Source organism: Talpa occidentalis, unplaced genomic scaffold (assembly GCF_014898055.3).
Source record: "Talpa occidentalis isolate TD23 unplaced genomic scaffold, MPIMG_talOcc4v2.1 talOcc4.10, whole genome shotgun sequence".
Classification (NCBI taxonomy): Eukaryota; Metazoa; Chordata; class Mammalia; order Eulipotyphla; family Talpidae; genus Talpa; species Talpa occidentalis.
In genome coordinates this window covers 17,071,137-17,140,798 of record NW_023600993.1, presented here as the reverse complement: position 1 = coordinate 17,140,798, position 69,662 = coordinate 17,071,137, and the positions used below count along the sequence as shown (strand labels likewise).

Sequence of the window (69,662 nt, the reverse complement as noted above, 5' to 3'; positions counted from 1 at the left end):
AGTCACTAATATACCTACAATTCAGTTTGCATATCTGTAAGATAATCTTGTCAAACAAGATTTTATTCCAGGTCCAAATTTTTGTTATTCTATAAGACTATTTCATTGATAGCATTCAGTAAACACTTCACTGCTCTCATAAATGTAACTATCATCTATAAACATAAACTTCAAGAGATATATTTAGCCAAATTATTAATATGTAAGTATTAATATTATGATTAATTATTATTAGAATATGTACTTGTACAGAGATGTTGATCTCCATAACAATTCTGTAAGCTTGGAAAATATTTCTGTAACAGGGCATGGCATGCAAAAAGAGGACTTCATTTACAGGTAATAAAACCATGGCTTGGGAAAAGTAAGTGACAAAACCCTGAATCACATAACAAGTAAGTGAAGAAATTGGAACTTGAGTTTAGACCAGATGCACATTTTCTCTAGATCACACTTCCTCCATAATCCTTCAGAATTAAAAACAGTTATAGTTTGCCACGTTCTATGAAGCCAATATTACACTAATACCAAAACCGAATAAGGACAACACAAAAAAGGAAAACTACAGGCCAATCTCCCTAATGAACACTGATGCAAAAATCCTCAATAAAATTTTAGCTATCAGAATCCAACAATGTATCCATAAGATAATTCACCACGACCAAGTTGGATTCATTCCAGGGGCACAAGGATGGTTTAACATCCGAAAATCAATCAACGTTATCCAACACATCAACAAAAAGAAATATAAAAACCATATGATAATATCAATAGATGCTGAGAAAGCTTTCGACAAAGTGCAACACCCATTCATGATAAAAGCCCTTGAAATTCTTGGGATACAAGGAACATACCTCAACATCATAAAGGCCATCTATGACAAGCCAACAGCCAGTATCATTCTCAATGGTGAAAAGCTGAAAGCAATTCCATTAAGATCTGGAACAAGACAAGGATGTCCACTCTCACCACTGCTTTTCAATATAATACTGGAAGTCCTAGCCAGAGCAATAAGACAAGAGAAAGACATCCAAGGAATCCAAATAGGAAAAGAAGAAGTCAAACTATCACTATTTGCAGATGATATGATAATATACATAGAGAACCCCAAAATCTCCACAGAAAAACTAATTCAACTCATCAGTCAGTTCAGTAAAGTGGCAGGATACAAAATCAACACGCAAAAGTCAGTAGCCTTCCTATACACAAACAATAAATCTGAGGAAGAAGAAATCAAAAAAACCACCCCTTTTATTATTGAAACAAAAAAAATCAAATATTTGGGAATAAATCTAACAAAAGAGGTAAAGGACCTATACAAAGAAAACTATAAAACACTGTTAAAAGAAATAGAAGAAGACACAAAGAAATGGAAAGACATCCCCTGCTCATGGATTGGAAGAATAAACATTATTAAAATGGCCATCCTACCAAAAGCAATATACAGATTCAATGCTATTCCAATCAAAATCTCAATGGCATTCTTCAAAGAAATAGAACAATTATTGATGAAATTCATATGGAATCACCAAAAACCCCGAATAGCCAAAGCTCTACTGAAAAAAAAGAAGGAAATGGAGGCATCACACTCCCAGACTTCAAACTATACTATAAAGCCATAATCATCAAAACTGCATGGTAATGGAACAAGAACAGACATACAGACCAATGGAATCGAATAGAAAATCCAGAAATAAACCCACAGATTTATGGTCAACTAATCTTTGACAAAGGAGCAAAGACTATGCATTGGAGCAAAGAAAGTTTGTTCAATAAATGGTGCTGGGAAAACTGGGTCGCTACTTGCAAAAGAATGAAGCTTGACCACTACCTCACACCATACACAAAAATCAACTCAAAATGGATTAAAGAACTAGACATAAGACCTGAAACCATAAAATACATAGAAGGAAATATAGGCGAAACACTACGGGATTTGCACATCAAAGACATCTTTACAGACACATCACCCAAAGCAGTGATAGTGAAGAGAAAGATAAACAGCTGGGACTACATCAAATTAAAGAGCTTCTGCACAGCAAAAGAGACAATAACAAAAACAAAGAGAAACCCCACCAACTGGGAGAACATTTTTGCACCCAACACTAATGATAAAGGACTGATCACAAAAATCTGCAAAGAGCTGATGAGACTCAGCAACAACAAAGAAAATAATCCAGTCAAAAAATGGGCAGAAGAGCTAAAAAGAAACTTCTCTGAAGAGGAAATGCAAATGGCCAACAGACATATGAAAAAATGTTCAACATCACTTGTAATCAGGGAAATGCAAATCAAAACTACCATGAGATACCATCTCACACCAGTGAGAATGGCACATATTAAAAAAACTAGCAACAACAAATGTTGGCGAGGATGTGGAGAAAAAGGAACTCTTGTGCACTGTTGGTGGGAGTGCAAACTGGTCCAACCACTATGGAGAGCTGTGTGGAGATTTCTGGACCTACTAAACATAGAGCTTCCATAGGATCCAGCAATTCCACTCCTAGGTATTTACCCAAAGGACACAGAAACATCAATTCCAAAGAGCACCTGCACTCCTATGTTTATAGCAGCACTGTTTACAATAGCTAAGCTTTGGAAACAGCCCAAATGCCCAAAAATAGATGACTGGATCAAGAAGATGTGGTACATATATACCATGGAATATTACTCAGCATTCAAAAAAGATAAACACATGCAATTTGCAGCAACATGGATGGCGCTGGAAGGGATCATGCTCAGTGAAATAAGCCAAAAAGAAAAAGAAAAATACCGGATGGTCTCACTCATAGCAGGAATCTAGAAAACTTAAATAAGGGACCAGGAAAATGAATATAAGAAAGTGAAAATCAAAATCAACAAAAAACTATGAACCAGAGACACTTTTTGGGGGGTGGGGGCGGGAGGGGAAGGATTGGGGTCAGAATGGGGCGTTTGCAATTGTATGGGGGAATATAAAAATAAAATTTATTAATTAAAAAAAATAAATAAATAAAAATAAAAAAAAAAACAGTTACAGTTTGCATTGAAAAAATTTAATGGTGATTATTGCATGTGTCTAGAGTGATTCAGGTTCCAGATATATAGTTTCAGTTTTGCTTAGTGAATTTCTTTTGTTCTTGTTGGCATAGTAGGGATAGTCAGTCTTCCCTCTTCTGTTTTCTGTAGGTGGAATCACACACTCTGCCACATGTCATCAGACATTTCTCTTGACTATTTCTCCACGTGCTTATTCTTGGCACAAATTAACCTATCTTGTTGCGTCATGGTGGGTTTCTGTGACAACTTTTCAATCCAGCTTCCGTGTGGCCCATCAGTGAGATCAAAAAGCTCCAAAGAAGAGCTTGGGAGGGTGTAACATCTGTACTGAATCAAAGTAATTGGTTACCAAAATGTACTCCACATGCTTTCCATTTTTCGTTCTGGGTTTTGTTTTCATTAGGCAGCATTTAACAATTGAGTTGTTGAATTGTGTTGTGAGCTCTGTACAACTGGTATCTTTTACTACTTGAAAATCATCAGATAGTTTTACAAGACAATCACTTATGAGAAGATTATCTGTCATGGCAAATGGTTTAGAAAATTACCATGAGGCGTCTATCATCTTCCATTAAAAGGGAACTATCTGGCTTATTTGAACTCTCATGATGTTCTTTTATATTACATGGAGAAATAGGACTCAATATCAGGGCAGTTAGGTGACCTTTTACCTAACCGAAAGAATGTTAACTAATTGGATCTATCAGTTCACTAGTGTTAGTCTAATTTGGTCTATTCTATTAAACATTTTAATTACAATTTCGATAAAAGGCATATGAAATTTGCCTGGCAAACTTTTGATATCACAAAAAATTGGAAGGATAGACAAAATGTTAGACAACAAGCTGTTCATCAAAACCAGTATTAATAGCCTATGATGATGTGAAACTAAGAAGATATCGTTCCTGTATTTAGGTCTGACAAATAAGATCTTTTGTGAATGTTCATAAAGAGGATGCCTGAGTTTAGTAGCATTTTATGTGCAAACGATTTCAGTTGATTACAAGCTGAATATGAGCCAACAATATGGATGCAGCTGCCAGGAAGGCTAATGCAATCTGAGGGTAGTGTTAGGAGGATATAATGTTGCATTTATGGAGATGATGGCTTCACTGTAGTGGGTTCTGGTCAGAACGCATCAGGAATATTGTTATTTTTGGTTCTATATTTCAAATGGATCTTGTCAAAAGAAGGAAATTGGGAACTGAAGAAATCAGAAGAGTTCAAAGAATCAGGGATGTTTAACCTGAACAAGGGAAGTGATGATGAGACATAGTCGGTGTCCATATATTTGGGTTCGCCTTGGTCATTCCCTGTTCATGTCTTTCTTTCTCTCAGTGTCCCATCTGGTTTAGCATCTGTGCCATGTATGTTATTCCCATGTGTTTAGAATAAAATTTATTTTTTGAAAATGCTTTTGGATTAGAACCTTTTAATGGGTCTCCCACTATAGTAAAACTAAAGCAATAGTAAATACAAAATTTAATAGCTAAATTTTAATTACCTTAGTAATTTAGTAATACCCTTTGCTTTCAAAATTGTTCCCACTTTGACCAAATAAGACATAAGTGTAAAAAAAATAATAACAGTACAAAACACAACAAAGCAAAAACAGACAATTATAAATCAGAGACATACTGCAGAGGAGGAGGAGGGAGAGGGATCGGAGGGAGGGATGGAGGAGCACAGGGGACTGAGGTGATGCTGCACGGGTGCTTTGGGGAAGGAAATTCTATGGGGATTCAATCTGAGGGGGTGGGGGGAAGCAAATATTATTTAAAAAAAGTAAAATAAAAAATACCCCACAACAACAACAACAATAGAAAACAAAAACAAAAACAAAAACAGAATTGTTCCCACTTTGGAATAGTAAATTATATGGTCATCTAATAACCCTTTTGTTAGTTGGAGGGTTCTCTTATTGAGATATTTACTTTTTACTTTTGTATATGGAACTACTTTTATGTAGTTCACAGGGCATTGATAAGTTGGTGGAAATTATGGGGAGTTGAGTTTCAATTCAATAAAACTTTGTGAATTGGTAGAATCTCACCTCTGGTAAAGCTTAAGTGACGCTTGATGACTCCTTGTATGCCAGGGATTTAAAAATACTTAATTGTGGAAATCTTTCAAATATAAATCAAAAAGGAAAAACAGTTTAATGCTAGGAATAGCATGAAGATGGACTCTAAACCACAAGCAACTGTAGAAACCCAATGACTGGCAGGTGTCTGAAGAGTCACTTTTGCTAGTGATAAAAGAGTGCTGACCACGGTGAGGTGACATCACTGTCACATCACTAAGTGACATCACTGTGACATCATATTAGCACATTCAGGGCCTCCATTTCGAAGTTTTACGAAAAGCTGAAGTCATAGGACTGAGTCATCAGCAGACTGTTTCTTCCTTCTCTTTGGTTTCTTTGATAGTCAGTCTTTAATGTATAATGAAAGTTAACTTTACATTCTGGCCTTTCTAATTCTTCCTGAGTGGAGGGTCTTGCAGTAGTAACGGTCTGTTACTGCCTCATTCAACCCAGCTAAGAGACCACTAATCCTCTATTTTTTTTTTTTTGATGATAGCTTATGGGTTTATCACTTATTAAACTCTAATCAGGAAATATATACAATGTATCCCCACACCTGTGTGTAAATTTAAGGGAGTCTCAGCTCTCTTTGCATTTAGATACTGCGGCCATCACTTTGCAGGAAAAGTTTACTCAGGGCAGACAGAACAGTTTTGCAGAGAAGAAATTCTTATCTTTATGGTTAAATCAGGTAATGAGAAATCTTCTTAATGGTTGAAGCACAATCTCTTAGGGAGCAAGACTTGGGTGTCTTTGCTCGGATTGTCAAGCTAGAGGACTTAATAGTCTTATTTTCTTTTCATGAAATAGCAGAGTTGGGCCTCCCTGGTGGCGCAGGTGTCTGAGTGCCACACTGTGGCGCTATCCACCGCCTCTGCAGTGTGGGTTCAATCCCAGCCAGCCGGGAGATACCCACATGGCGCAGCAGACCTCCCCTGTCTCGCCCACTGCTCCCCTCAGCAGTGTATTTCAGTCAGTCTGCCTGTTCTGCTCCCGGCTCTGGTGAATCCTCTCACCCTCCCACACATCCGGCCTATACCCCGCTTCTTGAATGCATAAATAAATAAAATAAATAAATCTTTTTTAAAAAAAGAAATAGTAGAATGTCTCTCAAACTCTAGAATTTTCAGATCATGTTGTAAGGAACATGGGATATTCAGGTTTTTTTTTTTTACCACCTGCTACCAGCATCTACAGCTGCCACCTGCGGCCTTGCTTTCATCTCAGTTTGCGTTACCCACATGTGATAATCGTGTTAATGCAAAGGGTGCTTGGGAGTGTGGGCACAGAGCATGCGTACCTTTGATCGTGGACACCTGCGCCAAGAAGCAATGGGTATAAGGGGAGATTCACAGGGTAGGTTGGATTTGGTTCATTTACTGCCTCCCTGCCTGCTGATCTGCCTGTGAGTCCTGTCCCCTGATTCAGCACTAAAGGCTTGTCAAATCTACCAAATTGACAAAGAACCCACTTGGTCTGGGATGGGTGCACAACAATGTTCATAAGTTACATTGGGTTGTAGTTTTCTTCTAATGCTTTTGTTTGCTATTAAGGTAATGATGACTTCATAGAATGTTAGCAACTATCCCTGTCTTTTCAGTTTTCTAAGATAGGATTTGTAGAATTGGCATTATTTCTTTGTGAATTGTTTGGTAGATTTTTTTCCTTACTGAAGCCATGAGGGATTGGAGCTTTCTTTGTGGGAAGATTATAAACTATAAATTGGATTTTGTTAATAGACACAGTCCCTTCAGATTATCTACTTTTTTCATGGAATTTACCCAGTTTACCTGTGCTGCTAAATTTATTTGCATAAAATTGTTCATACTATTTCTTTATCCTTTTTTTTTAGTTGTTGAGTTGGTGGTGATGTCATCCCTCTCATTTCTGATACTAATAATTTACATTTTCTCTCTTTTTTCATGCTCAGTGTATCAAGAGACCTATCAACTAAATCTAAATACATCACTATTGATTTTAATTAACTTTATTGTTTTCCCCCTTTTTTGATTTCATTGTTTCCACATTGATCATTATTTTTCTTCTACTTCCTGTGGATTTAATTTGGATTTGGATTTAATTTGGATTTAATTTTTTTGCTAATTTATCAAGGTCAAAGTTTAGGTTATCAGACTGAAACTTTTTTCCTTAATATAGGCAACAGGTGCAATGAATTTCTCAAATATTTACTTCAGCAACTTCTGACTCATATTGACATGTTGTGCTTTCATTTTAATTCACTTCAAATTTTAATTCTAAGTTTTTTTCGACCCATAGATAATTTAGAATTATGCCATTTCAGTTTCATAGTTAGGAATTTTCCCTGCATCTTTCTGTTAATGGCTTATAACAATTTCAGAAGAAAGAATTCTGTGATCATCTGTAACAATCTCAGGGAGTGTTGATTTTGTACAATCCAAAAGTTTTCATTTGCTGAATAATGATGATTTCTTTTTTTTAATGTATGAGAGCCTGTGGTCATAAATTCAGTTTGTACTCACATAGGTTTTGGTCATTCTTTGGGGTGTGCTCTATAACCTACTTTGGAATGATATCACCTATCAAAAACATGTGTTGGAAATGTTTAACATAACTGCTAAGTCAACAAAATTATTACATTAAGTTCTGTTTGTTTACCTTATATTGTGCTTGAATGTTTAACAGCTTATTTTATAATTTATATCAAATTGATAGTGTGCTATTACTGCCATTTGAGGCATGTACACACAGATTAGTATTTAATATGCCTTATAAAATGGTATTCTATAATTAAAAATCTGCAATGGGGAAATATAACTTTAATAAGTGAGCTCAGCTTGCACTTAATACTCAAGGTAAATAAAACCACCAGGAAATCTGGTTTCATGAACAGTTTATAAATTCAGTTAATAAAAGATGCATTGATTAACTCAAAAGTGCTTTCAAAGTCATCTTCATAAATGAAAAATGACCACGAAAGAATAGGACTTTAACAAACGTAATAGAGCTCAGATGAGTGTCGTTTTCCTTATATTTGCTTCAGAAGGATCAACTGCAATTGTGACACCTGTCATTCCTCGACATAGTTCATGACTGATCTCTGAGGCACTGCCTTCTTAGTATCATTGGCTTCCAGCAGCACCTCTGCTACCCGTTTCTCCCTCTCACAGCTTTAAAAATCATCTCCAGTGGTGGTAAAGCTTTATTATTTGCAGGTAGCCCTTGAAGTCTTGCATCTTATCTGGTGACATCTTTTACATTCTGGATGTATTCTGGAATGGGGCTCGAAAATGGTGGGCTTGTCACACACGTATACAACTGTGGCGAATTGTGAATTCATGAATTCCATTGACTTTAGGATGTGACTTGTGTCACAATGACGTGATTTAGGAGAAAGGGAGGTGCAAATCCTAGCTTATTTACTTGCCTGTCCATGACTTGGGACTAGGTGGCATTTTAAGTTTCATTACTTCTGTTGCCCTCAGTTCTTCCCATTTGGAACATGGGCTAATGTTCCAACCTCACACAGCTATTGAGAAGGCAATATGTTGTGCACACTGGTTTGTACCGGGCATGGCACATTGTACAGGTGCAGTAATTGGAAATTATTGTTATCTGCTCTTAAGTTAGTTCACAAAAAAGAGTTATAAAATATTCTAAGCTGAAGGAATACTTCAGGCAGTTGCTCCACACAACTAGAGAGGAGACTATTTCTGTGTAACTTTTGAAGTCATATCACTAAGGTAAAGTCCTGCATTATAATGTCTAGATAATGCTTCTTAAAAGGAGCACAAATTCATTTGATTGTATTTTGGAATCACTTTGTTAAATAATCATTAACTCTCTGTTAGTGACAGTAATTTATGTGGCTTATTTTCAGGTTTATGTAAGAAACAAGTGTTCATCTTCTACTGAATGATGTTTAGAAAGACCAGAATATCTTCTAATACACACTATGGTGAGTTCTATAGTTTATTATAAGTAATGTAGTTTATTGGCTAGCCATTGATTTTCCTCTCTGATCTTATCATTACTTAAAAGCTCTATCATATGGAAAACATGACCAATGTATTCTTATAACTGTTGCAATGCCTGTAATGGGAGATTCTCTGACTCCTGTTCCTCTCTCTGTAGTTGAAGGCTGCTCTCTGGTAGGTGGGTGGGATCTTGCAGACAAAGATTCTTAACATATTGTTAACAGACAAAGATTCTCATTCCTGTTCTGAGTTTAGCCTTATAAACTTTATAAACCTTTTACTGATGGAATGTTGTCATGTCACAAAATTAGATGCAAAAGAAGAAAAGCAACTGAGTATAATAACGGGAAGGGAGGAGAAGAAACACTGGGCTTTCCTGTTTTGGTTAGTAAAATGCTACATGCAGCTGATAAGTAGTTTTAGGGGAAATAATATGTGGTTCACTATATCTTGAAAAGGAGTTGTAGAGGTGAAGCTAAAATTCAGGAGGTAGTTATAAAGGAGCAGTCCTGGTCATAGATCTTAGAGGCAGGGTGACGCAGTAGAGCCTGCCACCAAGACTCACTTGATAAATGACATTTATACATCAGAAATATTCATACAGGCTTATTAAAGCCTGAAGCTTTCTTCTTCCTGCTGTAGTCATTTTCTTTTATTAGGAAAGTCTTTTTAAGTACAAGTGAGCAAGAGCTACATTTTTATGCAGACAACCTTTCCTTATATATAAAAATAAGTCATTTGGAAGCTTCACATGTTATTTCTAGTAACAGATGATTTGTGATAGTCTCACGGTGAATGGCAGTACCATGGTTGACATCTACTGGTGTGACGTTAGACATGTCAGTATACTTAGAATTGCAGAGCTAAGAATTTGCTCTTGTTAGTTGTGTGATGTTGAAAAGATCACTTAATTTCTCTGAGTCAGTTTGTACCTTTTAAAATAGACATTTTATAATCATTGACTATTATACAAAATTATGGATAAAAATGATAAAATAATATATGTGAATGTACTTAATAAGCTCTAAAGTAAAGACATCAAACCTAGCGAGTTAATCCAAAGAAACAAATAAGTCCATTCAGGACCCAGAATTATCCTGTTTGTCCAAATTTGCCAGATACTTGCTGACTCTTCAGAATGCTTTCTATTATAAAGTATTGCTTTAGAGGTATTCCTAAGTGTAATAAAAAGATGTTTCTGCAGTGTCTTTGGACATACTACCTCTTTCTCCCGCGTTACTTTCTAAATATAAGACTTTCCATTTATCTTTGTTCTTGCAATATGACCATTAGAGCAAAGGAAGATATGTGAACACATTTAATTTGTTTTGAGAATAAAAATTGCCAGGGTTAGGGGAAAGCATTGTGATCTGTTTCAGACTGGTACAGAAATATGAGAAGTAGGGGCGTATCACACAGTAATTCACCTTATAGAACTAAGGCCTGTCCAACCAACAAAACAAAATTGTAAACTTAATGAAAAGAAAATTAGATGTATTGGCATTTAGAGCTAGTTGTAGATGCTAAATTGGACTGGCCAAAATCTCTACCTCAGAATAGAAGGATTTATTTCATCAGCTGCTGAGAAGTTATCTATTGAGCGATCTTTTCAGCCTGCTTTTAGAATTGCCTCCACTGAAAACAACCACCTAGGCGAAGAGTGCCTTCTCAGAGCTCCTTACATTCAGTGATTGATCAAAGCAAGGACATAAAATTCTGGTTCCCTTCTGGCATGAACAGGACCACCCCAACCCCCGAGCTCCCCATGAAATCAGGGCTTGGTTATGACTGCATTGTAGCCCAACTCTTACACTACCAGCCCTCCCTCCAGTTATCCTTCCTGAGAGCAATCCCAGTAGTGTCCTGCACAAAAATCTGGAACCCAGTCTGCACCAGAGGCTCTCTGCTGTCTCTCTGAAGGTGTTTAGACAATTGAACTTAGTTTTTGCCTGAACTGTTAAACTACTTCCTTGCGAGAGGAAGAGATTTGGTGCCATATATTCAGAGGGCTGTGCTTAGGTCAAACTAAGGGGCTTGTGTGAATTAACTAGCATATGATAAGCTTGTCAACCTTCTGGTGAGCTTCATTCATTAAAACTATTTTTGTCTCATTATGGGAGAAATGGGGGAAAATGGTTAAAAGACTAGTCCCAGGTCCTAAAAATTGAATCCATAAAACCATTCCAGAACATTTATGATTACAACTTCTTTTCAGTTCGTGAATTCTGCAAGTAATCATTGAAGGTCTTTCTCTATGGGAAAGAGAACAATACATAAAATAAGGCTGCTGTCCTTTTTATCTTATAAGGGAGTTCATGCATGTGCCTCATATAATCAATAAAGCATAATATAAAACATAAAAACTTGAGTAGTTCCTCTCAGTCTGAGCCACTGCTTGGGAAGAACTCAAAAGAGCTTTTAAGAAGCCTGTCATTTTTGGAGAATATGCCCTCAGTGGTGCAGGGCAAGGCACAAACCACCAGTCCTTCAGACTCGGAGGAGGTGAAGAAGGAAGGGACAGTGGCCTCCCTGGACCAGGATTCCAGGCAGTCTGACTTTCTGCAGGCTGGAATCTGACAGCAGGGATAGAAGAAGTCCACTGGAAGAGAAGCTGTGGCCCCCCAGCAGCTCCTTACTCGCCTGGCCCAGGTTCCCTTTTACCAGGAGCCTCCTTGGGCTGACCCAACCAGTTGAGAAACCCTGAAAAGTGACACTATGTCTGACACCTGTAGTTCGGAAGGAACAAGTTACTGCCTTTTTGGGAGACTGTTTGCTGTGACATTTCTCTAGAATATCCTTGAGGGTCTTGGTGCCACATGATGCTGCAAGCAATGGGGCCCAAACCCAATGGGGAATGATGCAGGCATAGGCAGGGCTTCTACCTCGACATTCCTGAAAGAGCCGCAGCACTTTTCTCAACAAAAACCACTCTCCAAATCCCCACCTATTGTCAGGTCCACTTTGGACATATTCTTTGCTTTGGAGGTAGTATCAAGCTCTTACTTTAAAAAAAAATTAATTATTTATTTTATATAATTCTTACATCATTTTTCATTTTTGCACAAAATGTATACATTTTCATTTTGGCTATATTCCCCATACAATACCCACCCCCCTTTATTCTGACCCTAATCCCTCTCTTCTCCCCCTTTCCCTGTAATGTGTCTCTGGTCTATAGTTGCTTGTTGATTTTGATTTTTTCTTTATTACAATTAGAATTTTTCTTGGTCCCTTATTTAGGTTTTCTAAATTCCTGCTATGAGTGAGACCATCCAGTATTTTTCTTTCTTTCTGGCTAATTTCACTGAGCATGATCCCTTCTAGCTCCATCCATGTTGCTGCAAATGGCGTAAGTTTTATCTTTTTTGAATACTGAGTAATATTCCATGGTGTATATGTACCACATCTTCTTGATCCAGTCATCTGTTTTTGGGCATTTGGGTTGTTTCCATAGCTTAGCTATTGTAAATAGTGCTGCTATAAACATAGGGGTGCTAAAAAGAAACTTCTCCAAAGAGGAAATGCAAATGGCCAACAGGCATATGAAAATATGTTCAACATCATTTGTAATCAGAGAAATGAAAATCAAAACTACCATGAGATACCATCTCACACCAGTGAGAATGGCACATATTAAAAAAACTAGCAACAACAAATGTTGGCGAGGATGTGGAGAAAAAGGAACTCTCCTGCACTGCTGGTGGGAGTGCAAACTGGTCCAACCACTATGGAGAGCTGTGTGGAGATTCCTCAACCTACTAAAGATAGAGCTCCCATATGATCCAGCAATTCCACTCCTAGGCATTTACTCAAAGGACACAGAAACATTAATTCAAAAGGGCACCTGCACCCCTATGTTTATAGCAAGCTCTTACTTTTTGAGGGACGAGAGAAAGACTGCGAGGCAGAATCTCACTTGACAATCACTCAATTGAAAGAATCAGAAAAACAGCAACAGATGACTTTGGAGAAGATGCTAGACAATTCAGAGGAAGAGGAGGAAATGAAATAGAAAACCAGTAGTCAAGATGATGAAATGGGCCACAGACGGGGAAAGGGAGAAACCACTAAAGAGGATGAAACTGACAAGAACCCCACTGATTTAGAGTGTCGGCAAGAGAGGAAGGCCTTTTAAAAAAAGGGTCCCAAAAGGATCTTCATGGACATTTTGGACAAGAAAGAGAAGAATTAGGAGTTTGATGAACAGAAACATAGCACTTGTGACTTCACGTGGAGATTATCATCTGTGGATGATTCAGCTGGAAACAACTGGTGACTCAGACCATTCACTTGGGAAAGAAAAAAGGAGCAAAAAGTCCAGTGCTCACGGAAGCCTGTTGAATTCTAGAGGCTAATAGGGTGTAGCGGGATGAGCCGTGGAAGGAAGAATGAGAAAAGCCTTTAAAAAAAAGTTTAAAGTATGCTTTTTGAAAAATTAAAAAATTAACTGTTTTTCAAATTGTAAATGAACATTTAGAAGATCTTGTTAATCTTTTTTTTTTTTAAAGATTTATTTATTTATTTATACAAGCACTGGGTACAGTCAGAAGCGTGGGAGGGTAAGAGAATTCCCCAGAGCCAGAGCAGGGAACACAACAGGCAGACTGCGAAATACACTGCCGAGGGGGGCAGCGGGCGGCGGGAGAGGTCTGCGCGCCATGTGAGACCCTTGCCTGGTGGCCGGGGATCGAACCGGTGCTGCAGAGGCTGCAGGCAGCTTCGCAGCTGAGCTCTCAACCACTGCGCCACCGGGGAGGCCCCAAGATCTTGTTAATCTTATTGCAAGGAGCCAGTGCCATGGTGTGGCTGGCCCCAGAATATTTGGGGAATGATATATCCTTAGCAGTTTAATACAGGAAACTTAGGATATGGTTGTTAGATACAAAACTAGATGATATTCTACAAGGCAATAAACTTAGCCTCTAGAGTTATTCTGCTGGGTGAAAATCTACATGACAATGTGTGAATTCATTATATTGGGTCTTTATTTAGTGATAAACTGAGTTGAGCAAAATGAATGTCCCTAGACACTCTTCTTTGATGGACCTTTAATGAAAGGCCTACAAATAACATTGAAAGAACGCGGTCTTTTGCTTTATTTCCATGTTCTGGATATATATATTTTAACAGTGGAAAGGTCAGCGTACTTGGAAGATTTTGTTTTCTTCAAGGAGAGTGGACAAAGTGAATTTCAAAAAGAAAGCAGGGGGGAGTTTAGAGATTTTTAAGTGATAGGCTAATGAATTTGTATCTAAAAGAAATGGTGATGAGGGATTCACTCATGATTTGGATGTGGATTTGATTAAGGAGTATTTTCAAAAAATTAATTAGTCTAAGTGACATAAAAAATAGGAGATCTTCCAGGACAGTCTTTCAACAATAACAGATAAAGGTTAAATCTCAGGAACAGGAAGAAAGAGGGGCCAACTGTAAGAGCCTATAGAAAATATGCTATAGGCAAGATATTAATGAGAATGAGTCATTGTTCATCTGTAGACTTAAAAGATGAATCTATTAAACCTGAACTGGAGACTGACAACTTTGGAAGAAGTATGCATGTAGAAGGAGAAATTGATTTGAAGTAAGAGATAATGAGCTCAGAGAATAATTTCGATTGCATAAACTATCATACATCATTCAGTTTTCTTGTTTCATATCCACCTGGTACTCAAAATTGTTACCTCCTGTTGAGACTTTAACCCCTTTGCCACCTGGGAGACCCACACATAGACATCTTAAATACTTGGCAGATTTTCTCTCAGGAGGTGCTCGCTTCTGTAGATCTCAGGTTTACTGATATCACTATTACTGTATTTATGTTCATCAACATGTGCACTCTTGTATGATTGTACCTTCACATAGTCTATAGTTCTGTGTTATATAGTTTATGTTTATCAATTAACATGGTAGAGAAACTGACAAGGAACTATCTCTTCTTGATGGGACAAGCTTACTGAGATTCATAGCACTATATTTGGAACTATAAACAAGTTCCTATGGGAAAGGATATGTAAGAGCATATAATTACACATTTCATTTGACTTGCAGCTAGCTATTACTTGCTTTTAGGACATGCCACAGGTGCTATTTAATTTCAACTCTGAACACATTATTCATATCCTGAAATGAACAATTAATTGTTGAAGTTCCTTCAGGACTATAATTCATCATTTTATTAAAATTATCTGGCCCTCACTCAATGTTTAGAAACTTTTGAGGGTCTATTTTGTAGGCACAATAGCAGATTGTTGGCATTACCATGAAATAGGTGTGAGTAGGTGAGGGAATCACACCCCTGGTATTGTCTCTACATATGGTTCTAGTGCTCTATAACTATTTTAAATGCTTTAGTAGTTGCAATAGGAGAATATACACACCTTGGCAATATCAGGTGGCACCATATTTTAGCTTCCTTGAGTTCATCATGGAAACAGGGCTTAGTGCACATTCTTATTCCATTAAGAATATATGCAGGGCCTCCCTAGTGGTGCAAGGGGTTAAGACACAACCTATGAAGCTATCTGCAGTCACTGCAGTGTCACTGCAGCAAGAGTTCGATCCCCGGCCAGGGAGCTACCCACATGGCGAAGCCGACCTCTCTTGACTCACCTGATGCTCTCCTCAGCAGTGTATTTCAGTCAATCTGCCTGTTCTGTTCCCCACTCTGTCTCTGATGAATCGTCTCACCCCCCCACACCTCTGGCCTGTACCCTAGTTCTTGTATGCATAAATAAATAAATCTTTAAAAAAAAAGAGAGAATATATCCAAAAGACTCTAGTTCCCCTTCCTCCCAACCACAGTTTGAGTCACAATATTTTCTGGATCAAAATCGGTAAACTCGGGCCTCCCTGGTGGCACAGGGGTTAAAGTCTCAGTGCTATTAAGCTCTCGCCAGCCTCTGAGTATGAGTTTGATCCCTGGCCAGGGAGCTGACCCACATGGCGCAGTAGACCTCTCCTGTCTTGCCTGCTGCTCCCCTCAGCAGTGTATTTCAGTACATCTGCCTGTTCTGCTCCCCACTCTGACTCTGGTGAATCCTCTCTCACTCCCTGCACCTCTGGCCTGTACCCCAGTTCTTCTATGCAAAAAAACAAATAAATCTTTAAATTGTTAACTTGATGTAACACAATTCCAGTTGTTGGAGTAAGAGAGTTTATTTAAAATGGAAATAATGAGAAAACGAGGTATGTGGTTGCTAGATCCTTTGGACACATAGATTTTATTTTATTTTTTTTTAAATAATAAATTTTATTTTTATATTCCCCATACAATTGCAACCCCCCCATTCTGACCCCAGTCCCACCCCTCCCGCCCCCCACCCCCCAAAAAGTGTCTCTGTTTCATAGTTTTTTGTTGATTTTGATTTTCACTTTCTTATAATTATTCATTTTCCTGGTCCCTTATTTAAGTTTTCTAGATTCCTGCTATGAGTGAGACCATCCAGTATTTTTGTTTTTCTTTTTGGCTTATTTCGCTGAGCATGATCCCTTCCAGCGCCATCCATGTTGCTGCAAATTGCATGTGTTTATCTTTTTTGAATGCTGAGTAATATTCCATGGTATATATGTACCACATCTTCTTGATCCAGTCATCTATTTTTGGGCATTTGGGCTGTTTCCAAAGCTTAGCTATTTCAAACAGTGCTGCTATAAACATAGGGGTGCAGGTGTTCTTTGGAATTGATGTTTCTGTGTCCTTTGGGTAAATACCTAGGAGTGGAATTGCTGGATCCTATGGAAGCTCTATGTTTAGTAGGTCCAGAAATCTCCACACAGCTCTCCATAGTGGTTGGACCAGTTTGCACTCCCACCAACAGTGCAGAAGAGTTCCTTTTTCTCCACACCCTCTCCAACATTTGTTGTTGCTAGTTTTTTTAATATGTGCCATTCTACTGGTGTGAGATGGTATCTCATGGTAGTTTTGATTTGCATTTCCCTGATTACAAGTGATGTTGAACATATTTTCATATGCCTGTTGGCCATTTGCATTTCCTCTTCAGAGAAGTTTCTTTTTAGCTCTTCTGCCCATTTTTTGACTGGATTATTTTCTTTGTTGTTGTTGAGTCTCATCAGCTCTTTGCAGATTTTTGTGATCAGTCCTTTATCATTAGTGTTGGGTACAAAAATGTTCTCCCAGTCGGTGGGGTTTCTCTTTGTTTTGGTTATTGTCTCTTTTGCTGTGCAGAAGCTCTTTAATTTGATGTAGTCCCAGCTGTTGATCTTTGCCTTCACTATCACTGCTTTGGGTGATGTGTCTGTAAAGATGTCTTTGATGTGCAAATCACGTAGGGACACATAGATTTTAAAGAATAGCATTGGATTTTGTAATTACTTGGGCTCTCTATTGAAATTGAACCCTAGTTGTGGCCATGTTCTAATTCAAACCTTTCACTAATTCTGACTGATTTATTCATTAATGTTATGTAATTTTGCTTTTTAAAATCTTACTTTGCATAACAAATTGCTTTTGAGTCCTATTTGATGAATTTTAGAATATTTCCTGTTATTCTCTAAGCTAATAAGTTCCAACCACTAGATTACATTCTTTCTACATTTTTCAAAAGTAACTTTCATAGATCTGGGTCCCTTACTTTAAAGATTATTCAGTATGAGGGCCTCCCTGGTGGCGCAGCAGTTGAGCGCTGGGTTGAGAAGCTGCCCGTGGCCTCTGCAGCGCCAGTTCAATCCCTGGCTGCTCCCCGGCCACCAGAGGAGGGTCTCACATGGCGCGCAGACCTCTCCTGCCCCCCGCTGCTCCCCTCAGCAGTGTACTTCGGTCCTTCTGCCTGCTCTGCTCCCCACTCTGGCTCTGGTGAATTCTCTCACCCTCCCATGCTTCTGACTGTACCCAGTGCATGTACAAACAAACAAATAAATAAATAAAAAACATGCCTCTATATAAAAATATATATATATAAAAAAATTTAAAAAAAAGATTATTCAGTATGATAAAAAGAGAATGGGACTAATAGGATTTAATCTGAATGACTCTGGAGCTCATTGTCTATTAAGGAAAAATGACTTTTGATGAGTTACTTGATTCAGTCCAGATAGGGAAACTGGGTTTCTTTCAAAGATTATTTGCTCACATAGCTCATGTACCATTCAGCTTCCTGGAGATTCTCAGATTCAGATAGATTCTGCAATGCCAGTACTATCAAGATTATCCATTGGAGGACACTAGAACACAACAAATAGATAGGAATGTAAGAATGTATAAGTAGCTTAAAGTAAAGCCTCTGCACAAAACCAGGCCATTTGCTCTCCAAAATGAAATCAAATTGATTTCCAACTATAAAAATATGACTACTTATCAGTATTTCTATTGAAAAACAAATTCTCTCACTGGTACCCCATGTCTTCCAAATTTGTAATTTTAGACATGTGATGGATGGCTTTCTCAGGAGATAAATGGATGCTATTTTATTAACTCAAGCACTTATGTAGAAATTTGCTTGAAAGTTCTGCCTAATAGCCTAACTGTAATCAAATCATCATTGGCAGACAAGTGGTGTCCTTTTCAAGTTGAACTGGGTTTGTCTGACAGTCCCTCTGGAAATCGACAACTTTGTAAGACTCATGGAGGAAAAAAGCCCAATACTTAGGAGTTCTCTGCTGCAGAAGACAGTTATCCTACACAAATTAATTTAGTTAAAAACCCTGATGAGGAAAATCTTGGACATTCATAGTGACTGTTTGTAAACTTTGTCTTAATGTCTCTTAAGTGTTGAACATTCTAGTAGCACTCTAAATCTTAAAATTTTTGTAATTTGATATTATAGTTTATAATTTAGATATCTGAGACTTTAATTTTAGTTTAGTTTAATTGGAGAATAAAATGAGGCTGTGTTTTAAATCCATCCGCATTTCTGAGATTCCCCCAACTCCAGGTGTAAATACTACATAGCTGGAATTGAAAACAATAATGATTTTGGGTGGGGCTCCTGATGTATGCATATAGATGTTGGCTTACAATGCTATGTATCTGAAACCTACATAATGCTATAAAAAAATGTTGCTCCAAAAATGAAACAATGTCCACAGTATGACAACTTATTCAACATTTATTTTATCATTATATATTTTATAAAAATAGTAAATATATTAAACATTTTATAAAATATTTACTAAATATATTTATATTAAATATTTGTGCTTAAGAATGTCACAATATTTATAAATTTCTCTTAGAAAAACAATGACTCTTACAGTTATCTTGGTGATATTGGTAATATTAGGGATTTATTTTCACTTTATACACAGGAGGGCACTCTGTGTTCTCTTTGTAAAGGAAGAAGATGAAAATTTTTTGGATGAATTTCCTTCTGGAAGTCTTCCCTTGGCCCAGAATATTTAGTTGGGAGTGAGAATGACAGGGCAGCAAACTTTTCCATTGAAGGGTATTATTTATTTCAATTCACTTCTCCCTTTGCACATAGGTTGTTAGGTAGTGAATGTCATATTTATGTTGTAAGCTTACAAAGGTCTTAAGTCAGGCATGTTAAAGTTACTAGGTAGTAGTCCTGATGAGTTAGAGAGTCATCAAAACCATTTAAAATTGTGCGGTGACTTTAAATCTCCCCAATGGGGCTTTCATTCTTTTGTCAAACACTTACATAATCTATATATATTCCAAATCATTTATTTGGGCCAACACTCAGTTTCTTCATGTCTGTAAGAGAAAAAACTACCCATTTCAGGATTCTTACATGTTTTAGGGGTGGGGATACAAAAATGACTGATTTAAAATCTAGATAAATAACTCTGCAAAATGCAATCTTGTTTCAGAAACATGGAATAATTATAACTATGGTGTTCATAAAATTTAGTATATTTAATTGCAAAACTTTTACTTAATTCTTTTTTCCACACAAATAGAGCCATTAACAGTGGGAAGGCGGACTGTGTGGCTGAGTCACCTATGTGCACTTAACATTTCTGTGTCTTTTCTTATTTTGATTTTTTTCTTCTTTTCTTCCTCCCTGTCTCCACAGGGACCTTCAAATTGGGTGATATGAGAAGAGCCTGATAAAGAGGTGGGCAAGATTTAGGGAGACAAACCGTGCAGTATCCTGATGGTAGCAATTGTGGGAAACCCTGGTGCAACCTCTGGGTAAGCAGGGCAGGGAGTTTTTGTCTGAAAGTGGAATAGGGGATGCTAAGGCAAGCAAGGAGCCTCAGCCTCAGGTTGAGAAGTGGGGATTCCACTGCAAATCTGGAGAGAGGAGCAGGAACAGAAATACCTGCTTATACCATTTCCTTCTTTCCAGTGTCCTGCCACTGTCCCCAGACTGGTTAAAACCATCAGCATACAGAGGCTAGAGCAGGGGATCCTTCCACAATATGTGCAGGTTAGCTCAGGCACAAGAGCCCAGAAGGGTGAGGTCCAGAGGGGCAAACAGGAGACATCCCATCCCCTGCCATCTCCCACCCCTCAGAAAAAAAAAATTGCTGGAAGATTGTGCTGATAAGGATTGTGGCTTCTGAGATCTGTTTCCCTACAAATTTTCAGGCATCATTCTTGTTCATTGTGTCTACCCATGAGGCCAGAAATATTGAATAAGACTCTGACATCATTTTTACTACTTAATTTGCTAAATAATAGTGAATTAAACAAAAAGAATCTTGCCCCTTATTCTAATATCAGGGGTTCTTATCTATGTAGCTCTCTCACAAGCCTTCACACTGACGAATATTCCTAAATCTTGAGATGGTGGTGAATGTTTCGGTGAAAAAAGGAAAACATTAAATAAATAGGTGGTAGACATTGTACAGAGAAATGAATCTTGAATTCATTTTCATGCTAGAAAAGGGAAAGTTAACAAACCAGCACATACACAAGTAAATGTATTTTCCTGAAATTGGAAAAGAGGATATTTGTAATTTATTTTGATTCAGCCTTGTCACACTGTGTATTTGTGTATTCTTTAATTCTTACTGTAATGCTATAAATGTACCCAGTTATTAATGATCATTTAAACTTTTGATAATTAAAGCTTAGGGATATTCATTAACATGCATGGTGTGGTGGACATTTTTTTTTTAAACAAGTAGCATGATATATAAGCTCTTAAAATTTTTCTAGTGTATGGGGCAGTATTGTTAACTATAAGGACAATGTTGTAAGGTCCATCTCTAGAACTTTTTCATCTTGCATCACAGAAACTATGCCATTGAATAGCAATTCACGTCTCCCTCCCCGAGCCTCTGGCAATTACCATTCCACTTTCTGACTCAATCATTCCAAACTCATTTTCATGTGCTTTTAAAAAAATCTAAAGTAAATTTTGTATGCTCTAAAGTGCATCCAAATTTTTTTGAATATTACTCTGGCATTTAATTGTAAACTTTTATGAATGAATCATATTACTGCATTCATTTTTTAAAGTGAAATAGTTCAAGCATTTGAAAATATGCAAGCATGCAGATATATACTATATATATATATACTATAGCATATATACACTAGCATACTATATATACTATTTATATACTATAATTATAGTATATGTATAATATAATATATATATATTATACCATCACAAGACAATCACTTGACCATCTTGTACATATCACATGACCATCGTGCTTACTTCTGTAAAAGTCAGGTTTTGAATTCAGTCATATCCTGAATTGGGGTTTAGAGTGTCTTTTTTTTGGGAAACACAGTCAACCCATAACAATCATATTAGTCACCATTTAAAAATATGTATGCATTGCTGCTCTTTTTTTTTTTTAAATAATAAATTTTATTTTTATATTCCCCCATACAATTGCAAACGCCCCATTCTGACTCCAATCCTTCCCCTCCCGCCCCCCACCCCCCAAAAAGTGTCTCTGGTTCATAGTTTTTTGTTGATTTTGATTTTCACTTTCTTATATTCATTTTCCTGGTCCCTTATTTAAGTTTTCTAGATTCCTGCTATGAGTGAGACCATCCAGTATTTTTCTTTTTCTTTTTGGCTTATTTCGCTGAGCATGATCCCTTCCAGCGCCATCCATGTTGCTGCAAATTGCATGTGTTTATCTTTTTTGAATGCTGAGTAATATTCCATGGTATATATGTACCACATCTTCTTGATCCAGTCATCTATTTTTGGGCATTTGGGTTGTTTCCAAAGCTTAGCTATTTCAAACAGTGCTGCTATAAACATAGGGGTGCAGGTGCTCTTTGGAATTGATGTTTCTGTGTCCTTTGGGTAAATACCTAGGAGTGGAATTGCTGGATCCTATGGAAGCTCTATGTTTAGTAGGTCCAGAAATCTCCACACAGCTCTCCATAGTGGTTGGACCAGTTTGCACTCCCACCAACAGTGCACAAGAGTTCCTTTTTCTCCACACCCTCGCCAACATTTGTTGTTGCTAGTTTTTTTAATATGTGCCATTCTCACTGGTGTGAGATGGTATCTCATGGTAGTTTTGATTTGCATTTCCCTGATTACAAGTGATGTTGAACATTTTTTCATATGTCTGTTGGCCATTTGCATTTCCTCTTCAGAGAAGTTTCTTTTTAGCTCTTCTGCCCATTTTTTGACTGGATTATTTTCTTTGTTGTTGCTGAGTCTCATCAGCTCTTTGCAGATTTTTGTGATCAGTCCTTTATCATTAGTGTTGGGTGCAAAAATGTTCTCCCAGTTGGTGGGGTTTCTCTTTGTTTTTGTTATTGTCTCTTTTGCTGTGCAGAAGCTCTTTAATTTGATGTAGTCCCAGCTGTTTATCTTTGCCTTCACTATCACTGCTTTGGGTGATGTGTCTGTAAAGATGTCTTTGATGTTCAAATCCCGTAGTGTTTCGCCTATATTTCCTTCTATGTATTTTATGGTTTCAGGTCTTATGTCTAGTTCTTTAATCCATTTTGAGTTGATTTTTGTGTATGGTATGAGGTAGTGGTCAAGCTTCATTCTTTTGCATGTAGCGACCCAGTTTTCCCAGCACCATTTATTGAACAAACTTTCTTTGCTCCAATGCATAGTCTTTGCTCCTTTGTCAAAGATTAGTTGACCATAAATCTGTGGGTTTATTTCTGGATTTTCTATTCGATTCCATTGGTCTGTATGTCTGTTCTTGTTCCAATACCATGCAGTTTTGATGATTATGGCTTTGTAGTATAGTTTGAAGTCTGGGAGTGTGATGGCTCCATTTCCTTCTTTTTTTTCAGTAGAGCTTTGGCTATTCAGGGTTTTTGGTGATTCCATATGAATTTCATCAATAATTGTTCTATTTCTTTGAAGAATGCCATTGAGATTTTGATTGGAATAGCATTGAATCTGTATATTGCTTTTGGTAGGATGGCCATTTTAATAATGTTTATTCTTCCAATCCATGAGCAGGGGATGTCTTTCCATTTCTTTGTGTCTTCTTCTATTTCTTTTAACAGTGTTTTATAGTTTTCTTTGTATAGGTCCTTTACCTCTTTTGTTAGATTTATTCCCAAATATTTGATTTTTTTTGTTTCAATAATAAAAGGGATGGTTTTTTTGATTTCTTCTTCTTCAGATTTATTGTTTGTGTATAGGAAGGCTACTGACTTTTGCGTGTTGATTTTGTATCCTGCCACTTTACTGAATTGATTGATGAGTTGAATTAGTATTTCTGTGGAGATTTTGGGGTTCTCTATGTATATTATCATATCATCTGCAAATAGTGATAGTTTGACTTCTTCTTTTCCTATTTGGATTCCTTGTATGTCTTTCTCTTGTCTTACTGCTCTGGCTAGGACTTCCAGTATTATATTGAAAAGCAGTGGTGAGAGTGGACATCCTTGTCTTGTTCCAGATCTTAATGGAATTGCTTTCAGCTTTTCACCATTGAGAATGATACTGGCTGTTGGCTTGTCATAGATGGCCTTTATGATGTTGAGGTATGTTCCTTGTATCCCAAGAATTTCAAGGGCTTTTATCATGAATGGGTGTTGCACTTTGTCGAAAGCTTTCTCAGCATCTATTGATATTATCATATGGTTTTTATATTTCTTTTTGTTGATGTGTTGGATAACGTTGATTGATTTTCGGATGTTAAACCATCCTTGTGCCCCTGGAATGAATCCAACTTGGTCGTGGTGAATTATCTTATGGATACATTGTTGGATTCTGATAGCTAAAATTTTATTGAGGATTTTTGCATCAGTGTTCATTAGGGAGATTGGCCTATAGTTTTCCTTTTTTGTGTTGTCCTTATTCGGTTTTGGTATTAGTGTAATATTGGCTTCATAGAACGTGTTTGGTATTGTCCCTTCCTTCTCAATTTTTTGGAAGAGTTTGTGAAGGATAGGCACTAATTCGTCTCTGAATGTTTGGTAGAATTCATTTGTAAATCCATCAGGTCCTGGGCTTTTGTTTTTGGGGAGGTTTTTGATTACCATTTCAATTTTGCTGCTTGTAATTGGTCTGTTTAGGTGTTCTATTTCTTCTTTATCTAGCTTTGGGTGATTGTAGAGTTGTAGGAATTTGTCCATCTCCTCTAGATTGTTGAACTTGTTTCCATATAACTGTTCATAGTAGTTACTGATTATTCTTTTGATTTCTGCTGTGTCCGTTGTGATTTCTCCTCTTTCATTTATGATCCTGTGTATTTGTGCTTTCTCCCTTTTTTCCTTTGTGAGCCTGGCTAGGGGTTTGTCTATTTTATTTATTTTTTCAAAGAACCAGCTCTTGGTTTCATTGATCTTTTGGATTGTTTTTTTAGTTTCAATTTCATTTATTTCTGCTTTGGTTTTTATTATTTCTTTTCTTCTACTGGTTTTGGGGTTTTTTTGTTGTTCTTTTTCTAGATCTCTGAGCTTCGAGATTAGGTTGTTTCTTTGAGTTCTTTCTTGTTTTTTGATGTGAGCTTCTATTGCTATATATTTTCCTCTTATTACTGCTTTTGCTGCATCCCATACATTTAGGATATTGGTGTCCTCCTTGTCATTCAATTCAAAGAATTTTTTAATTTCTTCTTTGATCTCCTCGTTAGTCCAGTGGTCTTCCAGTAGTGTGGTTTTTAATCTCTATGAGGTAGGATAGTTCCTTGCCTTCTTTTTATGATTTATTTCTAGTTTGATGCCTTCGTGGTCAGAAAAGATGGTTGGTATGATTTCAATCTTGGTGTATCTGTTGATGTTTGTCTTGTGCCCCAGTATGTGATCAATCCTGGAGAATGATCCGTGTGCACTTGAGAAAAATGTGTACTCCGTTTTTTTTGGGTTTAGTGTTCTATAGATGTCTGTTAAGCCCAAATGCTCTAGGTCCTTATTTAGAGCTTTAATTTCTTTACTTATTTTTTGTCTTGTTGATCTATCCATTGTTGATAGTGGTGTGTTGAAGTCTCCCACTACGTATGTGTTTTCTCTGATGTCTGTTTTCAGAGAGGACAACAGTTGTCTGATATATTTTGGTGCTCTTTCGTTTGGTGAGTATATGTTAATGAGTGTTATTTCTTCTTGAAGTATTGTCCCCTTAATCATAATGTAGTGACCATTGGGGTCTCTTTTTATTTTTTTGAGTTTGAAGTCTGTTTTATCTGATATAAGTATAGCTGTTCCTGCTTTCTTTTTTGGCCCATTTGCTTGTAGGATTGTTTTCCATCCTTTGACTTTGCATTGCTGCTTTTGTACTGGTTCCTAGTTAGTCTTTGCAACCACTCTGAGAATTAAATTTATTACGTCAATTAGAGAGATTCAGAGAGACTCAATGTTACAATTTAGGTCTGTTTTACTTCAAAGCTTGTGATCTTTCCACTCTGCTTGTTGATTCCTGGGAGTCTGGGGGTGGCAGGGATCTTAAGAGGCCATCTGGTATAATACTCTCTTTTTACATGTAATGGGCCAAAAGATAAAAATGGTACTACTTGTAAAAATCTGGTGTGTTATCTACATTCCAGAGAAGCAATGGCATGTATCTATGGAGAGTGACCACCTCTTTACTTTGAGAAATTCTGGAAAATACTTTGGAAATTTCCTTTCTCACCATCACCCCCAAAAGGTGTGAAAACTCAGGAACACATGCCTAGATGCAACATTTGTATGATGTGACATGAACTGTAAGAGCAATATTAAGAAAGAAAAAGGGAGGAGGAGAGAAAGAATGAACCCAAGCTGCCCATTTGGTGGGTCCCTCGCCAGTGGCCAGGGATTGAACTGGCACTGCAGAGGCTGCGGGCAACCTCACAACCCAGCGCTCAACCGCTGCACCACCAGGGGAGGCCCTCAAGCTGCCCATTTGAAAGCCAAAAAACAACTGAGCCCAGTGAACTTAGTGTCTTTTCCAAACATATTATCTCTTTTTCAGAGATAAATATGAACTATAATTGTATTGTTAAACTGTTAATACTTTTTCCTTGATTAGTGTGATGAGCAGATAATTGGTAGTTCTGAAATCTGAGAAATTTTGCCAGTGTAAGACAGGTAAAAATTACTTTGATCATGAACACCTATTTCTCAGTACCAAGTAAGAAGGGACTGAATAAGTATTGTGATGTGGTAGTAAGTCACTGTGATTTTAGGAAAGAACTAGATTCTAACGTGAGACCTGACTATCAGTTATTAGCAGCAAACTGAACTTGGGCAATTATTTAACTTCCTTGAGTTTTTTTTTTTTCTTTCTTTGAATTAGGCATTTGGGATTATCATAATAAAACCCACTACAGAGATGTGGATTAGATTAAATGAGACAACACACATGAAAGTGGCTAATGGCGAGTCCAGAACATGGCATATTTTAACTTCATGCATTCTTCTATCAATTTTGTCTGCCTCTAAACTTGATTGCTCAGTTTTTAGTCAGGGGGCTACTTTTGGCACCGGTTAGGGAGTGGAGACAGTAGATAGGCAAGGTCTATATTCTCTAATAATGTACGTTCTGGTAGGGAAGACAGACAAGAAACAGCTGGGTAAATAAACACTTAAAAAATTATCAGTGACAGTGATGAGGGATTTGTAACAAATTTAAATAAGGGGATATGATAAAAGTTCCTAGTATTTCCTTAGTTTGGGTGGTTAGGTAAGGCGTCTTTGAGGAGGCGACATTTAAGCTACGATTTGAATTAAAAGAAGGGGCTGTTGATGTGGATATCAAGACTGTGCAAAACCTAGGCAGAGAAAAGAGAATGAACATAAAGGCATGGGGGTCAGCATGATCTGATGATTAGTGTGAAGAGCAGAGAACTGGTAGTTGAAGAATAGAAGAGGAACCATTTGGGTTGGGGCATCACATGGACTAGGGTGGTAAGATGGAACAAAGCACAGGATTCAGGGTAAGTCTGGAAATTAATTGGATATAAGGAAAAACAATTAAATAAATATTAACTGCTATAAACATAGGGGTGCAGGTGTTCTTTGGAATTGATGTTTCTGTGTTCTTTGGGTAAATACCTTATAGCAGCACTATTTACAATAGCTAAGCTTTGGAAACAGCCCAAATGCCCAAAAATAGATGACTGGATCAAGAAGATGTGGTACATATACACCATGGAATATTACTCAGCATTCAAAAATGATAAACACATGCAATTTGCAGCAACATGGATGGTGCTGGAAGGGATCATGCTCAGTGAAATAAGCCAAAAAGAAAAAGAAAAATACCGGATGGTCTCACTCATAGCAGGAATCTAGAAAACTTAAATAAGGGACCAGGAAAATGAATAACTATAAGAAAGTGAAAATCAAAATCAACAAAAACTATGAACCAGAGACACTTTTTGGGGGGTGGGGGGGCGGGAGGGGAGGGATTGGGGTCAGAATGGGGGGATTGCAAATGTATGAGGAATATAAAAATAAAATTTATTAATTAAAAAAAAATGTTAACGCCTTGATTTTTGATTTGAGCAAACACAAGGAAGCTGGTGCCATTTAAAGAGATAGGGGAATCCAGGGGAGAGATAGATTTTGAGGGAAAGAGTCAAACACCCTGTAATACTGGAAATATTTTTTGTGACATCCAAGTAGAACTTTTAGCTAGAGGCCCAATTTCGCGGGAGAGGATATATATGTAGTTTTGGGAATTATCAACATATAGATGGTATTTAAAGTTCACAGTACAACAGTAGCCTCTCAGCCCAGGACAATCTCTTCTTAAAGATGTGGCCAGGTAGCCTCCTATGATACCCTCTCTACCCACCTCATTCTTACATCAGGACTCTTAGACAATGACCTTTAGCTTATATAGAGGGCAAATTCTGGGTGGAATAGATTCTCTATTTTTCCCTAATGATCTTCACTTCTATTTTCTTTTGCCTTGGATTCATATGAATCATTCATTGAAATATTCAATTAATCATTTTCTGGGTGACCACAAATATATAATCATGTTACTTATCTTTCACAATGGAAGAATAAAGAAATCATGGTTAGTGTTCAGTTAACAATATTGACCTTACTCTCAATATAGAATGAAATTAAATTATCTGGGCACATATTTACCTTTGATTTGCATACACCACTCCAAGTGATGCCAAGAGCAATGCTATATGTCAATTTAAGACAAATTAGAGTCATAAAATCTAACCTGCTGTTACAATTTTCATGTTTATGATTTAAGCTCCATTTCACATGTTTTATGTCTAGTTTTATAGCAGTGCACTCATCATCAGCACCTCTGGGCACAAGTACAAAGCACCACTTACAAAAACAACAGATTGGCAAAAATCAGGCTCCAAGGCTAACCCCTATCGCCCTTTCTCAGGCACCAGCTAGTCAGTAGATGAATTTCCTTCTGTGAGCCCTAAAGGCCTGCATACTTGGACTCTTAATGAACCACATCAGAAGGGAAATGTCTGATTCAGGGACCTTGTAAATGTGAACTTCTTTGTGTGCAGAATCTCTTGGGAAGTTATCTAATCTTAATGATCTAAGGGGGACATCCTATACCTGTAAATCACAAACAATATTGTAAGCCAATGTTACCGCAATTAAAAAAAAGGGAAAAAAAGGAAAATGAGCCAATATGATACTACTATGTGGTAATATAAGAGTAAGAGTTAAATGGCATACCATATGCTGTTTTAAGCATTTCACATATAGCATTATGGTTAATCCTCAAGAAGTGGGTCATATCATTATCACTATGTTGTAGACGAGGAAATTGAGGCACAGAGAAATCACACGACTTACAAGTTCTCACAGTAAGCGAGTTGTTGGAGGTTAGGTGTCCCTGGAAGTAGACTCTGGCCTGGAGATCTGCATGTAGGAAATATATTAGGGAGTGCTCCTAGGATCCACACTTAGGGGGCAGAGAGGAAAGCAGGACTGGGCAGAAGGTGAAGCTGGGGTACCATTTAGTTTCAACAGGGTTAAATCTGTAAAAAGTTCTGGAGCAAGGATAGCCCTGCATAGTTTTCTAAATTGGTATGAAGGTGATGGGCAAGTTATATTATAATGTAGGCTGTTATTGGAAAAGAGTTGTGACTTTGCATGAGGAAATTGTCTTCCAAAAAGGACAGTTCCTGGAGACTGGTTGGCTGACAAAACTCCCACCAGCTTGGGGAATAAATGCTTTAATTCTGACAGGTACCTGGGTGTCCTGTCACAGAATCTACTGTATAAGTTGAGCTGATCTGCAAAGCTAGGATGTAAGGCTTCAGAGTTCAATTTCTTAGCTACTATATTGCATTATAGTGTAAATACTAAAAAATAGTGCCAATACCCTTGATTCAGTGGTTGGAAGTATTTATAGGACATTTAAAAATAATGTCGGGCAATGGTTTTATGTAGTCTATTTTTCACTTGATTAACTGTTAAAACAACAAGCTCAAATATTAAGCATCGGTCAAGTTTCTTTAGATGTACGGGTAGAAGTTGACATTGGGGCTCTCAGAGAGCAACAAGGACCACCACAAGAACCTGGGACTTAATGCTGCTTGAACCCTATTCTCTTGTCATGCCATACAGTTTCATTTCATATAATGGGAAACATTAAATATCAGAACAAGCAGAGAGAGACTATCCTCAAGTTTTTATTGTCTCAAGACATGGAGAAAGGATCTTTGGCAACTACTTCTAGAGCCAGTTCATATGGTGACCTCGTATTAAGTTGTGGCTGATGGTGGCCAAGGAGCTGCTCCTGCGAAAAGGATGCTGAGTCAGTTACCCAATACCAGAGGAATGTAGGCAATGCAATTTTTTAGTAATCCCAAGGAGTCTAGAGACCTGAGCTGTGTCAGTGCTCCAACAGAGACCATGAATAAGACAAAAAAAATGAAACCTTTCTCTATATATGCTTTGTTTTCATCTGTGATTTGCTGAGTGGCTGCCCCAGAGATCAGCTCTGTTTACATATTACAGGACTATTATGCAAAGATTGTAATCCTCATTCCCTATTCCACCTACAGCAGATAAGAAAAAATAAATATGTACTGCAGCCTTTGGGATTTAATGCAGTAGGAAGCTAGCACTACAAGTGAGGATTGTTAAAGAATCAGGAGGGTTATGAAGAGCCTTTGGAGATTGCATACAGTGGACCAGTATTCTCAATTATTTTTTAAAATGTTTAGTAAAGCAGAAGGGTAACAGCTTGTCCTCAAGGGCAATTTATTACTTAACTGATAAATGATGCGATTAAAAGATAATAAAAGATTTTTAAAATTCTTAGCATGAGCAAGAAGCTTTATCTCTATGTATATGAAATAATTTTCTCCACATTTGATACAGCTCAAGATGACAATGCATTGACCCTAAGCTCAGCAACAACTGCTGAATTTCAGTGACCTTTCCCAGTTTCTCCATCCTTCATGGTCTTTGGTCCAGATTTCTTGTAAGCTTGTGTGCTTGGGAGGTATCTCTGGTGTGTTTTCAAACCCCTAGGTTCCATTTATTGTTTTGGTTTGTGTCACTGCTGGAGTAACTCCCCTCACTGAAATCTGAGCATCTGTCAAAATGATGTTTTTAAGTGCTTTGAAAACATTTCCTACTCCTCACTCTCTGCTGTGTCCCATTGCACAAATTCTGTGCCATAGGCTGAGTCATGGCTGGTCGGATGGTCTGTCCTTTAGTATAAATCAGAGTTAGTGTCTTGAGCTTTATTATATATATATATATATATATATATATATATAAATTTGTATAGATAAATATATACATATATGCACACATTTATTTATTAAGGTATATTAACCTATATGTTGTTATTTAGTTATAAACTTATTTAGTCTGTCGTTTCACCCCTCCAAATACAGGGTATATGTCAGTCTTTCTCACCAAGCTGATTTCTGATTTCTTACCACCCTTCTACTCCCCTCCCAGTAAATTGCCACTCTTCTGTGGGAGTCAGCGGACCAAGTTGATTCAAGAAAGGGCATCCCTTTTCATCACTTAATGTTATTCTGAACTGTACAATAGGGGAAATTGAGATTCAAAGGAAGTAAGGAAACCTCCCAGCACTACATAATTAGTAATGGCAGAGCAAAGATTTGATGTCAAATACGTGAGTTATATTAAATACTTATTTTATAAAACTCTTTATTATATATTCATATAATTTATTAAGGTTATAAAAATACTTATTTTCACCATAAAAAATCTTAAGATTTTTGAGAAATACATACATTCCTGAAAATCCATGTTCTTAAATATCTGCATATTTTTAAAAAAGAATTAAAAAATCATTATTTGTCCTGACAATAGAAACAAGGATAGTTGCCATATTGCCTTAATTTCTTTCTCTCTTTTTCCTTGGCATGAATTTTATTTGTTTCATAGTGTTTCAGTCTAGATTTCCTTATATTTCCAGTTAGGGATGAGTAATGTGTGGAGTTGTTTCCCTGATGGCTTTGTCTTGTCAGACTGACGTCTTGATGCTTCATGAAACTCCAAAATATCTTCCTTATTCCTGAATTTGAATTCAGGGCTTCTTAAAGGAATTGTAGAAACCTGAAGGTCTCTATAAACACATGTTGTAGCAGTTTATTGCAAATGTCAACTTTGGTGGTTCTTAAATGTTTTGTGTGTCAGGATGACTTGTGACATTTTAAAAAACATGTATGTTTTGGTACCATACAGAACCTGCTGAGTCATAGAGGGTCACATTGGGCCATTTCTATGTTACAAAACCTTTCTCTGGTGATTCTGAAAGGTATCTGTTATCTTTTAGAGACATTGGTATATTTTCTTTAGCATTTTTTGTTTCCCCAAGAGATAGGTGGCAAGCCCTTGGTAGTTTGAGGTTGCTTGATTGTGACCTTGGCCAGCCCAGAGGAGCAGGTGTGACAGGTGCACATACTGCTTCTTTCTTATCTCAAATCCTGGTTCTCTGTGGCTCTTTTATATTTTAAAAAGATGTCAGATGTTTCCTTTGGCAAAAGCCCCCTTCTCGGAAAGGGTTTGCTTTGTAGAACTTGGGCATCAACAGAAGTGTCAAAAGAGAAAACAGAAATAGCTGCTGTATTTCTAGAAACCAGTAATTATTTTTCTGGTCCTTCAGCATGTGCAGAAATTGACAACTCAATCCTGGTGCCATGGCAGAATTAGTAGAAAGAAAAGACTCAGTAGCAAAAGAAAACAGGCCAGATTACAGCATGTCACTCAATTTTGTTTGTGTGTGTGTTTGTGTGTGTGTGTGTGTGTGTGCGCAGGAACACATTTGCATGTGTTTTAAAGTTTCACTGGGAAAATTGATTTATACAAAGCTGCATTTGACAACCACTGAGGTTCTTCATTTGTGGCTGCTGGAGGGTAAGAAGAAGCAAGACAATGGCGAGTTTTGACACTCATGTTAGATTTGGGCATATTGTAAGAGCACTAGAGAGACATTGAAGGGATTTAAGCAATCAGGTGACAAGAAAGATCATTTTGACTGCTTAGGAGAGATTATTATGGAAAAGAACTCTTAGTTGAAGGGGGAGTCCAGTTAGAAGGCTGATGCAATGGCTTGGATGGAGACAGTTGAAATGGAGATACATGGACAGAGCAGAGAAACCTTTTTTTTTTGCAAATGAAAATGATTAATTCATTGAAGAGAAGAGAGGATCAAGAAAAATAGAAAAGAGGTGTAGTTTAGAATGACACATAGGTTTTGGACTCAGACAATTAGAATGTCATTACCTAATTTGGAAACCCAGGAGTAACAGTGGATTTGTGTGTGTGTGGTGTGTGTGTGTGTAAGATAGCCATCGCTTTGGGACATGTTGAATTTGAGCAATCCGTGGGACATGATCGCACATTTTCAAGCAGATAGTTGGGTCCAATGCTCTGGAGAGAGAACTGGGGTAAAACTAGAGATTTGAGGATTATTAATCCTGGGAAAATTTGAATTTGCTAGGTAGAGTGTGCAGAAGGAGAAGAGGCTTTGTAAAAGCCCTGACGATTACCACAAAAAATGAAGGTAGAAGAAGACAGCACTCTGAGGAAAAGTCATCTGAGGAAGAAAATTAGAGAAATTGTGTTGAGTGAAGAAAGAGAACTTTCAAAACACAGAGTAGGCGATTGTGTCATCGGCTGAAGGGTTCCTGTGAGTGGGGTGGAGCTGGAAGGCAGAGCTCAAATTGGGTTGTGAGTTGAGGAGAGAAGGAAGGAAAGAAAGAAGGGAAAGGAAACATGAAGGAAAGAAAGAGGAGTTGGAGAAGAACTCTAGTGAAAGGAGACTAGATGGGTCTCTCTGGATCTGTTTCTTCTCATTAAAAAATGGGAGAATGATTATCTAAGATTTCTAACAAACACTCTGTGAATAGAGGTTTTAAAGTCATATTTAAGTAGGTATGAAATTACAGTGCTCTCTCAGGTCATTGTACATACTTAATAGGAGACAAATTTTATCACTCCTAATCCAAGAGTAATAATCTTTTGTAAATTGGATGCCATGAATTTTTGTGGTAAGTCAAAGGTCTTATAATTTACATGCTGAATTTTCCATTTTGTTGCCCTGCATACATCATAGCAAACTTAAGTGGAATTCTCTTACATTTCTTTCATAAAAATCACAAAAATTTCATTAGTGGAAAAAATCACATCAGCTATGCCTTGAGTCTTCTTTGACTTTTCCTGGGAGTGAATCCAGACTGGAGATATAAAATCATTTTTGAGTAGTGTCTTAGAAGAAACTCTTGGCTTATAGCACTAAACCACTGGAGTTAACTTTCTAAAGGTAATTACCCAGGTTTCAGTCTGGAGTTACTAAACTAGGAGTTTAGAATTAGGCTTTGAATTAAGATTTTTATTTAAAAAGAAAGAAAACAAAACAGATGATGCTGATTGCACCCCCCAAAATGTTTACTTAGAATTTACCTGGCGTTTTGTATTTTGTAACCTAGAATATACTGTTCTTCTGCAGTTAACTTCTTTGAGAAATGAGTTCCAAGGGCACCCTAATGTCACCTTGGAATCCTACAAGTCTGAGTAATAATGTCTTCTACAGAGGTTGGAGTGGGGGTCACCAGCATGATTCACATACAAAGCAAGGTTATGAGGGGCTATACCAGAAGAGAGGATATGTGGAAACTGAGTTTCAGCCATTGGAAATGAGGCGATCTGGTATAAATTAGGAGAGACCCCACCTGGCTACTCTTGCCTGTCATGCTTCCAGAGTTCTTGGAATGGAGGTATAGAAATAAAACACTTTAATTGAAAGACAAAAATTAAATGCTTACCACGTATCCATCCTGCCACTTCCCAGTCTTCCTGCTCTTATCCTACACAACTCCAGTTATCACTCTGCTACTCTCTGGGGGAGATTACACTCGGCTGTCTTCTCCTTTGGAAACTTTCCCTGAAACCTTCCATCCCTTCTTCCTTCCTCTGCGCAGCCCAGTGCTATAAACTGGGCCAAGATACTGATTTTTAAATACTTATCACACCATATAATTGATGGTTGATGTGGCTGCCCCATGCTAACATGACTCTCTGGGGGAAAAGTAGAATGTCTTTTATCTTTGTAGTCCAGCACCTACCACAGTTCCTGGGCACCTCGTGAAGGGTCAGCCTTGGGAGGACAAAGGGCATTTGGGCAGCTGCATTTTATCCATATTTGAAATCAGTGTGGCTTGTTCCTTTCTACTTCAAAAGAGGCAAAGGAGGTGACCTTTGATTGCTACTCTAAAAATACAGGATAGTGATTTATATCAGCTCCTATTCCTCTCATTTTAGCAGTGTCTTGAAAAATACCATGGTCCTTGAGTCAATGTGTTTTTGATTCATAATAAAGACTTTAGTTTTAAAGGTCCTTATAAACATCCCAAGACTGGGAAGTGTCGCCACTTAGACATTCACAAATAAACAACATGACCTGCATGGGATTAGGATGGAAGCAGGGGTTTAGGTTAAAAGAGGAGAGAACCACAAGCTAGAGGGTGAGGTAGACTGACATGGGTGGGAGCTGGCATGAAGTGGAGGTAGTGAAAAGGCTAATGCCACTTTCTCCTCTTACTACTTTACCCTGGTACTGACCCTGACAAATTCATCCAAAGGGTAAAAAACAAATGGTCCTAAGGGGGTGATTTAGAGACTCTGCCAGATAAGCAGCTTGCTAAGTGGGTCTGCCAGAGTGAATGCTGCTTTCTGTTATTTGCTCTGGATTAGTAATCACTGCATGGCTTTGTAAAGATCTGGTTAAGTGGATTCTGTGAATTTAGATGGAGGAAATGTGTTTCATTTTATCCTGGAGAAGAATTTAGTTTCTCTCTGCATGACCATGCCACTTTCACACCATTAGTCACTCCAGTAAATATTTTATGACTATGGCCAAGATGCAGCACAGACTATAAGCTAGTGAATCCTTAAAAATCTGTTCTAGTCTATTGATAGTATATTCGTAACACGTGTTTCACTGCTAAAGATGAAACATTCCATTTAACAAATAAGTTGCTATTTAGCATATAAGTAATTGTAAATAGTGCCAATGAAGATTCCTTAAAAAAATAAACTTTCATATAGACCGAGCAGCAAGGACTTTTGATGTGTGGCCACGTGGGGGAGCTCTGGCAGACAGGTTCACCTTAACGGCAAGATCCTAGGGATGTTTGCATTTGTTTTTGAAATTAACACCATAGAGTTAAATCGTTTCTGGTTAGAGCTAAATGGCGATGAACATAAATGATCATTTAGGGAATTTTACTTTAAAAAGATGCTGCAATACTACAAGTTTATATATTTATAAAGTCCTAAGATAGGCAGGTATTTATAATCTGTTTTATTGCTGATTGAAAACATGTACTTTTTTCTTCTTTTCCTGACTTCTTTCTCTCTTTCTTTCTTTTCTCATTATTTATGTACCTAAATCTTGTGCTGGGAGTTTAGTGTAAATAAATGTTTAAGGTCAGGAATCTAATAACACAAGCTATTTGTAAAATATCAGCTTTGTAAGCAGAACAAAATTAAGTTTATATTTAGCTGCAGGCCAAGAAATTGGAAGTTAATGGACAGAAATTTGTTTGAGTAGACAGATTATTTTACATGCAATAAATGGCCAATTAAAAAATACACTGCAGTTTCTTTTCATACGTTCTATATACGTGGTGCTGATTGCTATAGTAGAAAAGAGACCATCTTTGGTATTGGTCTGGTCTGGGCTTAATTCCTGGTTTTACATTTTATGAGCTCTATGACTTGGTTAAATTAATTAAAGTGGACATCCAATTTCCATCTCAACTCTGTTTACTTTGCAGGTGCTTGTGGGCATTCAGTGAGCTAACATATGGAAGGAACTTTGGGACTGCTAGGGACTTGTGTAAGGAACTTTGCGTGTAATTGATAATACAAATGAGACTTCTTGCTCTTATGCTTATTTTAGGTAGATGGACTTTCATTAAAAAATAACTATAGAATTATGCTCAAAATGACTTTTGGGAGGTAGCATAATGCCGCAATTCAGAGCAGTAGTTTTGGAGCAAGACCAAACAGGGCTTGAGTCCCAGATTTGTCTCTTGCTAGTAGGGTTTCCCTGTGCACATAACTTTCTCTGAATTCAGATTCTTGTGACACCTGGAATTAGGGTTTTTGCACTGTCTTTTCTGGAGGGTAGTGTGAGTGTAGGGAGCGTGATAGGGTCTCAGGCTGGTTCCAGTCTGTCCTACCTTATTTGTTTGAACTGTGAGGCGTAAACTCTCAGGGCTGTAATGGATACATTTTTGATGCATAACTAACTAGAGACCTGTGGGCCACTGTCACAGAATGATGCATCCTGAATTGTTCTCAGCACGGACAGGTGTCAGGGCTCACTTACAGAGGGTGAGCTGGGGGGATACTGCCTGCCACTGGGGGATACTGCCTCTGTTTGTGCTACAGAGACTACTAAAAGTGGATTCCCTTCTCCCCAGGACTCCTCCTATCCTCAGGACTCCTCCTTCTAGTTGCCCCTAACATTTCTCTTCCCTCTTGCAACTCAAGCAAGCCTCATTTACTTTAATCTGTCCTTTTCTCTGGTTGTTCTAATCACTTGTTAATGTATAAACTTTAGGCTCTGCTTACTTCAGATCTTATCACTTTGGATTCTCAAAATGTTCTCTCAGGAAGACTGGCTCTTAAAAATAAAATGCTTTGGTCTTAAGACTGCTGTCTCTGTTATGGATTTTAAAATTGATTGAGAAACGAAAGACTTAAGTACTATTTTCTTCTTTTTGCACTCCTGTTAAGCATTCTGAATCCTTGTAAGGACAAGAGTGGCCTCTGAGGGCAATCAGGGGTGGGATAGAAGATTTTGGGGGCAAAAAGGAAAATTTCACATTTTGGTTTGCAGCATCTGTTTTAATTTAGAACACACTTTACTTTGATGTGATTAACTCAGCTGAGAAGGCTTAAAAATAACCTTGACTTAGCTTTCTGTGCTTTAAGGGTAACTGAATAAGAAATACTGATTCCTAACTTTCTGTCTCAGTTGTAAGGACAAATGTATTTTATTCTCGTGATCTGGTTCTTTTATTATCTCTTGTTGTGGCCATAGAATGAATGAAGTTGTCATGGAATTGAGATAAGCACCTTTTTTTGGGACAAAATCACTGCAAAAATCACACTATAGATCTGATTACTACTTCACTTTGTTGCTAACATTCTGAGTTCATTGGTAATGTAGTAGTGATCAGATGAAACAGACATATAAAGTATTTCTGATTTGCTTTCTACCCTGATTAGTACTGAATGGTGCAATGATTCAATGATTTTAGTTGATGTGAGATACTATAAGTGAATTAAAATTAAAAATACTGTAGTGTACTTTGAGTGTTGGCAAGCTGTGGCCCAGAGGCCAAATCTGGCCCATGGACTATTTTTAAGCCTGAGAGCAAAAAATGAATTTCATTCTTAAAGGATTGTAAAAAAAGCAAAACAAAACAAAGAAGGATATGTGACACATGGGTTGCAAAGTCTAAAATATTTATCAGCTGACCTTTTACTGAAAGAGCTTGCTGACCCACAGCATAGAAAAACAAAACACAATGGAACAACAAAATAGATGGCTTCCTACATGTGTTTGTAAATGAGTTGTTTAAACAATGACTCATATTTGAGGTTACCAGTCAGGCTAATGAACTTGTCTTCTCATTTACAAACTGATGAAACTATTTCTCAATAAAACGATAGGCATCTTAGTGTAGGCTGCACAGTAGATAATTAAAATAAAGATACTCTTTATTTTATTTTCAGCTGTGGACCTCTGCAACTTTGCCCATGCCTGGCACCTAATAAGTATTAAAGAAAATATTCACAAAATGAATGTCCTGGGATGGGACCAGCAGGGGATTTAAATAAGAAATTAATAGTATTTCCTCCTTATCTGTAGTTTCACTTTCCACTTATTTGTAAAACTGTGGTCTGAGAATATTATAAAAAGATATTTTGAGAAAGTGAGAGAGCACATTCAGGTAACTTTTATCACAGTAGATTGTTGTAATTGTTCTATTTTATTATTAGTTATTATTTTTAATCCCTTTATTATAGTTGTACATGTAGAAAAAGCATAATGTACATGGTGTTCAGTGCTATTGGCAATTTTAGGAATCCACCATGTGTCTTGGCACATAACCCCTGTAGAAAAGGGGGAGATACTATAAGGCTTAATTTAACACAATTATATTAAAAAAAAGTCTTGCAATATGATAGCTATTAACTATTTTTGTAGTAAATCAGTGGGAGGATAGGCATGTGTTTGAAACTTGTAAAGTTGAGGGAAGGTGATCTATAGCTCAGCAGGGCTATGGTTATTCTTTACTGGAATGAGTCTCTTAGAGATGTATTATGAAAGCAGTACTTTTAATCACTTATTTAAAAAACTTTATATTAGATTTTATTTTATGGAAATTTTTGAACACATAAAGCTGGAGAGAATGGTGTAGTGAACCTAGCTTCAGTAATTATTGATATCTGACTCATCTTCCTTCATCTCCAACTCCTGCTACTCCTTATCTCCTTATGACCATCTCCTAAATGTCTCATAGCAAATCCTAGAGATTATATCCTGTGTCTGTACTTCTTTCATCATGTATGACTAATTATTTCTCCAAAGGCCCCCTTTCAAAAAACACAATCATTATGCCATTACCACACATAGACTGAATCGTCAAGTGTTCCCTTCTCCTCTGCTTTCAGACAGGGTTTGTGCAGAATTGGTAGAATTCCCTAGTGAAGTCATCTGGGTCTAGAGTTTTCTTTGTGAAAGTTTTTAAATCATGAATTCAGTTTCTTTAATCATAAAATAAGATTATGATTACCTATTTCATTTGGAATGAATTTGAATAGTTGGTTTCTTTGAAGGAATTTGTCTATTTTATTTAATTTTGAATTCATTGGCATAATATTTTCCCTCATTATCCTTGTAATGTTTCTAAGATCTACTATGGTATCTTCTCTTTGATTCCCACTCTTAGTTATATGTATCTTTTCTCTCTTTTTTCCTTGATAGTTTTCCTAGTGGTATATCATTCTTATTGATCTTTTCAAAGACTAACTTTTGGTTTCATTGATTTTCATTCTTGTTTTTCAGTTTATGATTTTACTGTCTTATGTTTATTATTATTTTCTTCCTTCAGCTTGCTTTGTGTTCAATTTGCTATTTTTCTAGTAAGATGCAAGGTTAGATTGATTTGAAACTATTTTTCTTTTCCAATTATATTAGAAAATTAAATTAAATTAAATTTATTTTTAAGCATTGTTTTAGCTATGTTCCATATATTTTCATATGCTGTGTTTTTATTATTATATAGACAGGAGATGTCTGCTGTGCCATATGTGGGTTAGCTCCCTGGCCTGCCATTGAACACAGGCTACAGTGGTGATAGCACTGAGACCATCAGGTAAGACATCAGCTATGATTTTTATTAAATATACTTCAGTTAGGAGGCATATGAAGTACAATTATTCTTATTTCATTATGTTAACAGCTATGAATTATTTTCACCTATTTATCATTCTATTAAGAATATTTAAAATGATGTTCTCATTCTGTCATTAAAAAATTTATTAGCTAGAAAAATTTCAAGAAGCCAAACTTTCCCTCATTAACTATTTGATTATCTTGCATTATAGTTTATACAGGAAGGCAGCTTATATGTTTGATTATTTCCCATCATTTGCCAGTTTCCAACATGAGTTATTTTCTTAGCTTTCTCCAAAGGTGAGCTGTAAGTTTTATTTTTTTGAATAAAAAAATTATTTCAGGGAGTAATAATGTTGATCTATATTTCTGTGTCTGCTCAGGTTGTTTCATTTGTCTTTGAAAGTTTTTGTGACCCCAGCAATCTTTAAGATTTCTCACCTTTTCAGCTTCCAACCTTGTCTTGTACATTTCATGTCACAGACTTGGAATCAGTCATTTTTCTAGGAAAATGTGTGTTTTTTTGGTGAATATGTAATTCAAGAAATAATCTGATTGCCCAGTATGTTTGATATAAGAATATCCAAAAATATTATTACAAATGTGATTATTAACTGTGGATTTTTGTGTTGGTGGCCTTTATTTCATTTAGAAATTTGTCTTTTATGCCCAGTTTATTGAGTGTTTTTTAAATTTCAAAATAGTATTGTATTTAGTCAAATGTATTTTTCTGCATTTATTGAAATGATCATGTGGATTTATACATTATTAATATTTTGTATTGCTTTGATTAATTTTTATGTGTCAGTTTGACCTTGTACTCCAGGATAAATCCTACTTGGTCTTTGTGTATCTTTCTTACATGTTGCTGGATTCAGTTTCCTAGTATTTTGTTAAGTTTTTGCATTGATATTCATAAGAGCTATATAGGTCTGTTCTTTTTTATGTTTTCTTTGGCTACATTGTAGTACCAGAAATATTCTGACTTCATCAAATGAGTTGTAATACATTCCCATCTTCTCTATATTTTGCAAGAATTTATGAATGATCAATATTAACTGGTAGAACTCAGTCACGAAGTTATTTGGGCTGAGATTTTTTTTGTGAGAAGGGTTTTGATTTTATTAAGTGAAATTTCTTTACTTGTTACAGTTCTAATTAGATATTTTGTACTTTCTTGAATCAACTTTGGTAGAACTTGTCTTTCTAAAATTTTTTTCATTTCATCTGGGTGATCCAATTTGTTTGCATATAATTGTTGATACTTCATTTATTTCTGTATCATTGGATTATAATCCCTTTATTCATTCTTGATTTTTCATCTTTTTTTTTTCCTTGGTTAGCATAGATAACACTTTTCAAGGTGGCTTCTGTTGAGCACTCTTTTCCTGGCTTGAGTGTGCTCACATTGCAGAAAGAGCTCTCGTGTTTCTGTTCTTAAGAAATCAGCAGCCATAATTAGTTTAGCACGGACCTTTACAACCTTGTTAAACCTCTATCGCAGGCCATAGCACCAAATACATGTTAAACATGTGCAATATTCAATCCTTTTTGGGCATTATTCAATTTCTAACAAGTGTTTACATGCAATTAATATCTCGATGACTGGACTCGCTATGTAATTGGGCCTTGATAAGGACAAGGAAGGCTTATTAGAGCAAAATACAGATTCTAGGTCCCAAATGATGTCATCTATAAAAATGAAGTGCTATCTATCTCATTTTGAGCTGAAGTAAGGAAGTCAGTAGACTAATTCCTTAGTCTATTGATGATATACTCCATGGAGACTGGTTCTTATTTGACAGTGCCATCAGCTGAATTATCAAACAATTGGGCTGAAATAGAAAGAGAATATAGAAAAACACAGAGGCAGAGACAGTGTTTATAGTTAAAAGATTCTTTAATATCTTAGTGACATATTAGGGCCAAAGTGGAGACAGTTTCCAACAATCACGTTTATATTTCCTTTCCTTAAAGGAAATATTTAATGAAATAATGAGTAAAATATGGTTAAAATTAACAGTTATGGGATAGCTTCCAATGTTTTATCAGAGAGAGATTTGTATTGTTTCTTTGATGGGCTTCAGGAAGAAACAAGAGATTTCCATTCTTAGATTTGTTTAGAAAAAGAGTTATTGAGGGAGGTCAGTTGCCTTTTTTGAGATTAATTAGCTCTCTAGCTAATTCTAGGATGATGACCCTTGATAGGCATCAGAAGAATTAGTTAAGCAACCAGTATTATGGTCACATTTTAAAATGAGATAAACCTTAAAGTCCTATTCTGTTTTCTGTATTTAGACAACAATTCATTTATTGTATATCTGTTCAATAGTTACTAAGTATTTTCCATGGCCTGGGGAGATAAGGAGAAATAAGATGTCTACCCACCCACAAATTCATTTTCCTTGTCTACCAGGCACTCAGTTTGAAGAATTTTAGTTAATTTTGTTCTCTTCAGTCTCTTTCAGAAGGTGTTCATTTATGTGTTCTGCAGTGTTTACTTTCAACATTTATTTTCTATCCTTTAATTTTACAAAGATATATCAAACATAGGCCATGAATTTATACAGAATAATTATAAGATAGAAATCACAGCTGATCCCATGGAGTTCCTACCCTAGAAGTATGTAGGCAAGAAAGTAAGCAGTAATGATTCTGTGATGTAAGTTCCCTGAGAGGGAACTCAGGAATGATGCTGTGAGTGTGAATGCACTTGCTCAGATCTGCAGGGGCAGGAGTCAGGCTAGTCCCCTGGAGTAGATGCCTTTTAAGTGGAAAATGGAGAATTATGCCTTTTTGTTTAGGTACAAGACATACCTAATACCGAGTCTTTGGGCAACATTTTTTTTTTTTTATTTCCCCTTTCACTTCTATTTTCATCTCTAATTGTATGCATCAGGGGCTAGGAGTTCTCTTAGGTGACAGCTTATACCAATGCAGAGTAAAGAACTCTTTTCCCACGTACCCTCTTCTTCTTCCTCAGCTCCCACAAATCAGTACCTTTAATGGTGTACTTGAAATACTTTTTCACTGACTGGGTCATTTTTTTTTTATAGTATATGAGAGTGATAAGAATTCTTGAAGTTACAGAAAATACCCAAATGCTATCATTAATTTTTACTTTCTTCTTACCAATAATCTTAGGCCAAATTTCATAAAGTATTTCCATAAAATAGCCAATGGCTATTTTTAGTTGACTGGTCCCTGATTCGCACCATCAGTTTCCCTTAGTGCACTTAAAAATGTGTGAAAACCTCTATTTGCAGGCCTGTGGCAAATGCACTGGTGTACCCTGACTTTTAGGGCTAAGTGGTCCTGAGTTAGGGTCAACATTCATTCAGGCCCAAGCAAAGCCAATCACAATGTCAATAGCCTTTGCAAACTAATATATTTTAACATAATATCAAGATGTCTTTGATTTGAAGGAAAGAGAAAAACTATTAAGAAAGTCACAGCCTTGGAAAACTTTGCTTTAGTGGAAATCCACCCATCTGGCTTGCAGTATCTAGTGGTTACTCAAAAGTGATTTATTAACTGGCTGTTCTCTTAATTGGCAGGACTCTTGGCAAAAGGTAACTTACAATTGTACTTTTTGGTCTGCTTTATTTATGGCTATTTTCCAGGGCTTGGAACACTATCTGTCTATATGAGAATAAATATTCTACACCTTTACAGAGAAATTGGTTTTACATTGACAGAAATTTTTAGTTTGTTGTACAATAATTTATCTCTGCATCACATAGATGAATTCATAACAATTTTGCTATCTCCCTGAGGGTAAATGCTAAGGCTTTTAATGTTTAATAATTCACTATGGTCTTTGTTTTATTATATGCCAACATGAAAAAAACACCGTAGGCATATCTTACTGATGGTGAATGCCAACAAATTGCATTTTTGTATCATGAGACAATGCTCACAGATTCTTATTTTGATCCTGGCAACCACTTCTGACTAAGACAGAGCAAGTGGTTTTGTTCTTAGTGGGGGAAAATTGAGGTCAGACAGGGTAAGTTGGCTCACTGCAGGTCTCATGGCCAACAAGTGGAAGAACAAGGAGTAGTACACAGGTTTTCTGGCTCCTTCTCTAGTACTTGTTCTGTCTCTATCTGAAAGCAGCATATTAAGGTTAATAAAACACAAAGCTTTGTAGGAGTATTATTGGGGAAGGTTCTTACTTGGTCACTGATTCAGATAACATTTTTTATGTGCCATAGTAAATTTGGGGAGCCAAGATGTGGTGTGACTGGCATAGTCATTACATAACCTTGGGCACTTTTCAGGGCTACACTTTCCCTATTTGTGAAATAAGGAAAGTGGACTCTGAACTCTGATGTACACCATACCCATATCACTCGATCATCTTATTTTCCTTCTATTCACATCTCTTTCCTAGTGCCAAAGATCCAAAAACCATGTGTTTCAGTGCTCAATGGCAACATTAAATTAGATCCATTTTTAAAAACTGTGTAGAAATGGATAAATACAGTATCACTAAATGAGAAAAAAAAAGATGGGGCAGGCTTATATTCAAAGGTATGAAACCAAAATATTGAAGAAGAAGGAGAGATTTTTTCATGAATTAAAACTAAACAATTATTATCATGACCCATAGGATTCTACTGTTGGAAGTATTAACTATGATTATTACTATTGTTATTTTTAGCAGAAACTATAAATCCTTCCCTATACCTCCAGCCTCATCTGAACTACAAAGGCATTGAGCCCACCATACAAAAATAAATACAGTAAATATTTTATACAGATTATTTGTGACAAGGTTACTCTTCAGCAAATAAGCACTCTTTTCTAACTCCTTGTGAAATGAATGTGCTTCAAACTCCACCCCTACTCACCCCTAGCATTTTACATGTATGTGGCCATGTGACTTGCTTTGTTAGCAGAGGTTGGTGCAGTTGGGCTATGGCCTTGAATTTCTGCCATCACCATGAGAAAAACAAATCCTGAGCCCCTCATTGGCCTCAGAAGACCGAGTCACATGGATCAGACCTATATGGAGCCTGTGATCTGGAGCTTAGCTCAGATAAGTGCAGCTAAGCTCTGCAGAGGGTTTCCAGTTGGATGAGAAAAAGGTGGAAAGGGCATATATGATTAAAATGATACTCTTTAAAACCTGAATTGATTGTGAGAATAACATTAATCATTCTGCTAACAATTTAGCTATGATACATTTTATGATTATAGTTTGTTGGGCTCTCTGGGTAGTTTTATGATCAGAATTGGAATTCATTGTGTTGTGTTAGATTTGTTATTTTAAAATGGAAAGACTTGCATGGAGAAGACTGTCAGGACACATAACATGGCTCTTAATCGAGTGATTTGTTAGATTTATTGCATTCCACATGGTATTCAATGTTCCACAGCAGAGTACATCTATTTGAAGAGCATCTCGGGAGAGTAATGGAGCTAGAGAAAATATCTTATGATAATCTTAGAATTTGATTCAGTGTTGCATCCAGAAGCTGTTCTGAATTGTGTGAATTATTTATTCTCACACAAAAAGTAAAATTAAGAGATTATAGTTATGGATAATCTATGTGTATTTAAGTATAGGAAAATCTATGAGCATAGACAGGGTAGGACTAAAACGAGAATATTAACTTTTTCTATACTGGTTTAATTCACTTTTGTTAGGATTGTACTTGAACACATGAAAGGACAAGGGCTTAGTCCTTTCCCAGTAGCTATGGTATTAGTGGTTGTAGGAAAGAATTTTTTCCTTTCTGGCTAAGAGGACATGTGCCCAGTGTCCTTCCAGGCTTAAAGGTGAGCTGAAGATACTTTTCTATGTGAACCCTTTTGCTTATTGATGAAAAATGGATATTGGTTAATATATATTGATGTATATTGGTGAAAAAGGATGATTGGTGAAAAAATGATATTGATTATTTATTGAGAGCTTTGCACCATCTGTTATAATTTAGAAAGAGATTTTTCTCACAAATTATACATTCAATAATTTTTACTAGACAACCTACCATATCTCACAAAATTGGGGACACAACAATAAGACAATTATTGTTTTCAATATCTGATGGAATAAATGGAGAATAATGTCTGAAGAAATTTAGAGAAGAGTAGGATAAGTCCCTTGACAAGGATTCTTATTTTATATTCTTGTAACAGCAGGTAGTTCAGCCTGGTCTTGGAGGTGGGCAGGGAAATTTTCCCAAAGGAAGCAATTTCTAATGACTGTGTATGATGGAAGAGGTGTAGTGATCTAAGGAGACCTTGGGTGATAGCATGAGGTCCAAGAATTATTGTGAGCTGGTACCAGAAACATCAGCCAACTGGGTGACTTTAACCGAATAACCCAAAGCCATAGCAAAAGCACTGTAACGAAAAGACTGTCTTCTTCCTCATGTACAACACTGAGTTCTTTACTCCCCTGAAACATTGTAATCAGTTCTGGTCAATTAAAGGTAAAATACAGCAGGCTTGGTTTCAAAGACTTGGGACACTTGAGTTGATAAATGCACAAATTGCTTTTGTAGCAATGAAGTGAAAACTAAAGCAATTTGGGCCTCCCTGGTGGGGCAAGGGGTTAAGCACCACACTATGAAGCAATCCACAGCCTCTGCAGCATGAGCTTGATCTCCAGCCAGGGAGCAACACACATGACGAGGCAGACCTCTCCTGTCTTACCCGCTGCTCCCCTCAGCAGTGTATTTTAGTCAGTCAGACTGCCTGTTCTGTTCCCCAATCTGTCTATGGTGAATCCTCTCACCCCCCACATCTCTGGCCTGTACTCCAGCTCTTGTATGCATAAATAAATAAAATCTTAAAAAAAAGAAAACTAAAGCAATTAGAATATCCAGTTGGGAAAAAAAGAAAGCTGAGAGGGCCTATGTCATTAAAATTAAAAAAAAAATATTAAAGGAGGTCAGAAGCCCTTCTGGCTCTGACTGAGCCTCTCAGTCACAATGTGACAAGTTGTTTTATCTTTTGGGGGCCTCAATTCTACGTGTGTGCAGAAAGGAATCAGAGTAGGAAATGTATCCTGTGTGCTTTTGCTACCAACAGTAAGTGCCTTTCGTTGAAGGCCCTCTTTGAGATCTCCAGTATCTGTTTGGCCTGCATACATGGGGAATTTGAAATATCTGGGAATTTAGTTATACCTCATCCCAAAGGCAGCCGTTAACCAAGGACTTATAAATGGGGAGTGAAAATCCTCTGCCTCTCTTGATCTCTGTAGGAGCAACTCTAAAGTATGACCACATGGTTTCAGAGTACCCCTGTGGGGTTGAGCCAAAGGTACCTTCTGTGGAATTTTGATTAATATTGGATCCTTTTACCTCTTCCCCTTCCCACTCTTGTCCCTACTCCACCAATCTGATCTAATTTATCAATAGATAGTGGCTTTGATATCTTTTATATTTTTGATATATCTTTAATATATTACAAATTTACATGTATTAAGTACTTTTTGTGGCAGAATAGAAGACATTTTTTACATCAAACACTTTCAGAATCATTGAATTCTGGTAAATTCATTAGGTGTTCAATAATTCAGTAATTGGTATTTTAAATATCTTCATTCTGTAATGTCCTTGGTGTGCTATTATATGGTGTTGAAGACTTTTAGGGACATTAGGGGAAATGTGTTAGAGATTTTGGATGGGCTGGGAACATAGCTATACTTTAGCCATTTAAAGTAATGAAATAGTTTTGATTTGAATTTCCCTGATTACAAGCGATGCTGAACATTTTTTCATATGCCTTTTGGCCATTTGCATTTCCTTTTTGGAGAAGTTCCTTTTTAGCTCTTCTGCCCATTTTTTGACTGGATTATTTACTTTGCTTTTGTTGAGTCTCCTCAGCTCTTTGTAGATTTTTGTGATCAGTCCTTTATCATTAGTGTTGTGTGCAAAAATTTTCTCCCAATTGGTGGGGTGTCTCTTTGTTTTGGTTATTGTCTTCTTTTGCTGTACAGAAGCTCTTTAATTTGATGTAGTCCCAGCTGTTTATTTTTGCTTTTGCTATCACTGCTTTGGGTGATGAGTCTTTAAAGATGTTGCTGAGGTATATGTCATGTAGTGTTTTGCCTATATTTCCTTCTATATATCTTATGGTTTCAGGTCTTATGCCTAGTTCTTTAATCCATTTTGAGTGGGTTTTTGTGCATGGTGTGAGGTAGTAGTCAAGCTTCATTCTTTTGCATGTAGCAACCCAGTTTTACCAACACCAATTATTGAACAAACTTTTTTGCTCCAGTGTGTATTCTTTGCTCCTTTGTCAAAGATTAGTTGACCATAAATCTGTGGGTTTATTTCTGGATTTTCTGTTCAGTTCCATTGGTCCATGTGTCTTTTCTTGTTCCAATACCATGCAGTTTTGAGTATTATGGCTTTGTGGTATAGTTTGAAATCTGGGCATGTGATGCCTCCATTCCCTTCTTTTTTTTTTCCAGGAGAGCTTTGGCTATTTGGGGTTTTTGGTGGCTCCATATGAATTTCATCAATATTTTTTCTATTTCTTTGAAGAATGTCATTGAAATTTTTATTGGAATATCATTGAATTTGTAAATTGCTTTTGATAGGATGTCCATTTTGATAATGCTAATTCTTCCAATCTATGAGCAGGAGATGTCTTTCCATTTCTTTGTGTCTTATTCTATTTTTTTTTAACAGTGTTTCATAGTTTTCTTTGTATAGATCCTTTACCTCTTTTATTAGTTTTTTTTTTTTTGTTTCAATAACTGTCTTACACCAGTGAGAAAACTAGCAACAATAAATGTTTGCAAGGATGTGGTGAAAAAGGAACTCTCCTGCACTGCTGGTGGGAGTGCAAACGGATCCAGCCACTATGGAAAGCTGTGTGGAGATACCTCAACCTGCTAAAGATGGAGCTCCATATGATCTAGCAATTCCACTCCTAGATATTTACCCAGAGGACACAGAATCATTAATTCCAAAGGGCACCTGCACCCCTATGTTTATAGCAGTACTATTTACAATAGCTAAGCTGTGGAAACAACCCAAATGCCCAAAAATAGATGACTGGATCAAGAAGATGTGGTACATGTACACAATGGAATATTACTCAGCAATCAAAAAAGACAAGCTCATGCAATTTGCAGCAACATGGATGGAGCAGGAAGGGATCATGCTCAACAAAATAAGCCAGAAAGAAAAAGAAAAATACCAGATGGTCTCACTCATAGCAGGAATTTAGAAAACCTAAATAAGGGACCAGTAAAAAGACTAATTATAATAAAGTAAAAATCAAAATCAACAAGCAACTATAAACCAGAGACACACTCTGGGGGAGGGGAAGAGAAGTGGGATTAGGGTCAAGATAAGGGGGGTGGGAATGGTATGGGTAATATAATCAAGATGAAAATGCATATATTGTGCAAAAATAAAAAATGATGTAAAATATATAAAATAAAATAATATAAAAAATAAAGTAACAGAATAGAATCTCCTACTGTCTGAAAATATACTGTCGAACACATTTATGGGAATGGATTAGATCTGAATAAATCATGTTGTGAAAGTACCCCTGGGTTGCAGTGAGCCTCTACTAATTAACATTTGGAATCTGAAATGCTGTGGGGATGTTAGTTGTCACCATATAAAATTGTATTACTCAGTGTGTCTGGTTTTCAATTGAGATAGACATGGTCACAAGACAACTTATTTCCTCTGGGGTGGGGGTGGGGTGTGTGGGATGTAGCTCCTTGAAATATCACTGAGGTTATAACTTTTGAAAATCTTTCCTGTTCCCATTGAAGCTCCCAAGATTAGAGCATTGGTGGCAGTTGAGTTAATTTATACATGTGGATAAATGTGGACAAGGTTGGGTTAGCCTATAGGGAATTTCTTTACCAGCAATCTCAAGTTTGACCTTTGTTAGAAGTGGGGTCTCCCCTTTCTCTGGAAGAGAAAGAAGGGAAAGTATCCTTTCTTTATTTCCTTTTTCCCCCTAATAAGATTGAGAGTGAATTGGGCTAATTCTGAGTTTCTAAAAGGCCTCGATGGGAGAAAATGACCTGCCTGTGTCCAGGTGAGGAAGATCTAGAATAGGGATGAGGTCTAGATAGGGGGTGATAAAAATGAACCCTTGTGTGTCTACAAGATATAGAAGACTCCAGTTTACCTATATTAACATGATTTAGTTATTTATTCCAGAAAAACCTTGCCTGGGAAAGATAACACTGTACAACAATAAATAACCTCACTGTTTACCTCAAGAAATTCTCACTGATCAATTTATCAGAACTTGTAGTCTGCTTACCTGGGCAAACAGCTTGCTAATCAAACAATTTACTGATCCTGATTTGCTCCCAGGCTCTCACTTCTGTTTCTGCCTGAACTGTTATGTTACAGACTTTGCCCACTCCTAATCAGCTCCTCATCTCAAAACACAGACTTTAACCCAGTTGGACCCCAAACTCTATAATTTAGTTGACCCTAAATCCCTATAATTACCCTAGCTTTGATTTCCCCCTTCTAAGGTATTACTGAGCCTGTGTTAAGGTGGCATTCTCCCTTACTGCAGTGAGCTTGCTTTATTTACAGATTGTTGATGTTTTGGGAAATTCAACAGAGACCTTTGCCTGTCTATGCTGTGGAACAAGACAGAAGGATCAGACTTCCTTCGGATAAGCCTGGGGGCAGCAGCCGTACAGGGCTGAGGATGGCTATGTTGTGTGAGTTATGGGAATATATCTTTCTGGTCATGGGCCATAGAGGTTGAATGACAAAGACACCAGAAGGTGTGAACCAGTGTGGGGGCTTGTCCTGAGTGCACAGGTACACAGCATCCTGGGACATTCTCAAATACTGCAGCAGGGATGTAAGTGGTAGCCAATTCTGGTGATTACGAAAGGACTTCGGAGTAGTAGTTTGGGTATACCGAAGAAAGTGTGAGTCATTGTAGCTCTTGGATGTCAATCCCTTGTCGGATGTATGGTGTCCAAATATTTTATCCCAATCAGTAGAGTGTCTTACTGTTTTACTGATAGTTTCTTTCACTGTACAGGAGCTTTTTAGTTTGATGTAGGCCCAGTTGCTTGTATTCTCTTTTGTTATTCTTGCTGTTGGAAATGAACCCACAAAGACATCTCAGAAGCCTGTGTTGTGAAGTCTTTTGCCTATGTTTTCTTCTGTGTATTTTAAGGGCTCAGATCTTACATCCCAGTCTTTTGAGTTGGCTTTTGTGTATGGTGTGAGATTCCCAAAAAAGTGTTAGGTAAAGTCAAATTAACACAACCCCTAGAAAGCTGAATATAGAACTGAGGTTATCAGAGTGGAAGAGGAAGGAGATGGGATGAAAAAAAAGTGGGGAGGGAGGACAGTGGATTTGGAGATGAACTGTGGCACTTTGGTGGTAGGTGTGGTGTAGTAAAAACACCAGAAGGGGGAGATCCTGTTTCTCTAAAATACAAATAATAATGCAAACAATATTAACTCAATTAAAAAAAAGAACAACAAAGTGTGACTTTATTTTGTAATCATCAGCTGATGAGGCCAGGGACATATTGGTTGTATAAAAATCACTGGGTTATGATTGGAAGATTTTCTTTTCTATATAGTTTATGACTTAACATTTCTTTCACTTAATGTGTTTGTATGTATTTTGGAAATACAAAATGAAAACCTTTCATCATGTGGTCAGTCAGATGGCACTAGAAATCAAAGTACACATACAATATTTGGAAAAAGAGAGAAATCTGTAAATTGCTTTTACACATTTTTTATTTGCCTAGCAGAAAATTAAATCCAATATGCACAGATTGACTGTACCCTCCTTGCAATGAGCAGATTTTTTAAACACTGAAGCGGTAATAGGCAATACGGTAATAAAAAGTCTGAAAATGTCTCTTTCCTCATACTTATCAGTAAGTATTGAAAGCCAGAATCAAAACAAAACTTGAAATATTCACAGGGGAATTATGTTTTATATGAAGCAACATAATTTTCACATCAGCATTAAGATTATTGGATCATTTGCTGCCAAACTCTACTCCCTGTTGTCTTTGAAGGTTGCAGTCCAAGTTCACTGAAGGCTAGTGATTTAGTTGAAAGTTTGAAGTCACCTTGTTCCCAAGGCATGACCTTTTATTATTGATCTGGGACACAGGTTGGATAAAGGACAAATTTTCATGATTTGGTAACAAGTGTTTAATTCAAAATGATAGATGGTTTTCTTATCCCTGTTTTCTCTCTGGGTTAGTTCTGGGCTTGAGCAAGTTGATAGATAAATAAATCAAATGCTCTGGGTTTCCAGTCATTTGTTGTAATAAATGAGTTAGGCAAAAGCCACAGTCAAAGGTAAGATGACTTATTTCACGTCAGGAACCTATAAATTACTAAGTACTGGGGATCCAGAGGTCTCCTCCCTGTTGTACTCTCCCCTGGTCTAATTCAACCTTCCCCTCCCTTGCAACCAGGCTTTTGTTTTATAACAGTCTCTTCTTGCTATAGCAACAGTGATAACAACAACCAACAGATGGTAGTTTTCACTATTTTTTGTCTTGTCACAGACATTTTTGATTCATCTTATTTCTTTCACTAAACTGTGTTTACTAAAAACATTCTGGCCAGAGGTAGAAAGAATTCTTTCTGATCCTTCTCAACGATTTTAAAGCAGGTTATAAAAATGTTCTGAGCAGCCCTGGTAGGAGAAATACTTCTTGATTTTCTTAGCTGTGGCAACTTATCTTCCTTTTGGTTTCCTTTTGACATTCCTGGTGCATTTTTTCCTTGGTCATAGAAAGCCTTAGTATAATTAAGTGCAAACCCCCCCTTCCCCCCCAACATGGCTCCAGAGGACTCTTTTACAGTAGGAATTCTAGGGGCAGGGACATTCTGGGGAGAGTGAACTCACAGTGGAAAGGTATAAAGGTCTTGTTTTCTTCTTAATCAGCAGCCTCACTGGGCAAAAGGAGTCGTCTTCTGTTATAATCTCCAGAGGACATGTCACTGGGTTATATTCTGGTAGCACTTTACCTGCCATGGATATTGGTATGGTTGATTGATGGATATTGGTATTGACATGAATATAGAGGTATATTTGGGCTAAAAGGTGTTTATTTAGGAATGAAAACAGAAAGAGTACTCTGAAGGCATAATTATGGTGAGTCTAGTGGAATTGGGATATCCATAGTGAGCATTAGGAAAAAAGCAAAGGAAACAAATGTGGGCACTTGTTGAAACAAGGGGAGCCAGTTGCACACTAAGGATTAGGATATTGCAAGAAAGATGGAAATCTATGGGGTAATAAACTTGTGTACTGAAGTTTATGGACTAGTCGCTGTTTAGCATGGGTTTCTTCACGAAAGTACGATATGAGATAGGCACTCATAGAGGCTTATTATTTTTGGAAGTGGAATTGGAGCAAGGGGCTTAGAAAAGTGAAACACAGACATGAGGCCAAAGCAAGGTATATGATTAAACTGGTTATTGCTGGGGGTAACCTGAACTCAACTTTATCTGGTAGGAATTTCTGGATTTTCCACCAAGACATAGAAGACAGAATCCTTTACCTACCTGCTCTGTTCTACTTTGATCGAGAGTTTACCTAGGTGAGTTTACTTAGGTCTTGGGAACATGGGTATCACCTGGGAATCTGTTGGAAATGCAGGTTTTTTGACACCACCCTAGAACTACTGGGTAAGAAACCCCAAGAGAGAGCCCAGCACTGTTTTTTGACCTTTCTCCGGGTGACTGTGCATCTACTCTCCAACTTTTTTTTTTAAAGATTTTTATTTATTTATGCATACAAGAACTGGGGCACAGGCCAGAGGTGTGGGGGGTGAGAGGACTCACCAGAGACAGAGTGGGGAACAGAACAGGTGGACTGACTGAAATACACTGCTGAGGGGAGCAGCAGGTGAGACAGGAGAGGTCTGCTGCACCATGTGGGTAGCTCCCTGGCTGGGGATCAAACTCGTGCTGCAGTGGCTGAGGACAGCTTCATAGGTTGCATCTTAACCCTTTGCGTCACCAGCGAGGCCCTACACTCCACCTTTAATGTCCATCAGAAGCATCTGGAAAACTTTTGCAAACAGATTGCTGACTCCCCCCCCCCCCCCCGGAGTATCTGATTCAGTAGATCTGGGAGAGGGCCAGAGAATTTGCATTTGTAGCAAGTTTTAAAGTGATGCTGAGGCAGTTATTCTAAGCATAGCACTTGAAGATCCACCTATCTGGGGTGTTAACTCTCCTGTGTTTTTCAACCTCCACTTGGCAGCCTCTGGCAGGCATCCAGCACAGCTAAGTTCTGGGCAGAAGGAGCATTGTCAGGTGTTACCACAGCAAAGTAGTGAGACATGAAAATGTGAGTCAGGCATGAAATATATCTGTTTTTTTTTAATTAAAAATAATTTTTGGTACATTGTATTATGAGGAAAATGGTATTTTGTTCTAGCTATTCACAGACCCTGGAGTAATTTGCAGGAGTGATTTAATTTTTAAGTCAGAGATACATTTCTTCCTTGGCATGTTCTACATGGTCTTTCTGTGTGAAGATTTGTATATCTACATCTCTAGCTAGAGAGATGGTTTGTATAATATAATGTTTTATCTTTATATAATGCCATCCCTGGTTTACTCAATGGACTCTAAGAAAATCCACAGGTTAATGGTTCTAGAGCAGGACAATATTACAGGCCCTGCTACAGTTGATAGTGGACCCAATGTTAATGGTCTTGAAATTCTGAGAGTTAGTTCTATTTTCCCTTCTACTAGCTGCATTTCCAGGATTTTATTGTGCAAAAAATTCATCTGGAGAACTTGTCAAAGAATCAAATTCTCAGCCTGCTCCATTCCCTGCAATTTTGACTCAGTAGGTTTGCCTTAGTGCTGAAGAATCTATGTTTTAAAATAAGATTCCTAGGAAGTATTGGTGCAGGTCTTGAAGAATCACCATTAGCAAAACATTATCTTAGAGCTCTGGTGCTTGCTTTGAGGAGGAATGGAAGGCCTTGGAAAGGAATTGAGGGCTCTGAATTTAGGACTTATTTGTGATTGTAACAATGTACTTTCTGTGCTTTCATCAGTAACTGGGAGGGACTCTGATTTGTTGTTACATAACCCAGAAAATAAAAATAAAATCAACTTCTTATACTTAATATATAAAGAACTTTATAAATGGGAAAAGACAAATACCTTGTTAGAAAAATAGGTTAGGGATATGAACAAATAATTTACATAAGTTAAATAATTCATAATGTGAGAAATTTAAAGAACCAATAAAAAAAGTGAAACCTGTTAATACTTCTACAATTCTGCTTATAGTGCGGTGCAAGGAAATAAACAGAAATTTATAAAGATTTATTTGCATAAATAATATTACAGGCTATATCTAATAGTGAAAAATTGGAAATACTCTAAAAGTCCAACACCATTAGGAACTGGGTAAATGAATAGTGACATATTGTTTACTTTGGGAAGAGTTCCTGACCAATTTCTTATCTAACATTTAGGTGAAAAAAAAATAGCAATTTTTTATAAACCATTAGCAACCCACCCTTCTTTTCTCCCCCCCAGAAAACAAAACAAAATAATCAAACCCAAAAACCTTTCATCTCTTTTTTTTGGCAAAATATAATTTGCATCCCAAATGTACTAATTTTCATTATTTAAAGAACAAACAAATTATATGCAATATGTTTATCATATGTGGCTAGTAAAGTCCTTAATGAGATATTGTGATTTCTGACATGCTTATATCCTGAGCAGAGAAACAACTACTCACTCATTTTGATTTCCAGTAAGCACAGACTTGAAAGTGAGGATTTCATGATTCCTTTGACCTTTTCAATTTTAATCAGATGGGATCATGGGCAATTAAAATTTAGAGAAATAAAATCTAATCGGTGACAAGTAATAAAAACATTAGCTATTAACTAAATTTGGATGTCTCGTTATGTGTTTTTAAGGGCTAAAATTTATGGGTTGTTTAGGCTACTAATTCTGAAATGGCTTTATCTAGAAAGCAGGTTGGATTCCATATGTCTTGCTTCTTTAAGGAAGTCTTCCTGTCATGTAGTAAGAAAAGGATGTGTATACCTTGACCTTTCTTCACATTGTGCTTCATCCAGACTTCCTTGAAATGAGCACCCTTGACTGCAGCTCTGTGACAGCTGACCCTACAGACCAATTGAGCTGAGTATGTGACCAACAGAAACATTTGTGCTCAAAATACAGCTGCTGTCACAGTGTATTTCACAAATGGCCATTAGTTGGAACATTCTCTGCTTTGTTTTTCCATATTGTGAAAAATGAAAAAAATTTAAATAGTTTGAGTTCTTTGAAAAAATACTAATTGCTATATTCACTAAATGAGTGTGATAGTTAATTTTATATGTCAACTATACTTGGCCTGGGATGCTCAACTATTTGGTCAATTGTTATACTGGATGTTTCTGGATGAGATTGGCATTTAAATCAGTAGACCAAGTAAAGTAGATTGCCTTCCCTAATGTGGGTAGGCCTCATCTAATCAGTTGAAGGCCTGAACAGAGGAAAAACTGTCACTGTTCCCCTATGAGGGGGAATTTTTGTTCTATGCCTTTGAACTGGGACATTACCTTTTTCTCTTTGGACTTGAACTGAAACATTAGCTCCTCCTGAGTCTTGCCTGCTAGCCTTCAGACAGGAATTATTATTGACTCTTTCGGAGCTCTGCTTTGCTGACATACCCTGAAGGACTTGCCAACCTCCATAACATAATTACGTGAGCCAGTTCCTTACAGTAAATCCATGTCTATATCAATGTCTGTATCTATTCACTCATCCATTGCTTCTGTTTCTCTGGAGAACCCTGACTAATATAATAGACCATCAGAATTTATGGTATTCAGAATAGGTGAAAAAGATTTCCTCTTGGTTTATATCCCAGTAATGATAACACTACTTGGCTCATTTTATCTTTGAAAATTAATACATCTTCTCCTTGGGTATTTTAGCAGGCATCATTGGTGCCTCACCCTAACTTGCTGGCACTAGGGGCGTTTCTATGGCTATGGGAATGTTATTTGCCTACATGGGCTGGCTAAAGTCTCAAGGTATTAAAACCCTAGGGTATCAGCCTCAACCTATGGCAAATGGGACCTGAAGGGTAAATGCTCCTTTTACTCACCTCTCTGGTAGAACAACTCTCAGGCATGTTCTACAGGTTCCCCAGAAGTTCCAGCAGTACTGAGCTCTTGTTGCCTGCTCATTGAAATATGGCTCATTTGCTTCCCCCTGTCCCCATTTTACTTCATTTGTGTTTCTTGAAATTAAACACATGCATTCAAATTCATGTCTCAGGCCTGCTTTTGAGGCGACCTCAAAAAGGTGGAAATCATCTTTACATTAAGGCAGACTTCAGAATGCCTTAAATATAATGACTCATAAACCTTGGGCCCATGTTTACTCTTAATTTATTAAACAGTAACAAATCTTTACAGCATGCTTACTGTGTACCTCAGTTATGAAGTTCATAATATATAATCTTTTTAATAAGTTGATCATTGATTTTGTCATGGAAAAAACACCTCAGAAGAAGGTCACAGAATAATTTTGTTTCATATGCATTACCATTTATCTCCTGTCCTGGCTAAATGATGACTTATGTGACTGATACAAGTGTCTCATGATGGAAAATGACCCTACCAGTAATCTTCATCCAGGAAGCACTGGGTGCTAAGGTAAAGCATGTTTGGAATACCACAAAGTGTATGAAGAATGGACAAGATCCAATTTAATGGCTCTAAAACCTTGTTTGTGAATTGAACATCAGATTCTTTTAATTAAAGAAACTGCCTTTTGAGTGTCTACTTCTCTTATAAATTTGAAATGAAAAAGCAAGATGTAACCACCTATTTTAATGTGTTTGTAAATTATGTGTTATTGGCAAGCTATTTTAAGATACAAATAACTTTGTTTTTATTCAAAAGAGGCCTTAGATGGGCACGTTAATGATAGTAATAATGATGGTAGTTAAAATCTGTTGAGGGCTTATTCTGTACCAGAACTGGGTCAACAGTTTTTTTTTTTTTAAGATTATTTATTTAAACAAGAACTGGGGTACAGGCCAGATTCACGGGGACAGAGCGGGGAACAGAACAGGCAGACTGACTAAATACACTGTTGAGGGGAGCAGCGGGTGTGACAGGAGCGGTCTGCTGCACCCTCCCCGGCCAGCCGGGATTGAACCAGCGCTGCAGAGGCTGCGGACGGCTTCACAACGCGGCGCTCAACTGCCTGCACCACCAGGGGAGGCCCAGCAGTTTAATGAATGTTTTTATAAATCCTTGTGACAGTTTCTAAGAAAGCTTTTTTTTTTAAACTCCATTTTACAGATGATGAAACTGAGCACACAGTCACTAAATCATTTTGTCAAAGGCATACAACTAGTCTCAGAGTAGAAATTAGAGCTTGGGTCATTCTGATTTCAAAGACTGTTTATTTCACAAAATGGTGAAGAGCAGTATTGATCCTGAACTTCCAATTCGCTGTTTGGTCCTTGTGTTTCTACTGGTGTCAGCTCTTTTATATACTGAAGGAAATTTATCTTTGAGTCTATAATGTATTATTGATATCATTTATATACCAACCCATTGAAAAAACTCTATTATTGTAAATCCTTTTAACCTCTTTTTATTCTCTATAGTCTGTGTTCTTTGGGGAGTAAATGTCACTATGCTAATTACTTTGTAGTAAAGTTTATTTGACAAATAAGTAGTTTTAAAAAATTGGTCTGTGCCATTAGTTAGGTGCACTTAGTTTGTTCATGCCTCACTGACTTGAGAATACCTGAGTTTTGCTTCCTTAGCTAACCGCTTATTACTGCTCTAGTAAGGAGATATTCTTAAATAATTTTATCTTGTCAGTGCTGTATTCAAAATATTCTCACAATTCCTCATTGTCTTTGGAAGAAAATTTAACCACCTTAACAGGGTGTCTAGAGGTTGCTAGCTGTACACCAAAAACCTGTTTGCTCTTTCCCTAGACACCCAGCCAGACTACATTCCCAGCCTTTTTTGCAATTAAGATTACTCATGTCAGGGCCTCTGTGGTGGTGCAAGGAGTTAAGACACAACCTATGAAGCTACCCGAAGCTACCCGCCCCCACTGCAGCACGAGTTTGATCCCCGGCCAGGGAGCTACCCACATGGCACAGCAGACCTCTCCTGTCTTGCCTGCTGCTCCCCTCAGCAGTGTATTTCAGTCAACCTGCCTGTTCTGCTCCCCACTCTGTCTCTTGTGAATCCTCTCACAATCCCCCCACCTCTGGCCTGTACCCTAGTTTTTGTATACATAAATAAATAAATCTTTAAAAAAAGTACTCACATGAAATAAATAGTCAGTAGAAGTAGAGTAGAAGTGATGTGTGCCCTTTTTTGGGCAAAGCTTTATTAAAGAATTCTGAGACCTTCCCATCTACTGTATCTCTTTGTCCTGCTGCCCACAGTAGTCAATGGAGCCTATGGCAGGACTTGCAATCTTTTTATTTGGAAAGGCTCAGAGAGCAAATATTTGTGACTTTTTTGGGATGGCCTCTGTCAATAAAAACCTTTAAAGTTATTTTCATATTAATTTTTTAATAGCCCTTAAAAAAGGTAAAAGCCACTCTTGACTCACTGAAGCAGAAACCAGTCTGTGCCTATTTGCTCATCCCTGCTCTTACGGATGGTGGTGCCTGAGCCCTTAATTACCATGTTAAGTATGGCATGCACTAAGGTAGAAATTTCTATAAGTAACTGCTACATGAATGGAAAGCAAATATCTATGATGTGTGAACGGTTATGCACGCTGGGGCCTATAATCACAGCCTGTTCTACCACAATTAATTTTTGGGATTGGACTTAAGTATATATCCCACACACATTTCCTCACTATTTAAAAATGCTTTTTGCATGTTGGCTGAACTGGAAGCCTACTGTCTATTTCTTTAGCACCTACTGTTATTTTTCATTTTCATGCATTCGTGCATTTATTTGTGTGAATTCCTTCAGGGTATAAAGTTGTTCTGTCCCATCCGGTTCTTTGAAATCTTCTCTTTGAAGGCCTGTCTTAAATGCCACTTTCTCTAAGAAGTCTTCTCTAGAACTGGTGGAAATGTTACTTTATCTGGGGAACTTTCATATTTTGTTTTAACTATCTAACATCTATTATGGTTTCCAGTCTAGTTTTATAGTCGTTTATGTACATGCTTTTTTATTCCCTATTACAATGTCAGCATCAATAAGTCATCTTGGATAAACTCACTAAATAAAATTTGCCCATACACTCAGGAGGTAGGATGTGTAATCAACTCTTGAGGCAGAAAGTGAATATTGTCAAAATATCTTTGACTCATCCCTTACTTAGGCAGTAAAGCACACAGCTGAGTTTAGGAGCTATACATATGACAAATATTTTGTTTAAAAGACCAGATGATATTCGTAGCAAAAAGATGTTCAAATGTAGAGGGAAATGAGACCATTTGCTCTTTCTGAAGCCCATATGCTCACTGAGTAGAAATGACAGGTGGGGTAGCTGGCAGTCTTTATACATTGATGAATGTATATATTTGAATTCACCAATTCACATACCCACAGTGGGGTAGTATCAGTAAATTTGTGCTTTATTAAATGGTTTAACCATATATTTTCCTCTTATTATGGCATCTTACAAAGAGTCATTTATTTTAGCAACTTTACTTAAGGAGAGGGGAGGAAGAGGCTGCTGGGTTTGCACTTGAACTTCTGAGTGAGAGCAGTGTGCTGCAGGGGGACTCCTGGACATACTCCAGGGCAGAATGTCTCCTGGGCTCTGTGCCTGTCCCTGCTGGAGAAAACACTGATAAACAGCGAAAGAGAAAGCCAAGTTCTAACAGTTTGTGCGTCCCTCATAAGGTATGATGTAGATACAGAGAAAAGCAATGCTATGTATATAGTCAGTTTGAAACAAGACTTTCCTTTTAAGGTCAGGTAATATTGTTCATGCAGCTTCTGTAATAGTTACCTGAGAGGCTATGAGAACTGAATGGGACTTGCCTTGGAAATCATCATTTTCAAACCCTTTAATTTCTTTGATGTTCATGTTATAGTTGGGAGACTTTGGGCTTTTCTAAATGGAATCATTAACCCCAGAGAAGACACCTGAGCATATAGGAAGACACCTGAGTGGTTCTGACTGCAGGTCCACAGACCAACTCTCTAACAATGGGAATTATTTCTGGTTTTTAAGTTCCTAATACCCTAGGTCAACACTGCCCACTAGAACTTCCTGAGATGATAGAAAGACTCTTTGTATGTTCTATTTGTATAGTGGCCAATAGCTGTGTGAGCTTCGCACATTGAAATGTGGCTATGGCTAGCTGAATGTCTACAGGATTTCAGTGACCCTGTAAGAAAAAGTAAACTCTTGCATTAATAATTATTTTTATGTTGGTTACATGTTGAAATAATGTTTTGAATGTGTTGAATTAAAGAGAGCATACTATTGAGTTTGATTTCATTTGTATCTTTTTATTTTTCTAATGTGACTACTAGGAAATTTAAAATAACCTTTGTGATTGTGTATCTCTCTACTGGACAGGTTGTTGCTATTGATTGTACCAGAGGAAATTTTTATACTTTGTCATCTCTTCTAAACTCCTTACAAACAAAATGCCAACAGCAGAGCAATCCAGAAACCCTTTCATCCTCAAAATAGAAGTCATACTGTTGGATATGTGAGTTTGCAATTGTCCACACTCAAATGCTTCAAGAAATGTGACACTACATCATCGTCCTTTAATATTGAGCCAAGACTGTCATGCAGAGAGATTACATAATGCTCACAGGGCTATTCCAGATGTGTATCAACAGCTGTATTTCTTTTACTTTTCACCTTGTGTCTTTATTACAGCTTCTGATATATGAATGTGCTCCCTAACTCTATAACTGACATTTGTGTTTACATTTAATTCAGGAAATATTTTTCCACAACATTCATTATACATGTTTTATTATTTTAGGAACTATTTAGATGTGCTGACAGTTGTGGTGGGTACAGAATCTAAATACTGATTGTGGTAGAAGCAGGTGTGGAATCTTTGAGGTTACTGATTTTCTGGCTGCTTAAAATCTAAGATATTTAACATGGAATATTTGCCTAATAAAAAGAAAAAAATAAACTAATAAAATTCAGAAAAGGAGATTACTGAAGATGCATGCATGTTTTCAGTAGTACAGAACATTTGGGATAATCTGAGTTGAATAAGAAATATGAGATATATTTTTGATCACATTATCCTGAAAAATTTCTCTACTTTCCATTGAAGATTTGGATGGAAAATCATTCTAATCAATGAGGAACATAATGCTTCTCCAGCTTTCTTTTTGTGTTCTCTAAGGTATTTAGGTAGGTTTTTTTCTTTCAAAAAATCTCTTTTCCTGCCAATCTCCCTGCCTGAAGTGTTCTCCCAGGACTGCAAGAGATTGTCTGAATGTTGCAAATAAAAATCCAAATTCTTGAATCATTTCTGTGGGTATATAAAGTGCCCTTGGGAAGAACACAATTGGCTGTTTTATCCATTATTTCCCACGGGGAATCATGGGACCAGAGCTGTCTGGAGAGCTAGTTGTGTGCAGAATGAGCTGAGAGCACGTATTAGTGGTGAATATTTGCAAAGCACTACACTCAAATCCCTCATGGACATTTTTTTCTTTTCTCTTCACAATCCAAAAAAGACGGTGGAGTTAATTGTACTGGGCTAGAATAAAGAGTAAATACACATGATGTCACAAAATTAGGGTTTGACAGAGATTGAACAATAAATGCTAGTTTTAGTTTTCTTGTTGTGGATAGGAAAATATTTGGCACACTCCTTGAGATCTCAAAGTCTGTGTCTCATCTGTCCCACATTGCCCCATTCACCACAGAATGTGGTTCCTATTATTTATAAACGATTTTTGCCTTAAGATGTTACTATGCTCTTGCCAGATTCCAGAATTCCTCTTGGGATGATGAAAGTACAGCTTAGTACCAGTAAATTACAATGAAGGAAGAACTTAAGTAGCAAAATGTCAACATTTTCTCTCTGGAAAAGCACGCCTATTTAGGGTTTCTCTGATTCCTTGAATGTGATATAATGACAAAGAAGCAAGAGCTTCTTTTGGCCAACACCTGTTTAGGTTGACATATTGAGTGGTCTCAATGATGGGGTGAGATGAGTACTTCCAGATGTATTTTGCACAAAAAGTGAGAATGAGTCAAAATATGACAGTGAAAATTGTCTTAGTTTTATCCTTTAAGGCAGATGTCCTCAAAACCTGGTATCTAGCAGAATCATCTGAAGAACTTTAAAGATTTATTTTATTTATTTATGCATACAGGAACTAGGGTGTAGGCCAGAGGTGTGGGTGGTGAGAGGATTCAGCAGAGACAATGGGGAGCAGAACAGGCAGATCTACTGAAGTACACTGCTGAGGGGAGCAGCTGGTGAGACAGGAGCCGTCTGCTGTGCCATGTGGGTGAGCTCCCTGCCCGGGGATTGAATTCAGGCTGTGGTGGTGATGGTGCTGAGCCTGACCCCCGAGGCACCAGGGAGGCCTTGAAGAGCTTTAGAAGATGTAGTTTTGTCAGCCACCTGGAGATTCTGAAATGGGTTAGTATGGAGTCTAGGAACACACACACTCGCACATGCGTGCAAAGAGGCGATTCTGACAAACTAAAGGCATTTGCTAAAATCCTGACAAGTGCTCAAGCACCATTAAAACTATAATGTACTCTTACTGTGCTTATAGATGGTAGAGGAATGCCTTTCCTTTGTACCATATTTGAATGCATAACACATTTCATTGTTATTTTGATTATAGAATCGTCACTCATTCAAAGAACTGAATTCTCTCTTTTAAAACGTATAGACATGTATGAAATTTTTTCCATTTTTTAAAATGGGCTTGGAGGAAGGTGTTTTTTTCCTCCCTCATGGTATCTTCCCGATCAGTGGAATTCATCATATTAATCATCTTTGATCCTGCCTTCCTAACTGCTTAGTTGGTCGTGGAGCCTCTGATGTTCTTTGGGCTAATGTGAGCCTTATTTGAGCATGATATGCATGTTTCATCAAAAGAAATAGGTCACTGATTATTAGATGTTTCTTTCTATCTCCTGTGAAATCCAGAATACCAGGTTTTTTTTTTTTTTTTTTTTTTAAAGATTTATTTATTTATTTATACAAGAACCAGGGTACAAGCCAGATGCGCGGGAGGGTGAGAGGATTCAAGAGAGACAGAGCGGGGAACAGAACAGGCAGACTAACGAAACACACTGCTGAGGGGAGCAGCGGGCGTGACAGGAGAGGTCTGCCACGCCATGTGGGAACAGGCGCTGCAGAGGCTGCGGACAGCTTCACAGTGCAGCGCTCAACCACCTGCACCACCAGGGGAGGCCCTTTTTTTTTTTGCTTTTTGAGCATTCTTTCTGTCCTGAATTTGGGGAGGGCTAGGTATCGCTTCCTCACACAGTTGACTCTGAATTGCCTTTTCATAAAAAGACTGTTATTCTGCCACAGTATATCACAGTGCAGCGGCTACACATTTTAAATCATTTTACAGGAAGTACTTTCAGCTTCCTCCTATTTCTCAATCAACAATTATTATTTGTCAAGCACAAGAGTGAAAATTCCCAGGTCCCAAATCATTTTAGAAAGAACATCAAGAAATGAAATTTTTCAAGTGTTAGATGTGCTGCTCAAAGAAGAAGGTAACTTCACTTGGGAGAAGATGGTGGGAGAAGAGCAAATAGAATATTCTCCTGGAGGGAAAACCAGCTCTTGTAACTGAGGAATTCTCTAAATCCAACTGTCGCTTTAAGCAAGATGAAGCAAAACAGAAAGTTGTGCTGTGGGTCTTTTGAAATTTGCTTCAGAAATGTGAAACTATGTTCTGCTTAAAAAGACAAAATGACCCGATTAAAAATTAACTACATTTAATTGCAGAATTTTGTCATCTCAAACTGAAGTTGGAGGTTTTTTCTGAGGTGGAGTGATTAAAAGCTAAGAAACATGCTTTAGCAAATAGATAATATCAAACATTTTTCCTACTGGTAAATTAATACTGTGATACCTCAGTTTTAGTTAAAGGAAAATAGAGCATGAAAGCTTAAGAAAATTACCTTGACTTTGGAAATTGACTTTCTAAGGTGAAAATGAAATCCCTTGGATCTTGGTTTGCTCACTGAGTCAGCTGGTATGAAGCAGTTGGTGACTTACACATCTGAGCTTGATAATGTACTTAAAACAGAATCAATAAACCTGATTTTGAGAAATACAACTCTTTTCCCCCTGCCTCCCTTGGCTAAATAAGTAAAATAAAAATTGGCCTTTTGGCAACCTAGATGCGAACAATTCTTTCTGGTATATTTCACTAATTTACTAAAAATTGTAGCCTGCTGATATAAAGTGATAGTACAATTCTCTTGAAATTTCTTTTAATATTTGTAGGGAAATATGAGACTTTGAATATACTAGTGAAGTTTTGAAAAATGAAGTTGAACATGGATATTTCTTTTTACCTTTTACTACCTTTCTTCCTTCCAAAAATCTTTTTAAATTTTAAAATTTCTGTCAGACTATAGGTCTTTGTGTACTTCTATTTGATGGTTAGAATATTGATGATCATGACAAAAAAATGATACAGCAGCTAAATTTGAAGCGCTGATCGTAGGCCAATACTATGCTAAGTGATTTACACAGATTATCTCTTTAAGCCTGGGTGTCACGCTAGGTAGGTAATGTTATGATTCATATCTACAGAGGAGGAGTTTAAGGCTCAAGGAAGTAAAACAAACTGACTGAATCTGATAGGAGAAGGTGGGTTCAAATTGGACTTGAATTCATGTAGGTGGACTCCAGAGGCATTGGTCTTTTTTTTTTTTTTTTTTTTTTTTATAGAGGCATGTTTTATTTATTTATTTTATTTGTTTGTTTTGTTTTTACATGCACTGGGTACAGTCAGAAGCATGGGAGGGTGAGAGAATTCACCAGAGCCAGAGTGGGGAGCAGAGCAGGCAGAAGGACCGAAGTACACTGCTGAGGGGAGCAGCGGGCGGCAGGAGAGGTCTGCACGCCATGTGGGACCCTCCTCCGGTGGCCGGGGAGCAGCCGGGGATCGAACCGGCGCCGCAGAGGCCGCGGGCAGCTTCGCAACCCAGCACTCAACCGCTGCGCCACCGGGGAGGCCCGGCATTGGTCTTAACTACTGCATTAATCCAGATGTCTGATTTACTGTGGTTTATAACCTTGCATGTCATTTTGCTCCATTGCATTTAAGTACAGCAGCTAGGATGGAGCATAGTGGGCTTTTGCCAGTTCCAGGACCAGCATTAATGAGCAGATAATGGCAAACAGTAATGAGGACAAAGCCAGGCTTAGCAATGCTGGCTTCTGCTTACTTTGCAATTACGATGCTTGTTTGAAAATTATAGGCAAAAGTGCTTGGAAATAACTGTTCTCTGATGCGGGCAACATTTCCCTCCCATCTTGTTTATAGCATTAATTAGCTTAGGAAGCCCTTTGTGCCTATAGTACAGGGGATAAAATTTCAGCTTAATTTCATCCCAAAAAGCAAGTCAGTTAAAACTCAACTATAACACTGCCTGACTTTTAAGAGTATTTGAGGTAAAACTTTAAAGAGAAAATCACTGTGGTTTTTCAGGGACACCTAGTGACTTCCTATTAATACTGTTTTCAGCATCACCACCCCATCACAGTCTTCTTTGTCCACATAACCATCAGTCTTTTCAAAATGTTCTATTAGAAACTTGATACAGCAAGTGCAGGCTTGACATTGTAAAATGCTTGACATATAGTAGATCTCAATAAATGTTTACTAAATGATGTTAAATAAAGGAGGTTGTTGAACATTATTTAATGTAATGAGCATGATACTAAGTGCTGTGTGTTCAAGATCACATTTAATTATCATCACTGCCTTATAAATAGGTCTAGTTATTCCAATTTTCTAATGAAATTAAACAACTTGGTCAAGTACACTAACCTAGTGAGTGTGAGAATTGGAACTTGGCCCCTGAGCCTACGATGCTACGTTATCCAAGATCACCAACGTACAGATAAGTATTCCTGCTCTCATGATATGTCTAGAAAGGAAAGCATATACTCAGTTGATCTGGGTATCAAGAAGAAAAAGTAAGGTCCAGCTGTACTAGTAGAAGAAAACAGTGCTGCTTGTGTGTTTTCAAAGCCTTTAAAATTTCTACTCTGAGAGTGATCTGCCTTGATAAATACTAACAGTGACTTGAAATCTTCCTCTCGGGCACAATTCCAATGCTGTTTCTGAGAAATTTTTCTGCTGAAGGAAATAAGTAATGGTGAATTCTTCTGGGACGATTTTCCACATACAGAGTGATTTCAGAATGGAAGTCTCAGAGATACAGACAGTGAACTCTGCCTCCTGAAAAAAACGCACATAAAGAAGATGCAGCACTGCTTGAGGACACTAGGAACAAACTCCTCTGCCATTTCTTCCACTGTAGCCACATCTACATGCATCTGTGTTTAATTTTCTCCTGTAAAATTAAACTCTTTGGGCTCACATACATCTAAGATCTGATTCTGGAAGGACTGCCAAGCTGTTTTCTCTCACCTAATTGAAAATAATTTGTAGGAAATAGGGACATGCTTTTGTTCAATTGTCATCATTACTTATCCCATTTGCTGGGGGAATTCTAGCTTCCTCAATGCACCCTACAACTTTGCATCCTTTGCATTTTGGTTTTGCAGAGACACTCTTCATTCCTTAACTCTCTTATGGATGTGGAAGGAATAAGTGAGTCACTAAAGTTGTAGAAGATGCTGAAGATGGTTTTAGTGCCACATATTTTCCTGGGCTGCATGCACATGTACGTGTGCTCACGTTTACAGTATTCCCACATGTACATAATCTGTTGAACACAATTTTTCAGAGTCTCCCATTTAAAGCATAGTTCTTTGTATTGATGGAAAAGGAAGAAAGTCTGTACTGAGAAGGAAAGGAAATGACACCCTGAATCCAAGGTGGAAGGCTGGAGTTATCATCAATCACTGGTACGTAGAGTAAGAAAAAAACATACTCCTTTGCTCCTCTGTTGTGATTATCTAGCATCTTCAGTGGTAACTAATATTTAATTATCTATCTAGAATCTTTTAGCTGACTCTGAAGTTTGAAGTTTTCCTGATGCTACTTCTCATATGATGTCATAAAGTTAGGTAACCCTTCTGGAAATGTTGCAAACAAGACCACCAAGAATTACTTTAATCGGGCCTCCCTGGTGGCGCAAGGGGCTAAGAACCACACTATGAAGCGATCTGCAGCCTCTGCAGCATGAGTTCGATCCCGGGCCAGGGAGCAACCCAGATGCACAGCAGACCTCTCCTGACTCGCCCGCTGCTCCCCTCAGCAGTGTTCTTTGGTCAATCTGCCTGTTCTCTTCCCCACTCTGTCTCTGGTAAATCCACTCACCCTCCGCACCTCTGGCCTGTGCCCCAGTTCTTGTATGCATGAATAAATAAATCTTTTTAAAAAAAGCATTACTTTAATAATGCCTTTAGTCACTAAAGGGATAAAATGACTGTGCATAGTTCAGGAGCTTGGTAATGTAGTTTTTCATAAAGGGTTGAAATGCCCGAAGAGTTTTCTGTTAAAATGTCATTAAATACAGTTTCGCATGGCATGTTTATGATGTTAACAATTGATCTCAAAACAGTTGTGTGGTTTTTATTTTTTAAATAGTGGAAGATGTCTCTCTATTGAGATCTGTCTCATCACTAAACAAAATGAACATACATGTGCATATGCATACACATGCAGAAATCAACATTCACATTTGGGGACTGACTTATCAGCCCAGTGAATGGATAGCTTTGTTGCCAGATACCTCACACCGAATATCTTTAGCTACTTGGGCTTGAAGTTATATGTCTATGTTTTCACTGCAATAATAACTTTGTTCACCTTTCTCTATGCTCCTTTTGAGAAGGTGATGGTGCATGGGAGAATATATCCAAAATTTCTAACTAGAGAGTAATTAGTATGAGAAGGCTTTGTATTCCACATGTTTAAGAAAATTCCTCATTAAGCCTGTTTTGCTTGCATGTGTTTAATCCATGCTGAAAGAGTAATTCATCTGAGTGAGCTTAATTTGGAACTGGAGAGACAATGAGATTCACTAATTTAATCTACAGCTCAGGAAAAGTGTTTTAGTAAATCTCTATCCTAAACCAATCTGCAAGGCTTAATAAAAGGCTTAGCAGATCAACTTTTTGTTTTTTAATACAGAGGTGGGTCATGTTGAGTAGAAATCTTAATGGAATTATCTATATAATGGAAAGAATTTCATATTTCTGGAATTTGAGAGCACTTCTAAGCTAAGTAACTGTTCTTCAATTTAG

General features: G+C 37.3%; 2 long non-coding RNA genes across 3 annotated transcripts; both read left to right on the top strand.

The window, feature by feature from the left end:
- The first annotated feature begins 8,990 nt into the window (after positions 1 to 8,990).
- LOC129145287 (uncharacterized) lies at positions 8,991 to 40,249 on the top strand. Its single transcript, XR_008550601.1, has 3 exons — positions 8,991 to 9,062; positions 20,076 to 20,194; positions 40,174 to 40,249. It is a non-coding gene; the product is annotated as an uncharacterized LOC129145287 (long non-coding RNA).
- Positions 40,250 to 50,944: 10,695 nt separating this feature from the next.
- Positions 50,945 to 62,318, top strand: LOC129145277 (uncharacterized). Of its 2 annotated transcripts, none has more exons than XR_008550591.1 (3): positions 50,945 to 50,958; positions 53,751 to 53,835; positions 61,826 to 62,318. It is a non-coding gene; the product is annotated as an uncharacterized LOC129145277 (long non-coding RNA). The 2 variants fall into 2 exon arrangements; XR_008550586.1 differs by lacking the exon at positions 50,945 to 50,958 and adding an exon at positions 53,370 to 53,387.
- The last annotated feature ends 7,344 nt before the right edge of the window (positions 62,319 to 69,662 follow it).